Consider the following 72,089-nt stretch of genomic DNA (forward strand, 5'->3'; position numbering starts at 1 on the left):
TATATAAACACAAAACTATGCTGCCTATGTACATGTCTTTGGTTATAATTATTTGTACACATTTGTTTAAAACCTTACACAGTTTTCTAGGTGAAAAAAACCCATTGACGAAATGATATATATTGCAATACATTTAACATCATTAGCTCTCATAAACGATGCTCCAAAACATATACCGCGCCATATCTTACGTCACGTGATATTTGTGTGAATTTTGTTAGACACGTTTTGATCAAGAGTCACCCGGAAAGATTTTATGAGAAATTTCCATATCAGACAAGCGTTTCAGTGTCGTTAAATTTTATGTTCCTTTGGGAATAAAGATTATATTCCATATCTTTGCAATAGAATTCTGCTTAAGTCGGTGCTGGGTGGAGGGATGGGGATGTGAGAGTGTTTGTTACAGAAGCAGATTTTAACAAATGTTTGATCTTAACTCGCTTCATTAAAAATCAAGGACAAGGAACAAGTAAGAATGTCCATATTCAAAGAACGCTTAGTAACAAAATTAAAGTATATGGGGATCCTTCATTATTGAAAACAAAACTAAGACTAGGAGATTGGTCACGATGAAGAATTTATTACAGGTCAAGCATTTAAAAACGTAAACTTCCATATTTGACAGAAATATGTAAAGAAAGTCCACACCTGGAATTAATGTGGAACAACTTATTTCCAGCCGATCCCACGGCAGGTGTTATATCAACCTCCAAGGCAACCAGTCTAGGCTGATACTTGACACAATTATACTTCATATGGCAACTTTCCAGCTTTGATGGTGGTGGAAGACCCCAGATGCCCTTCCGTGCATTACTTCATCACGAGCGGCCACCTGGGTAGATCCACCGACCAGCTGGATGGCTTCCTCACATGAAGAATTCAACGCCCCAAGTGAGGTTCGAACCATGAGCAAATGATTTGAAGTCAGCGACCATAACCACTCAAATTTCATGTCTTATATTGTAAATAGTGACATAATTTAAGATTGCATGGAGAGAACTTAGTTCCATATGCGGCGTCTTCTTATTACCAAATCAGAAAAATAAAGTTGTGTGCCTGGCTGTACTATAAGTTGTTTTTATTAACCATTTACGGTCTGTTGTGTTGGGTGACCCGTGTTTTTTCACTTTTTCTTCCTAGACTGTGTTTATACGCGAAATCCATTTGTTCGTTTCTTCCTCTGTTTATATGATTTAATTTGTCTATGCATTAATCATGTACACATATCAGATTGATTCACATATCAGATTGATTTGAATATTCTTGGTCAAGTGTCAAACAAGGAACATTTAAATCTTTTAAATAGTATGACCATGTCATCTGGCTGCATATGTTTGACTCACTGGAGATTTTAGAATATTTTCAACACTTTTGTGACAGAGTCAACAAAAAATATTTTAGTCGGTGCTGGTTGGGCATGATGTTGTTGTGCTTTTCATTCATTAACAAATTAAAAAGCAGAGTCTGCTATTACTTTGTTTAGTTCCATTATAATTTTATTATCCTGCCAAATACCATTCTTAACGATTCTTTTAACCATTGCATCAGTAGACTTCTCCCTTGGTTGCCGTGTTTTTGACTTATCAGTATAATTTAATTTTTTCAGAGTGTTGCAAGGAAACATTCTTATCATTTATAAAATCAGGCCAGCGCTTCCTGACGTTACAGATTGACGACTCCAGGATAAACTGTTCTAAAAGTCAACTGCATCTAATCTGCTTTGGTATTTTAATTCTAGTCTTGTTTTTACACTTAATGGTGTTTATTTTGTTTCTATGTTCTTTAAAAGGGTAAAAGATATCACCTGTCGGGCAAAACTTTGAAACAAGTTGGGGACGAAGAGTGAGGTATTGAGCGTGTTGAGTTTCCATTGGTGCTTTTGCCCTTGGCCTTTCAGTTGAGGTCGTTCACTTTGTTGTTATATATGGTTTTGTGTTTGTTGTCTATTCATTTGTCAGACTTTTTGAAATTATTTTGAAATACTACAAATGGTTCTGACAAGAAGTATGTTTAGAACTTTATCATTTAGTTGCCATTAAAACAAGATTTCTGCATGGCATGTATGCATTTTTTTATTTATTCTTTTTTTTTTTCGAAATTGGACCACTAACGAAACATTCATGTAATTTTTTATTGTAGTTAGCCCAATTGTTTTGTATGGAAAGTCGTTTGAGACGGTTGTTGATGGGCACCGGGTTAAGCATACTATACAGATATTAAATTGATTTCATGATTTCGAAAAAGAGATACAGACAATTTAACAAACTGATCAAAATACAAGGTGACTTTGTTCGGCCGCCAGATTTTAATGTCTGCTGTTGTGATAGTTATTAAAATATATCTATAAAAGGAACATTTGGAAGGATAATATTGAGCTAAATAAAGAAATAGCAGACTCGGCTTTCTATTCTGTTGGTGTGACAATCCTCACGCCCACTACCACCGGCTTCAGCAGATATTAAATAGACCCCTTTGACTCAAAGGAACAAATATGAAATAGCACTAAACCGCAAGTCTGATATGAAAATTATTTTTCATAAAAATTTTATTTGTTATAAACTGCTGATTTTGAAACAAATCCACACAGATATTTCATGACATCAGAAATGGCGCGGTATATGTTTCTGCGCATCATTTGTGAGTGTTAATGCTGTCAAATGCACTGTAGAGTAAATTTAGATTTAAATGTTACAGTTATAAAAGTTACGTTACATGTTTCCTTTCAAAATAACTAAGAAATGGTATCTAAATTTCACTGTATTTAGGATTAATTAAGGATGCGTCATTTGATATACCCCTGTATTAAAGTTCCATGATTTCAACCAGAAATGAACAAGTTTGTTTTCAACTAATTTCTAAAATGTTTACATGGAACATGAGCACAGGATTCAATCAGTTGTCTGATATGGATGTTTTCAAAATCTTGATTGATTAAACAACCGTTTATCAGTTTAGACCTTACGTGCGTCAAATTCCATACCGCGGCATAAAAAATGTTCAAATAATTGTAACTCTTCTCCTTTTCGTCAAATTATTCAGATTTTCGACAAAAATGTATACAAATAGAGTTTAAAACAGTTCATTTTCAAGCTACGTACAAAAATGCATAGAATAAGTAAATCATATAAACAGAGGAATGAAGACAGGGGAGTAAGACATATAAACGGTCTATGCTGAAACAAAATCTTGACCTTGAAATAAAAAAGTTGAAATCAACAGGTCAGTCCAACACGACAAACCGGTTAATGGTGCATCAATCCCCATTCAAAATGAAAGTCATAAAAAGCCGTTTAACCAAACAATTGAATACCTTGCAGTACCATAAACGGGGTTTTTACCGCTAAATTACCGTACCTTGTATAACCAATTTATTTTGTTTCATTATTTCCATCATATGGATTTTACAAATACATGTACCACAACAATTCTTGATCAGTTTCTAGGTCCAATAGATCCTACCTCTTGAAATGAGGATTTTGTGATTCTGTTGCACAGTGCCGTGAAATTATTAACATATGATCACAATATCTATATACGAGAAAACCTTATAATCTAGAAAACACTATTTTCTTTGTGTTTTTTTCTGATAAAAGGAATATCTCGGACAACATTTATGCTACAAAATCTGACTTTTCTTTTATTTTACCAATTACATGTACCTGTTCGAAGTTCTCGTCATATGTTTTAATTAATACAAGTTATGTATTTATGAAATACACTATGACGCTGAGTTAAATGTATGCAAACTTTACCCCGAAGTCCGATTCCTTTGTTTTGCATTACAATCTTAAAAAGAAGGAAAAAGTCCAAGAGCCAAAATCACACGAAAAGAATGAAACCGTCCACACATATAAGACTTTGGCAATTTGAAGTTTCTGTTCATATTGATATCACAATATATTTGAGAAAGTACACAACCTTGTTTAAAGATGTATCATTTTAATCCATCTCTTGGTGCGGATATATAAAGACTCCAGTGCCTAATCAAATTATTCGTAATGGCCTTTTAGTTGGATTTAGAGTCATACCGATACAGTGTAGATCTAACTACGACTTTCCAACTTTTGATGGTTAAGGAAGACCCAAGTTGCACTTCCGGGCATTTTCCTGCATAGGCGAGCACCTTGGTAAAACCACTGACATTCCGTAAGCCAGTTTTGTCTTCTCACATAAAAATATATATCTCAAGTGCGATTTCGGGAACAGAACTTTCTCAAAATGTACACCCAAAAATCCACAATTTCATAGCTTTTTTTTGTGTTTTACATACCATGCCTTTTTGTTTCCAATACGTGTGTTAGAGATTCACGGTGGGGATTGCTTTTATTTACTCTGTCCCGTGTGTTTGGAACATGATGGGGGTAAGACTGATATTTGGTGCGCACCATAAATCGGTTTTCGCTCCCAAGTTCCAAGGCGGTGCTCCACTATGTTCCATTATTTGTTCGTTTTGTCCTTGTTTTGTGTGAGAGTGTGTCTTTGTGGTTTTGCTTTGTGTCTTTTGGTCATGTGCGCGTCCGCGTGCTTGGTAAACATTTGGGGAGGCTGTGTTTTTCGAACATGGCATTTTCCAGTTTGATATTTATCCTTGTTTATTTTACAGTGTCCAATGAATTTTGCAGATCCTAAAGAACCATCCCAACAATATTACCTTTGTCCATGTTTAAACGAATAAAATCAGACAGATAGACAAGACACTATATCTGTAGATAAACCTCGTCTGAAACCAGCTTGGAAACTGCAAAGAAGTCCCTTATAGTCAAGACAGCCTTCAGTTTTATCTCAAAGTAATCTTTGAAATATCTTGGATACAATACTAAGAACAGACACCAGCCGGTAGTTACCTACTTCTCTCATATCATTCATCTTTTACAGATTTTATTTCTTATATCATAGAAAGGTTAACAATGTGGGTGAGAGTATAGGCACTGTCCCTTACAAATTTAGATGGAATCCCATCCAAGACTGTTACCTTGTTAGCACTTGAATTATTTATATATTTCCAAATTCTATTGTAAAATATATTGGTGCATGGCCCTGAATGAAAATAATACCATCCCTCGCTCTTAATGCACAGTAAATGTATTTTAAAATCTATTACACATAAGACATGCAAACATCGTAACTATTGAAAGAAATCAATCTTATGGATCAGTAATTTTTTATACTCTATTAAGGTGTAACGATGGTCGAGATTAATTTTCAAGAAGTTAAAAAATCAAGGGTTCGGCACACGGATGATTAAATCATGTATCATAAATTGCTATTAATGACAGATTTTGTATCCAAGAGCCAAAAGTTTTAAATAACATGTACTACTATGACTAGTCGACCCATTTTTAACAATTGCGTAACAAAAGAGAAACGGTGGAAACTCCACAGGTCGCTCAACGCGACAAAAACGAAAATTTTGCAGGCTCGGTTTGATTGAGCCTAGTCATGAACAATGGTGGAACTGGATGGTACAGTCCACGCCCTCTAGCCCAAGGTTGAGCAGTCCTCAAAATTTACACATTCTACGAGTAAAAAAGAAACCATTTAAAGACATCCGCAGATAGCTAATTATGGCATAGACAGTTGAGTCACTACCCTTTCCACTCAGGAATAAAATCTGAAAATTTAGTAGAAAACTGAAATTTTCATTTATATGAATGGTTGTATGCATGAAAATAAAACAAGTACATTTTGCTTAAACTGAAGATGTTTATGTGCATATATAGCTCTGTCAATGTACATAGGGCTTCTTGCTAGAACTTGAACCTAGAATTCTTACAAAAGTAAGTGTGTTTATTAAACTACAAGCAGTAACCCCTTAGAAACAGAGACATGTATTTAAATACAAAATATTACATATATATATGTTATCCTTCAGAAACAGACACATTTACTATAAATAAATACTAAAACAAAGATTATATGATTGTAAATATATTGATACAGCAAAGTTGTATGTAAATTGCATACGAAAAGGAATAAAAAATAAGATAATTTCAAAAACTCTCAGCAGTTGTCATTATTTATAAACAATAACTAATACATGTATACTTTGACCGATTACATGCTAAAAATAGGATAGGTAGGTCTGTTTATTGGAAATCTAGACTGATGAACTAAAATGATAAACTTAATGTTGTCTTTAATATTTTAAACATGGGTCCATAGTGGTAATAAATTGTTGAATTCGCTGTACTGCTTGAATAATGGTGACTACCCGAAATTGCATCGGAACCGAGTGAGAGCTAATTATAGATAATATATTTGCATAAAAAATGTTATAACGGCATCTTTATATGACAATTTTAACTAATCATAATTTTACCAGCAATTACTAAAGGTGTAACGATATATCCTATATTTTAACCTGTGAATAAAGACCACCTTCCAATAACGACCACATTTTGGGTGGTCTTTATAGGTAGGTTTGACTGTACAATTCTTAATAGTACATTTGTATTGATTAACGGGCCTTTAGACTTCGGGTCTAGAAGTCCAGTTACCGGACCTCTAGCTCCTTCCATACATTGCATATGTATATTACGTATAGGGTATTACATATATAGGACTGTAAATTATATAAAAATATGTAGTTAATAGCACATACGACAATACCGTTTGTTTAGCTAGGAAGCAAGTTACTATTAGACTATAATCGGACCAGCTATGTAGTAACAGGCTTACAATTACGATTTGTAATGCATATCTGAATTTCCTATTGTCGACGGATTATCCGAATAAATGCTCGGTTTGATCTATAGGCATTTTTGCTAAACCTGTTAAATCATTACAAAACCGTATCATTATATTTCTACTTTCTGTCTACATAAATCCAATTCTTTTCCTTTTTTCCTTATTATTGATATATTTCAAGAATTCCATTACCACAAACAATACACTCTGATCTGCCATTGTTGGTGTGTGCCAGGCGTACTATATAATACGTACACGCTGGGAACCAAGCTAGTATTAAAGCTAGTATTAAAGTTCCATGATTTCAAGAAATACACAAGTTTGCATTCAACTAATTTCTCATTTTTTTACATGGAACATGCGCACGGCATTCAACCAGTTGTCTGATATCAACTTTTTCAAAATCTTGATGAATTAAACATCGGTTTATCAGTTTAGCCGTTACGTGCGCCAAATTCCATATCACGGTATAAAATGTTCAAATTATTGTAACTCCTATTCTATTCGTCAAATTATTCAGATTTTTCGACAAAAATGTATACAAATAGAGCATAAACATTCTTTTGTCAAACTCCGTTAAAATATCATTTAAATAGTTCTTTTATGACCCTTTCACGAAAGTGTTGAAAGTATTCTAAGAACACAGGTGAGTCAAAAATATGCAGCCAGAGGACATGGTCTTTCAATCTTATACGCTAATAGTAGAAAAAGTAAATATCTACTTATCAAAAACAAAATCGTGACTTTGAAATAGAAAAAGTGGAAACCAAAACCAACAGGTATTACAACACGACTAACCGGTAAATGATGCATCAATCCTTATTCTATAGCCAGAGGACAATGAAAATAACCTTAATACCAACCAGTTGAGTCCCTTGCAGTACACTCAAACGGGTTTTAACCGCTAAATTACTTTACCTTTTATAACCAATTTATAATAACATTTATGCTACAAAATCTGACTATTCTTTTATTTTATCAATAATTATTAAATGTACCTGTTCGAAGTTCTTGTCATATGTTTTGATTAATACAAGTTTTGTTTTCTTCAAAGAAGACAAAATGACAATACAAACATATCTTATTATTAAACACATCATTACGGAATCCTGTTTCATTTATATCTTAGTATCGCTAATCGCTCGATAATCAAAGCGCAACATTTAGGAAGGCAAGGAAAGTATGATATAGTTGCAGGATTCCGATGTGATAGTAGGGTTGTAGACAGTGATACATGTTTTATGCTAGCGACGAGAGGAAAATATGATGATATCTTCGCCATTCTGTTATCGTGCTAATTATATTATTGCTTATTAATCTGTCATGGTCCATCAAAAAGAGTTTTTGGCAGCATTTTGATCAACACTATTGTAAAATTTCCACAGAAAGGATCATTTCACAGTGATGACTTTGACATTGCCGTCACTTTTCCACTAATAACAAATGATTAATACATGTAGAAAACGTCGCTGCGAAAATGTTACCTGATGTGTCCTTTTCTCATTTAATACCTGGCGTTGTTCCTTTTTAACCAGCCCGTTAAAACAGACTTTTTATTTCGTTGATGATAATGTCTGAAACTCTTCTTCAAATATTTCGCGTGATACTTAATTCTTACGAAATAACTTAAGCCAACATGTTGTCAGGTGTAAAGACTGTCATTTTTTATCGCTGGCTGTTAATGTAGGACTTTTCGTTATGTTGCGTTGGCTTGCGGGCGGTTCATATAACCCGTTTCTCTGTGCATCCTGGCACACACGCCACCGCGCAATAACGATATGTCTTGCTTTGGTGCGGACACAAACGCGACAAAACGAAACTGGCAACGCAACATTATAGGCTGGTAATATAACTAATTTAAAGTATTGCCAGAACCTTTAACTAATTGCGACATAAAGTTTTATCGATAATTTATAATCTTAAACTACAAAATGCAATACAGGAAAAAAGTACTACAAAGACGTCCAAGCCAAACTATGAACATTAAGTGATATTTTAATGCAGCTTCCGTTAGATTTTAATCGTAAACAAATTATTCATCTAAAATAAAATCAATTAAACGAAATATTAGTATTATTGATTTATTCGCATGCATGCATTACACAATAAAACAGTTCAAAAGCTTTTTACACATAATTAACGTATCTGTTATCAAGTGCCCCACCCATCTGCACTGACATTGTGTATACATTTTCTGTTTTACGAATCCCCCATATATGTTTCTTTTTTCGTGTTTATGACTTTGAGACGCACATGTTTGGTGTCCAGTCCCTTTTAACTGCAAAGCCGACAAATTTGTTAAAAAAGTCTTTACGTATAAATTTAGTTAGAAAGTTTATGTTCTGAATTTTGACACCTGTGTTCTGAACTTTGACATCCCGAAGCTTTTTGACAGAGATGGTAAAATACTAAACGTAGCCTACAAGTACTTGCTAGAAATCTTACAATATTTTTTTCTGGTATTCAAAGCCAAACATTATGCTCAAGTATACAATTGTAGAAATTAAAGCATATGGTCCATAATAACGGCCACAAGCATAAGATGCTACTTCAAAGTTCTCAATGCAATTTCTAAAATATGTGCCATGATATTTTTGAGGACTTTTTCTGTTTTTCATTTCCTACTACCTATTCCACACCCAAAGTTTTATGTTAGAAGTTCAACCCAAAAGTTAAAATGGCCAGCATATGAAGAAACATAGAACGCGATAATAGGAAACATCTAATTTCGTTTTTAACAGAGAGCTTGAAGAGAACACCTGAAGGGCCTGCTCAAACATTTCTAAAGATAAATTCTAGAGAAAGAATTTGGAAAAGCGTGTCATTAATAATCTTAAGCAAACGGTGCGAGTGGCAAATGACGTCACGGTGTAATCAGCTTCCAGGATGTATATCCGGCATATTACTGCTTATAAAAATGTTAATGGTTTCAAAATCACTTGGTTAAAATAAATCATTGTACATAAGTCATTTGTGACCAGCTTTGGAAAATATCAGTTTGATTAAATGGTTATTGTCTTAGTTTCTTTTTATTTCTATCACTTGTTTTCAAGGGACAACTATAAGTATTTGAAAAGCCATCAATTTCTATTAGAGATTTGCGAATTAAGTCTAAGTGGACTGTGAACACCTAAGACGATCGATTTTTCAAGGGGACCGTCTTAACATGATTATTTTGATTTATGTGTGGTAGGAAAACATTCCTATAATGATGGTAAGATCTGGCTTATTATTAACCGCACAGGATAAGATTGGGATTTGTCTGTCCGTCCGTCTGTTCGCCAGAGAAATGTTTTGTTATACATATCGCAAAAGGTATTTGATCTAGCGTCATAACACTTTCCTGAAATGTTCTTCAATATTATAAGTTGCGCATCTGCGACTCTTGTTTACAGGGTGTGTTATAAAGATATGATATCGTGTGATTTTGTCTACCGAGCGTGCTTTTATGTTAAAATGCTATGCTTTCTTAAAAAAGTGTTGTGTTAACTTGTCAGAACGGTATCTTATTATGTTAAAATGCTATGTTATCGTGTAAAAGTGCGATGTAAACATGACATGACAAAATGTGGTGTTAACTTGTCTAAACAGTGTCTTACTATGTTAAGTGCCATGTTTAGTACCATATGATCTTGTTTACACAGCGTGTTAGTATGTTAAAATGTTATGTGATCGTGTCAAAGTACCGTGTGAGTTTGTCTACCGAGCGTGCTATTATAAAAGCTGTGTTATGTTGTCAAAGTATAGTGTTATGTTGTCAAAACAGTGATTTATTGTGTTAATACGTTATATTATCATGTCAAAGTTGATGTTAACTTGTCAATAGTGTCTTATTATTTTAACTAGGCATGTTATTTTGTCAAAGTGTTGTGCTAACCTGTCAAAACAGTATCTTCCTATATTAAATTATATGTTATTATGTCAAAATATCATGTGATCTTGTCTACCGAGTGTGCAAAAAAGCTATGTTATCTTGTCAAAATGTTGTGTTAACTTGTCAAATCTGTGTCTTATTACAATAATATGCTATGCTAATACTATTTTCAACATAATAACACGCTCAATGGGCAATATCACACTGTACTTTCACATATTAAGATAGCTTTTTGACATTATAAGACACTATTGGAGAAGTTAACATCTCATTTAGCTTCTTAACATAACAGAATACTAGTTTGACAGGTTAACACCACACTTTGAAAAGATAACATGACTAGTTAACATAATAAGACACTGGTTTGACAAGTAAACACCATACTTTGACATGATAACATACTTTTTAAACATAATAAGACATGGTTTTGACAAATTAACACAACACTTTGACCAGCTGACATGAAATGTTTAGACATAAGACATTTGCGGCGTTCCATAAAGCACGATTTAGTTGTAACTTTTTCGAGTATTAAAATTAACGTACCAGATACATGACCTTTGGAGACAATATTTATATGTTACTAATAAGACATGTTTTTAAACTTCGAATCAGTAAAAATTAATACCCATGCTGATCAATGCATAGAGCTACACTGTATATCAACCTAATGCAATTAAAAAATAAAGCTATATTAACCTTTACATACAAGTTATAACTTATGCCTGGGTTTGCGAACCGGAAATCTAAAATTGTCAATAGCACCTTAAACATAAAATAATTTTTTGATTTGGTGGTAAAATTGATTAAAAACTGATGTATTGTAATTTAACATAAAAAAGGAAAATAATTTCATGTACTATTTGCTGGAAAATGTAGAGAAATTATATTACAGAAGTAAGGAAAGTCAGTTCAAATATGTATCTAGAAAAGGGCCGCCATTGTGATTAAATATTGAATGCTCATAACTGTCTCATTTGTAAGTGGATTTTAAAAATTCTCACACTTCTTCAAATTATCTAAGAAATCCTAGCAGACGTAATTAACATAAGACGAACATTGCCTTTCCCTTTAATTGATTTTATAAGATGAAAATCAAATATAATATAATTCAAAAATTGATACAGGATTCGCAAGTTTATGAAAATGATTAACAATTCTTTTATGATATTGTCATTTTGCAGTAATCAAAAGAAGAATAATTCCAAATTTAACTAGTTTTATATGAAAAAAATCAGATTAATGAAATTTGATGATATTTACTACTTTATAGAACAAAATCTAGCATATGTGTATGTGTAAAATTATTGAACCCAACTGTAGTATGCAAGTATACAAGCACTAAGCAAATATTGCTAAATAAACCAAAATGTTCGGGCTACCAGACAGAAATGTTGGTAGCCCATTCGGCTACCAACCAATGTGCAGATTTCTGAAACTCTGTGACATATGAACAGCTGCTCATGTTATGTAAGGTGTCGTCTATTTTCTAGCGTTTTCGTAGTTTTTAACAAACCAGTCACATGTTTCTCTGATAGCTGAAAAACAAAACAAAAATTATAAGTAGGAAAGCACTCATGATTCAATCTACGTTAACAACATCTAACACATGCACAGTGATAGGAACTTTCAACAACATAGGTAACTATCGTATTACATATTCCAATATCTGACTGGTAGAAAAGTTTGTAAAAGAACTGACCTTCATCAAAAGGAGTGAATTTAAAATTTGGAAGATATCGTCTAAGCTTGGCATTTGACGCTGTTTTTCGAAACTGACCGTCAGACCTGCTTGTGTCATAATTGACTTTTCCATGAAACTGCATATGTTTAATGATAACACGGGCCGCCTCCATTATACTTGTTTCGTCCTCCTCTCCCGCTGTAAAATGCAGGAGAAAAAAAGCATGTACATTTTAATTTTTATGCATTGTCTTTAAAGCGACTAACCCACACATCGTGGTGTGAGAATTTATAAAATCAAACGTTTACCTATACTCACCTTTATGTTGCATATTTGATGTTCTAACGATGTATTTTTCATGGAATTCTGTCCAAAATCGTTGGTTTCCTAATAAATCAAAATAAAAACATTCGTCTACCATTTCTGATTAGGATTTTCCAGTTTATAATAAAACGGAATCCCCGGCCTTCAGCGAGCACCTTGCAAACATCAGGTGACAGAGAGAACATGATAATTAATAGAGCGTACAAGTATAGCTATTGCGTAGTGTAATGGCGTTTTGAAAATGTAACTAAATAAAACAATAATATAAAATGAAGTCAGCACACTATTTTCCTTAAGTATTGACATTGCACTTATGAATATTCCGTATTGCTGCGTAAATTATTGCTTAATAGCGATGTAGCAATATATCTATTGCATTAAATTGTAGAATAACAGGGTACTGTTTTTTATATCAATGTTATCAGGTCGAAGTTGCCGAGCCTGATAACATTGATAACAAAAGACAGTTGTCTGTTATTCTATTTATCATGAAACCCATACAACCTACCTACAACAACATATGTCCTCATCTCTTATTTCGTAAAAGTTGATATGTTTCTGAAGCAAAAATTATTACATTCATATTTTACGGATTTGAAAATTAATCCGCTCCTGAAACACTTGAACGAAACAATACGGCAGCCATATTGATTTCAACTTCGACAATGTTTATTGACTTTCTGATATTCTTATAAAAATAACAATGAAATAAACTCTTATCTGCGTAAAATTAAATAAAAGAATCGTTCTCTTGAATAAAACAAAACATGCTTTATTTCGACATTATAAAACATTTGACTCAGACAACTAACCCTAAGCGCTGAAAATTTCACTTCCAGTTCCAGATTCAGTCAGAGATACTTTAAAGTTCAATCACTAAATTTACACTGATCCAAGAAATATAATTAATACAAACATTTTTGTTACTACTTAATAAAAATGGATGCCTTAAATTAGGCATAAATCAAGAATAAGAACATTGTCGAGTGTATTGTAAACCTTTCCAAGAATTGATCTAATGGCATGTAAACATTGTGATGTCATGATGAACGTTACATAGTGACGTCATTAAGGTAGTTCTGCACGTTCGGGTCGAATTTTTTTCTACAATGTAGAATTTGATGAAACTGTGACTTTTCGAAACTTCGGAATATGCGTACCAAATTCAGCAAATAAAAAAGATAGGGTCGTGTGCTAGATTTTTTGCTAGACTGATTTGAAAAATTTGGACCTCACGCAATTTTCATAATGCGAGTCTATGGGGAAATCACAACTTTCATAATATTTTCGCGAACAGAAATTTTTCTACAATGTTGATTTTAATGAAACTTCTCACAGTCGTAAATATACATATGGCCTATAATATGGTGAAATAAAATGTATAGGTCCGTGTGCTTATTTTTGAGATATTTGACCATTATTAAAGTGAACCGCACAATTCAAGCTAATTCTATGACATTATTTTGAATAATTTAATGTGTTAGATGTTTTGATATCATATTTTAACTTTAAATTGATAGTAACAGTGCCACTGTAATAAATGTACTCACATGTTGCCATTAATTCATAAAATGATTTTCTTTTCCGTACGCCGAATCCAGGCTTTATTGTACGTTTTCCGGATAAATGACGTTACGCCATCACTTCCGGTTTATCAAACGTGCAAAACTACCTTAAGGAGGTAGGTTACCTTAATATTTGTATGTGCGCATGTCCAACCGGAAGCTAACGTGACGATTTACGACGACGTTTACGACAAACTAAATGTGTTTGTATATCCATTCTTCTGAAAACAAATCATGAACCTGTCTCCGATCTGATGCTTTATGGTTTAAAAATGCAGAAATAATGAATAAATTGCCGCAGAAACGCTTCAAAACAATGTTGCCTTAAAATGACGTCATTGACGTCATGACGTTACGTGTCAGTTACCGCGCAAAATTAATAGCTTTTATTTTGAAAGTACGTAATTCTGCGCATTTTCTTTATTTGAACTATTTTCAAACAGCCATAATTTGCTGAAATATTTTTATGAGTCTTTTGCTCTGAATAATAATCAATAGTTTGCTTCTTTTATGTAGTTATATTGAAATGTTATGCGGAATGTAAGAAAATGGATGATGGTAACCAATGTTATTCGGAATATTGTTGGGTGAAAGGTTACTTGTTACGGCGATTTTCAAATAAAAAATCTAGCAGTTTGATTTGTAATACATATTTTTCAGTTTCCGTTGATAATTTGTTACTTATATACTAAAACTAAGATCTAAAATTGTTCAAATTTCAGTAGAAAATTGTAGTTTCTTGACTTGAATTGATGTTACCATGGAAACGAAGCCCGTGACCTATATATCTAAATGTAAAATTCAAAAGCGTTGACACTGGTCTATTTAAGGAACACAGCTTAGGCTTTTTATTTTCATTTCAACAATATCCATGAGAATAATAGCAGCATGCTGAACGATTTTTCCATGAAAAATGCCAGACGAAGTGTAGTGCTGTAAGTATTTTAACCTGTGAAATTTGTTTGAATAAATGCAAATAACACGAAAATATAACTTACGTTAGAAATAATATGTTTTAAAGCTACATTAACAAGAAAGATAATTTTATTCAATATTTTTTATAAGAAATTTAGACAAAAAGCAAGATATAAGCTATTTTAAACATCTCTGTTGCCATGGTTACTTTAAACTTTAAGAAAAATAGGGTACCATGTAAAGTGCTTGGTATTGTGCTAATAATATTACCCAATTATTCCATGTTGATCATTAACAGAATGGCACTGAAGCTGTCGAAAACCCCGTTTTTATACATAATTGTTTAAAAATGAGAGAAAATGCGTTACCATGGAAACACGAGCCCCGCGACATATACATTTTAAGCTTATATTAGAAAGCTAACTAGTAAAATTATCAATTATGCAGACTTCTACGGATATCAATGAAACTAAAATACACTGAAAGTGTTAAAGTATTTTCCTTCTTCTTTCAATATAAAATACCTTTGGAGGGTCATATTCTTCAAACCTGGATAAAAATTAAACTTGAAGAGACAGAGAAAAACGAAATTGAGATTGTAGCAGTTCAAACATCATATTACACGAAATACAAAAAATTGCTGCTGTTCAACTAATTTGAAATTACCCTGGTAACAAGGTAACCTACCTCCTTAAGTGATATTGTCAGTGTAATAAATGTGGAGACAAGCATATTTTAAGGAAATTAGTTGAGATTACAGAATCTGTTTAGAAAAAAAGGTCGTGCAACATCAAAACTGGATTCTGTAGTAAAAATCGATGTGGACATGGTAGAAGGAAACTGATGTAAAAACTAGTCCATCAATATGGGAGAAACTTAATTTTGTTATCAGATCAAAATAAAATATCAGGCAAGTGATATCAGGCACTTTGCATAGTAGTTGCATGATAAATTTCTTTAAAATTTAACTAATATCGCATGTGCAAGTAGCTGCGCGGACAAATCGTTTACCTGCCAATCTCGGTGTTGATTGTTCGATTACTGCATCTGACCTATTTATTTTTTTCAAATTTTATCTGCAAACTTTACAAGTAGAAAAATTGCCACACTCTGATTAAACCATGGTCCATTTCTTGAAAGAAATACACGTGTACACGTGAAAGTCTAGTTAACCGTTGTGGAACAAAATGAATAAAAAAAAAATCTGTAAAAGTTTCTCAGATAAAAAAGAAAAAGTACTTGTCAACAACGTTTCAAGAAAATCAGTACTACAAGAAGTAACAGATAGAATTTGTAAAATATGTTATGTAAATATTGTAAGAATAAAAGCAATATGGGTAACGTAAAATTACAGGAAAGTGGTCTGAGATGTTTTTGAACTCGTGGTAACATGCATTGTCAGACACCTTACCACCACGCCATCATGTCATTGATTATTTATATATGTTATTTCAGTAATTAAGATATTTTCAGGATACAGATATTGCGTAAACTAACGAAGATCCCCAAAACTATTGGCGAAGATTAATGAGTGCCAGGTCAATACTTGCAGACAATACGTTTACGATGCAGTCAGTGATTTCTCGTTTGCCGAGCGGTTACGGTATTCGTAGTATAATGTTTCGTTGGGAGTTTTAATTCCCAGACCCGTTAAAAGTTTGTTTTTAAAACTGTATATTTTTCTTCAATATGATTAAACAAAAACAAAACGAGTTTGTTAATCTAGTTCTAACTTGTTCACTAACTTAAGACCATATTAAATTAAATTTAATGTGGTCTTATGTTTTTCAAGCTTTCCTGTGATATTTTTTAACCTGTACGGTTTAGTTTTAAAATTTTTACAACAAACTTACACTTCAATTTAATAAAAGCATTGCCCGGTCATAATTTCAGTATCGACTGGGTTAAAGATACTACTGATTTTATACGAAAATAGGAAACAAAGCAATGAATTCGAAACCAGGGAAAAACAATTTTACACAAAGTATGTAATGCAAAAAAGATGTCGGTCGAATGTAAGGTCAAAACTATCACTATAAAATGAATAGGTATCCATCCACTCAACCTACTACGCCGTCAAGTCATCTATTGATATCCAGCGTATACCTTTACTTTAAACGAGAGTGCTACTTATTGTTGTTGTTTTTTAAATAAAAAACGACACAATACTTCGCGATACTTATCCGCTCTATTATTAGTGACGGAAGCAAAATAAACGCATGCACAGTATATGGTTTGCTGCCCACGCGATGAAAGTGTCATAAAATACTGTCGCGTCTCGTTCTATATTTATATCAATGTTTACAAAATAAAGCGTTATAACGGTTTATAAAAGTGCGTGAGAAAAACTGCGAAAACTCGAATGTTCCGTAAATCTGGAAACTAGAAACTTATCAATCATTAAGTGTCATGTAGACATATGAAATAGTGGCATAATTTAGCCTTCCAGTGATAAATGATTTTAAAAATTACAATTCACAATGTGTGGGTTAGTCGCTTTAAAAGACTTATGTATTCGCAATAATTCGGTGTGTTGTTCGAAAGAGTTTATGACGTTATTACAATAATGCATGAATTTCCACACTGATTTGGTTAATCTGTTTGAATATGTTTATTTTAAGACCAGTTGTTTAACCTTATAAACAAACATGTAACATCAATGGGCTTAGCTAAATGTAGACCATACAATATGTGCAGGATAAACCATAGGATCATATTCTGTTTATAAGTCGTGCATGCATGATTCACGGCCACAAAAGTAGAAAAACGCAAGTGTGCTTCATTAGGAATGAAACGAAATGATACCTTTTGATTAGTTTTTATCATTTCATAAACATGAAAATTATGTGCAGGCCTGGGCATCCAGACGCCTACGCGAAGCTACGTCAGTTGTATCGTAAGTTTGAAACGAAACACCTTCAGTGTTAACTCAATAAGAAATTATTCTTACTAGCAATAGTATGAACGTAAAACGAAGTGTTTGTAGTGACTAGAAATACGATATTCGTTTGGCTTTCATCACAATTGCATCGCGCCGAGCTACTTATGAGCAATCAATTCTGTAAAGACTTCCTTTGGAAGCATAGACTGCAACCATGCAGAATAACAGCAGACTCGGTTCGACTGAGTCTGTTCACGAGATAATATATAATGAAATATGAAACATCTCCAACACCCCTAGCACCGGCTTAAGCGGAACTCTATTACACATCTATTGAATGGACTCCATAATTCCGAAGAACCAGAAAATGTTAAAACTTACACTGAATCCAAGTAAGGGAAGACTTTTAAAGCCGCCTCACAGTACCTAAAGATTGCTGTTGTGATAGTTTATAAATCCTGTAAAGAGATCCTTTGGAAGCATAAAATGCACCAGGCAGAATAATAGCAGACTAGTTTTGACTGTGTCTGTTCATGAAAGGTAATGAAATGTGCAAAATTTCTCACGCCCTCGAGCACCGGCTTAAGAGGAACTCTATTACAGATATATTGAATGGACTCCATTATCCAAAAGGACCAGAAAATATAACAACACTGAATTATATGATTTTGCAGCGATAAAAATCACGGATACGTTATTTAGATAAAATGCTGAACACAGAACGAGAGACATCAATATTTAACCTGCGTTCTCCAAGAGTTTCTAAAAAGTATTTTAGATATGTTAAACCGGCAGAACAAATACAATGTATTATTGTTATTATTATCTTACTATATCACATGCGCCATATAACCTATACGGTGCGCCGTAAAACCCAAATAAATAAATAAATAAATAATACTATATCACATTTAAATATTACTGTTTTCATTTGTATATACACGCTCAAAGTTGTTTTACAGAAAACATTTCAAAAATACCAACGATTAAAAATTCAAAACACAAATTGCTCTTTCGACGAATTGTTGTATAGCAAAATGGATTTAAGCAAACTTTTTGAAGCAACCAGTTTATCAGCTTCCCAAAACTTGTCGGGAAGGAAGTTCCATAGCCCGGAAGTAGTATATGCAAAGCTCCAATTGCCATCATGGTTTGAATCATTTGCACACCAATAGCACAGTGCTTTTGTCAACATAATTAGTTCATAACAGGTCTATACACTTCTATTATACCCTAACATAAGCTAGGGAAAGATCATGTGGATCAATATTGGTGTGGGACAGAAGTTATACTCTGCTCTGTATATTACGGATAAACGAAAACGCTATCAGCGTTGGTGTAAAATAATTGTGGCGGGATGTCCTACTGGTAATACATGCTACTGTGTTCTTGATACTCAACAAGGTGTTACAATAGTCTAATACTTTGATAACCAGGCAATTGACTCTAACCCTAACTTTGTGGCATCACTGGTATTATACTACCTGCGTAATTTTGCACATCTAGTCCGGCACAAGTTGACCTTTGGTTCAATATCAATATTGGTGCCTAACACTTTCCCAAGATTCCTAACATAGTTAAGGGTCATTAACCTTTACTGTGCTTCAGCAAAGTGCCAAAGCATAGCTTCGATGTGAACAACATTACTCAGCATTTATCAGCATTGGGCTTCAGCATGTAGCGAGACCCTCGATGTGGGTCGATGCCTTACTCCTTTCCACATCCTATACTGGCTTAAAGAACAAGAAAAGCTGAAAGTCGTGGCCGTAAAAAATAATGAAGTAGTCCGTTGCGTCTGCATATGGCATCCATGGGTTTGGTGTACATTATATATCTTTTGGAACCCAACGTACACGTTTTTTCATAATCACAGGCGTTAATAACTCGCCATCAAACGTACACTAATTGCGGTCACTTAAGATGTGACGATCTTGTCTGTGACCCCGAGATAGTATTTATGGCAGTGCCGCAGGTTTGGTGGTCGGTGGCACCGGTAAGTGCAGGCATATCAAGTAGCAAAAGTTTTTTGTAACTTGATCAAAGCCACCTCAATCAAACTAATTATGTTAGTGCATGGTTCTTTGCCTCCAAAGAATCTTCCTATGACCATTAATTTATTAACTGTCACAACATCAGTCTATAAGTGGCGACTGTAAAAAGTATTCCCGTACTTGGATTCAGTATTGTTATAAATTCTGATCGTTTTGAACCATTAAGTAACTGAATACATATTGCAATAATAATCCGTTTAAGCCGGTACTTGGGTTACCTAAGAAAGGTTTTGCACACTTCATAAACAGACCAATTAAACCAAGCAAGTTGTAACTTTGCTTGGTTTAATTCTGTGCCTTCATAGGATGTTCATAAAGATTTTTCAGTTTTGTGAAACGGCCTGTATGCAGACTGCAGTCCCAAAAAGTTTTATTTCATTTCGATGCTGCTATAGACGTGCATCTACTATAAATATTTATGAAAAGAATGAGAGATTTGACACGGACCTGTAAGACTAAATTGTTAAAGACCACGTTTCTTAAGAATTGGTCTTATCACCGCATTTTTATTTTTTGTTACATAACTAACCTAACCTACATGAATATCCTTATGAACTTTGTAATCGATTCATCATGACATTTCCCCAGAAAGCCATGTTGCTGGTAACGGATTAAGTTCACAGGTTCTGTGCAAAGATTTTGTATGATTGATTTACATCTTCTTTTGTTGCAGAAACCTTTTTTGAATTTCTTTACAACTTTTAAACCGATTCAATCTAAGTCATTCTAAATTTATATCATTCCAGGAAATGTCACTATAATTCAGTTCAATAACTCGAAGTGATCGGCAGCATCTCCACTGTCTCTAAGCATATGTTTGATTACTTATGGTCACACCATCGTAATCTTATCATATCAGAGGCTGCCAGAGAAGTTTATTTACTATTGCACATTCCTGGAGACGGACATTTTAATGGTCATGTTAACTGAGTTTTTAAAATTGCGACCATCAGAAAGTAGTTTTAATTTCGTGGTCAAAAAATGGAAGAGATAGCCGCTGACAGTATTTCTAAATTACTCAAGTTGACCCTTCATTGACATCTCAAAGTGACAGTCCTCTTTTATAAAACACAACCTTCCAATACGTATTTGTTTAATTCCAGTGAAAATAAATACCATTTGGTCGTGATATCCTTTGGACATGTTAGCACGCACGTGTGTTGTATTCTTTATTGGTATGAATCTCCGTATTAAAGAGAAATCGAACTAAACATTTAAATATTCCCAAAATAATTATGTTAATCATAAAAAACATAGAAAAAATAGAAATCTTTCACGAATATATTTGCATAATCTCTTTAATAAACAAATGAGTCAGTTTTAATATTGGAAAGTTATACAAGAAAGTGAATTGACCAAAATAATTATGTGTTCAGCCAGAAGGTGATTTCCTTATTTTTTAAAAACTAAATAACGTGGATTAATTACTCTTGTCAAATTAAGTAGTATTTCGTGAAGGAATGTTGTGACTGAGTAAAAACCGTAACGAAACGAAATGTTTAATTTGTAAATTATACCTGATAAAATAATAGGTTCCATTTCCTTGTACTCTCTAAGTGCCCATATAATAAGTGTCGCCAAATCACGTGAATAAATGAATTGTCGTAACGGTTTTCCAGTGCCGTAGATAATTAAATCTGTGTTTTGACCTTAAATAAGTTACGTCATGTTGCTATTACAAAAATAGATATGAGGGTAAATTAATATTTGTTTAAAGCCTCTTTCATTTTGTCAGATAACATATAATATTATACTGACCGTAACATACTTTTTTCTTCCGAAACGACTTGAAAAGATTACAGTTTAAGCATTAATAATCATATCGTTTAGTTTAATTCAAAAGGCAAAGCCTCGATTTGACTTTAAGTGTTCTCTCCAATTCGGTCAGGAGGGATTCAACTGTTATATATATCACTGCTTATCATTTCTATATATTTTAAACAGACTTACATTTCGCCATGTATGTTTTATGTATAAGTCCTGGCAAAACATGGCCATCTTTAACACTGAAGTTATCGTTTGGTCCAAATGCATTAGTGCTAATTACAGCAGTGAACAAATGGCCATAGGTCTGATGGAAAGCCCTATAAAACAAATGAATATTGTCATGTTTCAGTTAGTTCAGAACAATCTTTACCTTTTGTGTTTATACTCTGCGGCATTTTATTTCTCAAAAGATTAATCACATAATTAAGTTATAAAGTTATAAAGTTACTTCAGGCTTTAGTTATAACGATTCTTTCAATTACTTTTCCAAATTAACTAATGCACATTTTTGTCGAGCCCGCTTGCGGTGAGCTTGATATAGTCGTCACTTTTGGCGGGTCGGTGTATATGTGTGCGTGTGTTCGTGCGTGCGTGCGTGCGTCCTTGCGTCCGTCCGATTTTGTGAGGACCATAACTTTGACATGCATAGACCAATATTGTTTATATTTGGCATGTATATTTACCTCAATGAGAACGCGTGTTATGCGTAAACTCCATGTTCCTATCAAAACGTTCAAGGTCACAGTTGGAGGTCCAAGTTCATATTGAAGTTTGTCCGGGTCATAACTTTGACATGCATGAACCAGATTTGTTTATATTTGCCATGAATGTTTACCTCAAGGAGAAGGAGTGTCATGCGCAAACCCCATGTTCCTATCTCAAAGGTCAAGGTCACAGTTGGAGGTCAAATGTCAAACTGAAGTTTTTCCGGTGCATTTCTTCTTCATGCATGGTGGGATTTCGATGTAACTTGGCATAAATGCTCATCTTCATGAGACGGCGTGTCAGAATGCAAGAACCAGGTCCCTAGGTCTTAGGTCAATGTCACACGTAGCGGCCAAATGTCAGATACAAGAATGACGTTGTCTGGACCATGTCGTCTTCATGCATAAGGGGATTTTGATGTTACTTGGCACATATGTTCAACACCATGAGACAACCTTGTTTTTAGAATCACTTCTCTTTGTTTTACTACAAATAGCTTATATTGTAACTTTTTTATTACTGGCCGTATGGAAAAATTGAGATCACATTTTCTGTGGTACAATATTATGTTGCATCCAATTTTAGGTGTATTTTGACCTATCTCTACCTGGTAAGGAGTTTTGTGTGGACTTATTATATAGATTATTATTTTGTAATTGCTCAAAAATTTCCATATGCAAATACAGGTGCTAGTGTAAATCAGTTCTGACACCGCCAAAAAGTATAATAAATGTTACTTTTTTAGACAGCTGGCGGGCTCGGCATTCAGTCCGTGGGCATGCAGAATGTATTTCAAGTTTCTCATGGTTGTGGCTTAAGAAATATGAGATTGGTGGCTCTCTTGTACTACTGTATAAGGACAAACTGCGATCCTTGATGTAAGTTCGTAAACGTTACAGTTTATTAATAGTTGTATTCTACTTAATTATAAACTTGTACTTTCGGAAGTTATTTCATACCATACGTTTCCGAATCCACAACCGACTTCCGTGACAAACGCTGGTTATAACAAAAATAATAAAATTTTGTCGTACCTCGCCATTTATAATTTTCTGGGGAGTTGTTAATCGATCAATGTATTGATGACAAAACTAAAGGTTAAAAATGCAGCATTACTTTTAAAACGAAACCAAATAATGTTCCTTATTTCTTTGCGACATAAAAATTGTAAGAAAGGCTGTCTGAAATACTTACATATGTCTAAATTAAGTGTAGACAATACACAAACATAACCTCCATCTAGCAGTTACGAGTCTATGGACAATGAATTCGTAGCAGATCATTGTGCTCAAGCGGAATCCTGTCATTTGTAAATGATTCAATCGCAAATCTGCTGCCAGTTAACACATGTACACATGCAGTGTTGAGGTGTTAATCCCACAGTAAAGACAATCACTAGAGGCAAACCATTTGCGAAATTTTGAGGTGACGATCTCAAAATAATTCAATTTTATCATGTGCGAAAGGGCAAACAAGCCCATAATTTTAGCGTATTATGCCACCATTTTGCTGTGGGGATATATATTTGTTTTTTTCAATGCGTCCGTCGGTTTGGCCGTCAGAGAAAATCCGTGTTTCACAATTCACCAAAGAGTTTGGCCCACCGACATTACGTTTATTGAAATATTCTTCAACATCTGAGACAAAGTGGTCAAGTTGAACTTATTTGATCGCCTTGTGTCAGTCGTCCGCCATCGTATACAGTTTAGCTTTTAACACAACAAAGATAACAAAAGAATAACTGGCCACTCCAAAGGTCGCTCAACACGACCAAAATGAAAATGTTGCAGGCTCGGTTTAATTAAGCCTGTTCAAGAACGGTAGTAGAGATGCATGCAACCATCTATGCCCTTTAGCCCCGGGTCATCCTTTTGCGATCTTGTCGGACTGTTTTTCTAAACAAAATGTCGGACCATTCTTAATCTTGGTAAAAAGTAGTCTATTAGGTCTATGGATGTTTAACAAAGTTTTTTATTCTGATTTGACAGAGTGACCTAGTCACATAATATTTAAATTTATGTAGACTTCATGAAAACAAATATTCTGACTAAATTTTAATTTGATCCAAAAAAGAAAAGAAAACGTTACTGCCTCAGAAATGCGAAGAAGAATTTTCTTTAATTAAACCTAGTGACCTAGTTTTTGACCCAAGATAACCGAAGTTAAACTTGACTCAGGTGTTATAGAAAAGACAAACTTCCTGACAATTTTTATGTAGATCAGGTAGAAAACCTGCCTTAGTGTGTTTTCTATGATAAGTCCTAGTGACCTAGTTTAATATACAAGATAATCCCTTTTCAGATTTAAGGAATGTTTGACTAAGTTTAATTTAGTAAAAAAAAAAACATCCAGAGTGTTAAGTATATTATTATATGATATAATTACTGGCCCGTCTCTTGACGCCAGATGACCAAGTTTTAAATTTTGCTTAGACTTGGATACAATGCGAAAATCGTTTAGCACCGTGCATGTTTGGTGACTGACCCTTTTACAGCCAGCCGCTACCCTATCCTATTTGATGATTGAATGACTAATAAAGTGTAAGACTCCCTGATGCTTTTCTCTTAAAAAACAAAGACAAATATCAAACAGGGAATGCCACGTACCAAAAACGCAGCCTCCCCAAAACGAAACCCACAGCACGCAGACGTGCATACGACAAACACAAACACACACACACACACACACACACACACATACTCGCACACAAAGCCAACACAAGAGGACTAAACAAACAAACAAAGGAACACAATGGGGCACCGCCTTGGAACGGCCAGTGGCAAAAACACCACTGGGGAGCTTAAACCCGTTTATGGTGCGCACCCAACCTCACTCTTACCCCCACCATGTTCCAAAGACACGGGGCAGTGTAAATAAAAGTAATCCCCTCCAGGTGAAGTTCTAACACACGTAATGGAAACAAAAAGGCATGGCATGTAAAACACAAAATGCTCGTGTATGAATATATAAAAAGCAAACTTTAAGACCCAAAAACCAATGTACTCGATGCCTTGGCAGAAGACAGAGCAACAAGAGAAACACCCTTAAGGGCCCGACGAAACAGGCCAGAAGACAGATATCAAAACAGTTCAGTCCTGGTGGGATTTAAAAACTGCTTATCATAGAGTCCTCCCCCTCTTCCGTCAGACACAATCAAAGAGGGAAGCGTAGTGTCCAACTGTAAACGGGTTGAACACTAAACATGCGGTATGTCTCAAAACAGTTGGGTCGTAACCTCTTTTAATAAAACGTTTTATAATTTTATAAAATTACCATGACCCAAGATCTTACGAAGTTTGTAAACCACATCCCCATAAAAAACGGGTTTTGAAATACCTTCTCGCAGAAGTGTCTTTAAATTACTATTGAATTTTAAAACCAAATCAGAATTACGACAGTAAAATTTAGCAAAATATTTACGCAATTTGTAATAACGGTGGCCTTGCTGAAGAAGTTTACTTGTAATATATTGATTACGTTCATTGAAATCCTTGACATGACTACACGCTCTGGCAAACCGAATTAATTGAGAAATATATACCCCATAAGATGTAGCCTGATGTACATCCCCATCCAAATGGGGAAAATTTACAATACTAAAATTAAAATCATCCCTCTTGTCATAAATTTTGGTAAACTATGTATAATATTGGCATAAATAGAGATGTAAATCTAAAAAAGAAGCATCAGTATCCGAATTGTTAGTTTTAATTAACTGAAGCTCCCTAGGATAAATAGTACCCACCAATTGACCAAAAAACGGTTTATCCATATTAAGAATATCATCCAGATAGAGTGATGTATTATTAAATGCAGTTATAATATCTGCCTGCGTATCTGGAGAAAGGCTCAACATAAAGTCTCTTTCATAACAATATAAAAACAAATCTGCGACAAGGGGTGCACAATTTGTTCCCATGGGAATACCAATTACTCGTCTAAAAACTGCATTATACAAAACTGACTGAGAAAGTAGAAATTTGTCTTGCAGCTTGCCTAGTCATATCTTTGTGCTCTGACTTCAGGCAGTTGTTGAGTTTGTGTAATTGTATCTTAGATAAACCCTATTTTTGTTTTACTTTATATAATCTGGTATTTTATCATTTATGTTTGAGCCTTTATTTACACTGTCATGTGTACTTTTTTTTTTTTTTTGAAAATAGGCTTTGGCATGCTCTAAACGCGTGTAAACCCCACAGTTTCCTTTCAATCAGTTACTGACCGTACCAAGGCGGTGTCCCTATTTTCTAATTGATTTTGTCCATTTCGTATTTTATGTTACTTATGTGGTTTGTTGTTGGTATTTCTTTCCTTCCATAATCACCCCTTGCAGTTACGCCCCCTCACATTCTATTATGAGTGACGTTTAGTGCCAGCCATATTTTCGACCGTCCCTTGGCGTCGATCCACTCTGTTGTTTTTTCTTTTTACTCTGTTTGTGTTTGAACGTTGTCTTTAGCGGTGCCCTACTGTGTTGTTTTTCCTGCCTGGCTTTATTTTTTGCTCTGTGTCTATAAGTATGTATGTGTGTGTGCATGCTTGCGTGCGGGTGGGCGGTCGAGCGTGCACTTGTGCGTGCTTGCGTGATGTTCTCTGTACGTGCGTGTTTGCGTTGTTTTGGTTTGCGGTGTAGGAGGTGGGGGGGGGGGGGGGGGGGGGGGGGGCTGCGTTTTTGGAGCTTGGCTTTCCCTCCTTGCTTTTTTTTCCACTTTCCCCAAAGCCCCTCCATTTTTACCACCCCTTACCCATTTTTGTATTTTGCATATAATTAAATTGTACTTGATGTTGGATTTTTGAAACAACCCGTCTAATATATTTTTCCGTTACAGTTTCTTTTTGTTGCGGGCTTAATTTGCGATGCATGCCTTTTTGGTAGTGTTTAGGTACTCCGTGCTTCCGGGAGATCTATCCTTACTTGAATTTGTTTAAGACAAACATTATAACAATGTTTCATACAGATCAGGTAAATGATTTAGGTGAGAGCTTTTATATTAATTGGCTAAGTGACCTCGTTTTTGTAATATCTTAAGTGCTAACAGTGAAATTGTGACATAATATACCAAACCTTATCATTTTATTTTTTCCACAGCACATGATATAATCAAATTATATTTAGATGCTCCATTGCAAAACCGGTCGTCCTGGGTGTTCACACTCAACTTCGCCTTCAATCGCAAATGTCTAATATCAAGACAATAATGATGTATAGGCGTAAAGTATGACAACTTAAAATGGCCGGGGCCATCAGAAGTCTACTCACAACGTCTCTGATTATATACGAATGGATGAACAGTAATACAACGACCGAAAATCTGCATTTTGCATGATATTTGGATTTCTTCACCTTTAGATTTGTCCACCTGTTCAGTCAATTGTATGTGTTTGAGGAGTATTATAAAGAGACGATGATGAAACTATTACAAGCATAGATACATAAATATTTTGCGTTTAAGAAATGGAAATGCATTACTTACTTGTTTAATACATCGATCATTCTTTTTGCATAAGCATAACCAAAATTACTATCATGAGGTGGGCCATTGTGAATCTGGAATAAATATGACGTCAGTCTAGATACAAACTATACAGCTCGCAATTTGACAGCTACATCTGATTGTAGAAAATAAATAAATGGTAATATACGTTCTTCCAATTTTATAATATATGTGATTAATGTATATTCATTTTCTACAACAATGTATAATAAATTATAAGCTACTTCTTTACAGTACTTTTGGATGCTGACATTTCTATCCAGACGAGATAAATGGAGCAAATTGAATGTTCAGACAACAGGAAATAAATGTATATTAAATCAAGTATTTTTGGATAGTTTACGGTACCATTGTTTCGTCAAATGGATATTTGATCGTGTCCGGGAATACACAGGTTGATAAACACGACACCACTTTCTTCACATCAAACGTGTGACAACATCCGAGCACATTGTCATTTATAACAACGTTTTTTCTCTGTAAATTATTATTATTATTATTATTATACCAGATTTATATAACGCCCTTTTCATGATCAACACGTTCAAAGGCGCTTTACATATAGCAAATGCAGCCACACAGGGCGCAAAATTCATCCTATTCTAGTACAGACGCAGAGCGATCCGACCAGAGGGACAGAGTGAGATAAAGCCCCCAGAACAGATAGAGAGAAATCCATTTTAGTTACAGGCCTGTCCTGCTAACTTAGCCTAGCTCTTTGCGAATAGACAGTCTGGTTCTTTAACCTGTCCGGTGTATAGCACCGATACAGGCGAAGCCGTCTTTCCTGGGAAGAACCAGTACAAGCCTCTTAGTTAGGTGAGAGACACTCAAGAGCACCTCAGAAATTTCCAGCGCCTGGACCGGGATTCGAACCCCGGACCTCTGGATTGACAGTCAAGCGTGTTACCACTAGACCATCGGCCCACCATAAAGAAATGCAAACAATTGTTTGCACTTGCAGTTAATTTTCGAAACTTATACAAAATACTTCCTAGAGTTTTTTTATATGGATAGATTCACTTTTAATCTGACATTACTTTTAATTCAGGATATATCTGTTTGTTTCACCGACCATTAAGGTAAGTCACCTTGCCAGTTTTAAGTAATAGACAGGATAAGTGCATTACCAGTCTTACATTAGTATACATAATACGTAAACCAAGACCTGAAGCAAATTATGAACTGAATTCATGACATATTAGCATAGTTTTCTTTGATTTTCCACTTCGCTACATAGACTATAACGTTATTGACACTAAAAACTATAATTTGTAAAACGTCTAATAATATATATGATTTTTTTAACATTTCGAAGAAAAGTTCTCAGAAAAACTAAAAATATAACAGTAACTGCATATTTCTATCTTTTTTTCAGCGGACAATTTTGTTTCCTTCTTTTTACTCTATAACTTTCGTATACTCTATGTATCAGAAAGAAAACATTAAAACATGCATATTAATGCTTATTGCGCGATAGTTAGAAATTTCTCGAATTTTGTTTCAATTTCACCAGGGCAATAACTTTTCTATACATTCGAATTGTTTCCATCATTTGGGTGTTTGGTTAAAAAACAACATTCTTTAAAAAAGTGTCTAACTGAACGCTTGAACGTGCCAAGACATGGATAGGAATTTGACTGTACTTTTATTCATTCGTGATTTCACTGCACAATCAAAAGCCACATTTTCTTACTTGTAAACAGAAATCTCCTTTCATTGCATTTTCTTTTCCTTAACATTTGACTTTTATTTTCCATCAAGTGTTCAATACCGGTTGAATATAATTCAGCTTTCTCAGGGTTATCCCCAGGCCGTTTAGAAATTCTATCTAACGGAAAACGGATTCTTTGCGTAACGTACTGCTGCTGCGCAATAGGTAACAACTGCTGGAAATGCCCTTATCATGTTTGACAGAGAGTGGGAGTGTTTCACACAAAATATGTTTTAGAATATATTATAATTGCAAACATTTTAATTAAGTATTTATATCAGTACTAAATACTGTATACATACGCCTGTAATATCTGTGCACAGGCGATAATCTACTGATGTTAATTCAGTATACGAGATATATATAAATAGTGACATCCCCTTGTTACGTTGCGCCCTATGACTCATAGTATGAGTATGCTAATGCACGATTTCCATATTTCCGTTTTAAAGACATTTGAGAGTAAATATCTATTTCTATAAAGTGATCACTTTAGCATTACATTTTCCTTTGTCGACATTCCAGACATAGTTGAAAGAGTTGTTTCTCCAAGTCTTGAAACATACATCAAAGCAAATCGAAAGAATTGCATGGTATATCAGAATATATAGTGTGCTATTCAAATGTGTTTGGAACTACATCATTGTCCATATAACTATCATCGTAAACATAAGCTATGGCATGTGATGTGTTGCAAAATTATACCTTCTGTAACTTTTGTCTATATTTATAGACAACAATTATAGAAGATATAATATTGCAACACATTACACGCCATAATAATGTTCTTTTATTCGAATTGAAAGTATAGAATCATGGGGAAAATGTCTTCCTTTATTTATACAAAACATTGTTTTCTGTATCTTAATTAATTTTCTTTTTTCTTTTTGTTAAAAACAGAGAGATGGAAATATTGCTCAAAACATAGAAATACTTACGAAGATATCAGTACTATATCCAAGATTGTGGAATAGGCCACCTACAACAGCAGCCAAGTGAATCACATGGGTAGGTTGATACTTTTCGAACAATTCTTTTGCCTGTGATTTATCACTGTAAAATGTTAAATAAATGATATATTTAATCATTTGGTAATGCCTAAGACTTTTAAAAGAAACTTACAAGATCTTATTAAATGCAAGTTTTGCCTGCCATAAAATTCATGGTAAGCCATACAACTAACAATAGATCTAAGCCATTAGCCTTTTAAAATCTATTTGAGCTTGATATCTGTCATTGCAGGTCCTAGCATCCTCACATCATAATATTGCAGTTAAAGGTATAAAAAAAACAACCAGGTAATTTACATGGCAAGAATAATTCTGTTTCTGCACTAGAAATTTTGTGTTTTGGGCTTTTTATTTGATACTATAAGTAATCGTACAATCAAGAAACAATTAAAAATATGAAATTTCCATTTTAAAAAGCATTTGCAAAAGCCCAGCATTTGCTTTCTTATTCAACTAATTATCGTCTAGTAGTTCAATTATGTTATATTGAAACTTTTCACGTTCTTTCTTGACTAACGGTCATGTATTCTTATTACTGCAGAGAAAAAAGTACAAGAATATAAAGGTAAACGTAAACTGAATAATTAGAGAACTACATGATATATAACTATTTTGCATGGAGTCTCTTTAGATACAAGTTTTGTGATTTATTTATCAAATCAGACGACTAAATTTGTCATTAACAGTGTCAAATGTACAAACAAAAACTCGTCGACCATAGAATGTTCTGCAACGTCAGATGAGTAATTTGGATTTGAGAAACTTCTTTTCGGGAATCGATCCTATCGATTTTCGCGACAAAAATCGCGATCAATCTCTCTACGGTAACATGCGATTTACAGAATGAGATATACTATCATATTAAAAAATGTGTACTTCCGGCACGTGCACAGAGCGTCTGACTTCGGACTTTTTGGACGAATGCGCTTTTTCTTATGCCTTATAAGCGTTCACATAACTTGTCCGAACCGCAACGTCTTGCACAGCAGCACAAATATGCACAGTGCTGTTTATTTATTCCAAAATCTACTTTTAAGTTGATTGGCAAGCTGATGTACTGAAGTTACTGAAAAGAAAACGAACGACCTAAGTGGTAAACACGAGTTATTTCCCGTCAAGATTGAAAATAGCATAATCTTTGACAATACTCAATATTTGGGATGAGGAAGGCGCTACAATGTGTTGTGTTGTTGCCTTATGGGATGAGTTAAAGTCGGATTGATTCCCGATTTAGGCAGTGCCTTATTTCATATTACTAAGCGTTGGCAGTTCATACGTTTCGATACATTTTGATCTGTCTGAACAAAATCTCTTTTTTAATAATATTTTGCTTGTAATGACAGATATTAATTTTATATGAACAATCAGTATCACAACGCAAGTCAAAGTTCTCTACCAGTAACTAGACCTGGTAATAAAATGAATCGTATACAATTTTACAACAATGTTACATTTAACAAAACTTAAGTTCTGACATTTAAATTCAACTTTATGTCATTTATGTTCTGGGGAAGTTTGAACGCAATGGTACGTTTGACACTTCTGCCATTCCCTAGTTATAACGAATCTTAGTGTTTATTCAATATACCACACAAATTAGACATACAGTGAATGATATCACAGAACTGTTTTTGTTTTTTTCCTTTTCACTGATTGTCGTGTGGCGGCCGTAAAACGTGTCTCCGTACTTTAATCCGGTGTTGTTATATTTTCTGTTCCTTTAGGATTACGGAGTCCATTCAATACCTGTGTAATAGAATTTCGCTCATGCCAATGCTAGGGGGTGTGACTTTCGTTGCACATTCTATTACCTTTCATGAATAGACTCAATTAATTCGAGTTTGCTAGTATGTTGCTTGGTTACATTATATGCTTCCAAAGGATCTTCATTTGGATTTAAGCGGATTCGGAAAGCGTTTTAAAGAACGCACCTGCACATAAAGCACTCTACACGGACACGAGTATGATTGTGTAAATGTATACATTTGTATACGAATGTAGCGGCTGAACCTTACATATTAACGCAAACGCATGCAAAGTTTAATACACGTTTATTTTGTGTATCAACTCATGCAGAGGCCACTACCACAATTATTCAAAGGGCTTTTGCACAAATGTGTAATGTAGCTATTCTTGCACGAAAAAAAATGAGGATACGAAAAATAGACATACCGTTTTCATAGGTGATGACTTCATGATTCCGATTTTTATTACCATTATATTGTTCGTGGAGTGAAGCGATCAATCCATGATTTGGGCGCGCAAATCAACAACATAACCAAAATCACATATTTATACTCATTATTTTTAAACGATCATTGACATTTCTCAGTATTACAAACATGACATTAACCATCCTTTTAAGCTTTCAAAGGCGAGTTTCAAAGTTTTTCGTTTAGTAATATAGGGAAAACCAGCCCCGCCCCTGGCGGCCATGTTTTCATGATTGAAATATTTCGGTAGAGGGTAAGCTCTGAAAATTCTTTTAAGAAATGGTCAGCTATTTCAGGGAAGAAGATTCTTCAAGTCTTTCCGTCTGGTTGTCATGGCAACCAGTCTTTTTGCAGAGATGACCTATATTTGGAGGAATCTGAAAGGCAGCCATCTAAAAAACATTCATGCGAAGTAAGTCGAAATTAACAAGTTGTTTCACGAGGAGATTTGAAAAAAAGAAGAAATTGATGCACCGTAAAAGATCTAAACCCAGCATAAACACTTCGTGCTCATGAGAACTAAACTGATCTAACATTTTCAATACAGCATACCATAAGTCAGCGTCCTTAGAGGAAACAAATATCCATTTTTCATTCGTATAACTATCTCCATTTTCTACGACATATTTTATAGCACTTCCAACTAGACCCGTACTTCCTGTCACTAGGATTGTCTTGTTGTTATTATCCATTGAGACTAATCTGAAAAAAATATATTAAGACAGCATCAGTCTGAAATATTTGATAAAATAATGTGTTAGCTTTCTTATATTGTGATCAAAATTAGGCATAATGGATAATAGATTAATGTACGTGGAATTAAATATGTATTCAAACTGCATATGAGATATATAATAAACAGAGTGTTGACAGATTTAGATGAGCGAATTTACATGAACACCGAAGACTCTAGCACCCGTGGAATTTTTGTAGTCTCCGACCGTTCTTCTTATAATTTCTGTGCTTGGATCTCTCAAACCCAGCATTTTCTCATCCGCTTCATTCATTCATTCCCTCACCTTTAAAACAAGTTACTGAAACTCACACCTGTGGAAAGTGTTGCCAACAATAATGGATTTCGAGCAGAATTCGGTTCTTATAGTGTTCACAGACAAGCGTAACACTCGCAATCCTATTACCCTATCAGAGTAAAACCAATAAAACTTTGTCACTCGACAAGATCGTACATTTAAAGTGCTCGTTGTTGATTGACGTATTCACAATGCCACTTAAATGGATGATTTATTTTACGATTATTACTCTTCCATTGTATGTAATGCTACTGTATACACTATTTGCAAGATCAACAATTAGGTAAGGACAGAATTTGGTCTTTGATTTCTAAATTATAGTAAGCATGCTAGTCTTAATAGCTTTGAAGATCATATATCAAAAAAGAAGATTATATATCAAAATCTTCGGATTTTTATTAGATGGAAAAAAGATATAATGTACAAATTAAATATAATATATATTTTTGTTTCAGCCTAACTATTTTTGTTGTTCTAGTTTTGTACGAAAAGCCGGGTAAAACAGCTTTCTGTAAGAAATAAACCCGCATGATTTTATATCATTCCATTGGTAACACATCGATAAGAAAACACACAAAGTAACACAATACGTATAAAACGAAGGATTTGGATTTCATGATTAAAAAAAATAGGTCACATATCGTCGCAGAGAACTTAAAATGAATGAATGAATGAATGAATTTTACGGCAAATTGACGTAGAACCCACAGAAGAAGTTAAACTGAAATAGCATTTATACAAAACATAAAGCAGTAAAATATAAGCTGTAAACATAGCAATATCGTGGAAAATGTGAGTAAAAGTATAAGATGTTTGGATTTTGCTATAGATAATTGTCAACAGGAGCGGCCTCAAGCAACTTTTTCAAAGACTCCAAATGTATGGTCGAAATTGACGGGTTAGGGTTAGGGTTATAATACTAACTGGTGCTTGACATGGAATACATTCACTGATTTAGTGTAATCCTCTTTACTTGACATGGCATATATTCACTTATTAAGGTTGATACTTTTGACATGGTATACATTCACTGATTCGGATTGATCCTGTTTTCTTGACATGGTAAAAGTTCACTGATTCAAGTTAACACTTTTTACTTGACATACTGTACGTTTACTGATTCAGGTTGATCCTGTTTACTTGATAAGGTGTTCATTCAATGATACAGGTTGATCCTTTTTCCTTGACAGTAATTGGTAAATGGTATAATCAACACAGTAATGAATTTTCTAAAGAGAAGTGAATTTAATTGATATGTATGTGTAAAGTTTTATGTTATATAGGACAGGTATTTATCTTATTAAGTCTATGGCTTTGTTTGGAGCGCTCTATGCTTCCTAAAAATCTACCCTTACCATTTTTTTTTTACGTTTTGAACATTCTGTAGTTTATTAGTTTATGTGTTTCAGAAAATTGACGCCAGGCAGCTTGATATCTGCTAGGAAAAATATTTCACTGGAGAATTGTTGGACAACTCTAATGGACAAAGACACCGAGAGACGGAAATGTTCATCACAAAAACAAGATTATGTAATAATTCCGTATAAAGATGCAAACGATCAGTACACTTCCCACAAACATGCTTCACACGGAATGCTTTATGCGAAAACAAATAGTGGTTTATGGAATATTTACTTAGACAAGGCTTTTGTTTTGGTTTGTTTTATTGAAATATCAGATTTCAATGAATTTTTTAGTGAAATTAGATCTTATTATTTGTATACAATATAGAAATTTATAATTCATTTTAAGGTTTGTTGCCTATTTCAGTATCGTGCTTTTGACAAGTTAATGTTTAATCAGTAGTCGAAATTCTTCAACGGCATAAATGTTGTAATCTTTACTTTCTTATTAAATCAAACGCAATCGCGAGCGACAATCATCAATCTCTCAACCGCTTTTCCCCCTTTTCTCATATTTTGTTCTTATACTATTACATTTGTTATTGTTGTTACTTCGAATGGTAACAATTACTTGTTACTTAAATAATAAAAGTAACAGAAAAAAAACTAGCAACTATTAATAATAACAAAGACTTCATATAATTTAACAATTTAAATACCTTAAAAATGTTAACTAGCCGTAAAGTCCAACTTATAAGCAGGAATAGTCCAAACCGTGTCCTGGTCAAATTTAAATCCAACCACTATTAATTTTTAAATCTACAATATTAATGTAAATATTTCAAATGTTAAGTGGTAATATTTTGTTATCAAGAAATAGAGGAAAGTTTTTCAAAGAGTTCTTTCGGTAGGTTCTACCTCACCTCAAACAGTTTCCAATTTAAAGTTTCGTGGAAGGTTTCAGAAGAGAGAAAGATTTTGGAAAGTCAGTGTATCCATTTAAGTCAAAAAAAGATTGAATTAACAAGTCGCTGAAACGTTACAGGTGAATTTTGCATTCCAAATAGCATGACTTTGTACTGTTAAAATCCTTAAGGTGTAGCCATTGCTGAAACCTGTATAGCTTTTGTCTGTGCGAGGAACATGCCAAAATCCTTTTCACAAATCAAATTTCGTTACAAATTGTGCACATCCAACTTTAGCAATACAGTTGTCAACTCTAGGCATTGGACAAGAATAAGTTTTTGTGACGCTGTAAATGTTCCTGTAATCTGTACACAACCGGTAAGATTTATCAGGTTTTGGAACAAGAATACATGGAGAACTCCAGTTACTGTTGCTCTGTTCAATGAAATGATTGTCCAACAAATAATGTATGTGTTCTTTTAAATATTTCTCTGAATTGATTAATTCTATTACGTTGTAGATGAGAGTAGAATCTGGAAGTTCAATGTCATAAAAGATTTTATTAGTTCTAGTAAGCACATCTGGAAACAAATGTTTATATTCATGGCTAACTCGTTTCTGATCATTTTTTTATTGAGATTCCAAATGGTAAATATTTTCATCCAGGCGTTGTAGACTGTCTTAATTATAAAACTTTACTTGACCGTGGACAGTGTTGTTACCATGTTCAATGTCACATTCACTTGAATTTTAATTTTCCTCAGTAAAAAATTAAATAATACTAACAGGTTGTGGGACAGAGCTATTTCTATCAAAATCATCTTTTCACATATTTATTTGACATAACTGTTTTTGCTTGCGCCTCCCACAAATGTTCATAATGTTATTTATATCACTTGGCATCTTTTCAATAGTGTAAAAACCATAATATTTAGCTTGTAATTGTTTACCAGGGATAAGTAATTTTTTCAAAACTCTATCACCTGGTTTAAAACTTATTGCTTTCGGCACATTTATCATATCTTGATTTCATTTTGTTTTGAGCAGATTGAAAATTCGAACGAGCAAATTTACAGGCTTTTGTCAACTTAGATCTAAACTCAGAAACATATTGTACCAAATTTAAAGAAGTGTCAACTTAGGAAATAAAATACTTGAAGAAAGTTTAGGGATCCACGGACAGTGTGACCAAGCACTAATTCAAATGGACTGAAGCCAAATAACTCTTGTACAGAATTGCAAATACTTTCATCCCCAATTTTCTCTGTATTTAATAGTATGTCCTTAAATTGCAGGCTTTGCCAATGAGAATACTTTGTAAAAGAAGACACCAATTTTGTCTTAGCCATTTAAGATTTTCCTCCACTTTTTCAAAATGCATGACCTATTTATCAACTTATTTTTTTTAAAAAGTTGGAACACTCCTGAAACTTTTAACGACATCAAAGTTAGAAGAACGTAGAGAAGGCTCTGTATTTTTTACATTTAATAATAAATTTTGTGTTTTAAACTTTCATTTAGTTACCCTCTGGGACGAAATCACACCGAATCCTTCAGGAACTATATTTCTCCATTCCGGCTTTTTAAATCTTCATTACAACATTTCCGTATATTAATTAAGTGTTGATCTGTTCATTATCTATGTAATTAAATTCCGCTTAAGTCGGTGCTAGGGGGACGTGAGAAGTGTTGCACTTTCCATAACCTTTCCTGAACAGACTCAATTAAATCGAGCCTCTTATTATTTTGCTTGGTTGCATTTCAGGCATTCAAGGATCTTTAATAGTTATTTTAACGGATTTTATTGCGAGTTCTAACTTTTTCATTCCTTATTTAAATTGCACCCATGCTCTCTCTCTCTCTCTCTCTCTCTCTCTCTCTCTCCTTCTCTCCCTCTCTCTCTCTCTCTCTCTCGCTCGCTCTCCTTTTTTTCTCTCTCTCGCTCTCTCTCTCTCACTTAGTTTTTCTTCTCTCTGTAACTCTTTGTCCTACGCAGTCTTTCTTCTCTCTCTTAATATTCCAACTTTAATAACATTTTTTTTTTAAAATTCAAATCAGACTTGGTTTCAACAAAAATGACTTAGAGATGAATCTTCGTCCATGAATAACATTCCTTATTTCTTGTTTGAACATGGATGACTTTACTTCAGAAAAGTTGTAATGCGAGTAGAAATAATGAAGATATCCAAGCTACAGGGAACATATACTGGGATGGCTCAGCCACACACTTATCAATGTCAAACAAAAAATGGAAAGCTGCTGTTATGAGCAGCGTACTAAAATCGAAATTAAGAATATTTTGTTACAAAAAAGTATGTAACATTTATCTGAAAGGTCTCAAAATATAAATCAAATCTTATAACTACCACTGTTCAATTCTAGACGAGCCTTCATTTTCTGTTACGTCTAAGGACAACAGTTGCTTGTTACTTGAAGTACTAAAGGTAACAGAAAACCAGACAAGTACCTATAGCAATTACAAATGTACAAAGTTTATCATTAAAAGTAATAATTCGAATGCCAAAACAATGTTTACTAGCCGTTACGTCCAACGTAATATGCAAGACTAGTCTAAAACTTGTCCTTGTCAAATTTCAATCCAGAAAAAATGCTGACTATATTTTCTCTAGTTGCTGCTCTCATTTGGTGGCATGGTAATAGTTGAAAAGGACCATATTTAGAAAGGGAATACACTTTTAGTTCTATTTGATACTATCTATTTTGATAATAATGAGAATTTTATCTGCCTGCCTGTGACTGAAAAAAGCCTTGAATTAAACAAAAACGGCCCACGCTGTCCCAGAAGTTGGGAAAACACCTGCCTTACCCGGGCAGACTTGTTACATCATTTTTCTTGCCGCCCCCACCACACATCCCCGTTAATATGATTGAAAAAGTTACAAGGATATTGTAAAGTAGAAATCTTTAGCTTTCAGTTGACCTCGTCGATGGATATTCTGTTCCCGCCATATAGACAAGAATGTTAATAAGTAGTTATTTTGTTGTTATAGATGCAAATGCGTTATGACGGTCATCTCGGTTTCCCAGGCGGAGTGATTCGTAGAGGGGAAGAACCTGTGGCAGGTCTTAACCGAGAAATGAAGGAAGAAATAGCCCTTGATCTCAAACATCATTCGTTTGAAAACAAACATCATGTAGTTACGTTATTGGACGAAGAAAAGCAATTAGTATTACACTTCTTTATAAAAGAAATAACATTAGATGATTTCAAATATATCGAAGAAAATCACGTAAATGCAGAGGAATTTGGCATAGAGGTAATATGCTTTCAAGGCTCTAAGATATGAAATTGATTCAAACTGATTTTGATTTTTACTATTTACCATAGTTACATAAGTCAGAGACCACCAGTTCAAAAAGTACAAGGAACTTACTGGGAATATGGTAAGCGTTTACCTGGGAATAAGGTTAAGTTTGTCCGTTCTGACTGGTCAGTCATGTAAAACAAAGCGAGGATGTCATTATTGTTTTTTGTTTTTTTTTAAATTGATTTTTTTACTACATTTCAAGTATTTTACCGCCTTGCCAACGAAAACTGCACAAATAAAGTTTCACTTTTCATATGTTTTTTCCCTTAGATTTAGTTTTGAGAAAGATGTGATTAGATACAAATTTCGATTTATTGAAGGCCGTACATGTTATAATGTTGCAATGGACGTCTGTGAGCAGTTAATTGGTGTTTTCTATTCTATATTAGAACTAAAACATGACTTTTGCTAGAAGCCATAACAGGTGATGTTAATGGTCGTAAGTCTGCTGCAAATGATGTAAATAAGACGTTTTCATGCAAAAGTAAGCGGAAATTTGGAATATCTTTTCAAAAGTTTGGCATTTTTTGACAGATGTGCCTATCTCTATCTGACTTGTTGGACCAAAAAGACTCATTTTTATCTCTATAGTTCCAAAAAATGATCAAAATTTATAGACTTTATAACTATTTGTTATGGAATGAATTATATTTCAGCATAAAAGTTAAATTCAATACAGATAATCCAAACTTCCAAGAAAAATTGCAAGAAATGACGATAGGGTCTAAATCTATGCATTTAAATCGACAGTGGATGACCTAAATAACCAGTCTAGATCTTTTTCAAAACTGATCATTTCTCGATAAAACCTTTGTAAAACATTTGGTTTTATTTCGTGTTTGACAATAACACTGTAAAATGGGAAAAATGATACCAAACATCCATCAATATAAGAAGGGAATCCTGTTTAATACGCATAAACACGTTGCAAAAACATGTTACATAAAAATGAATATATTGTTTCCAGTTATCAGCTCCTCTTTACATTTTAGTGCTCTTGAGTAAGGTTTGCTAGTTTATCTCCTTTTCAGAACTTAGGAAGTTTTCGCCCGCCTTTATATACAATGGGTGACAATTTTGGAGGATTTCCCACATTCCTTTGCAATCGATTTATTGGAAATTCGAAAATGGAACTTCTTTGTGGACTAATATACACGAACATATTCACCAAAGAAGAAATTAGTAATGTGTTGCAATTAGCTGAACATTGTAAATGATTAATTTTAGTTTATAGAAAGCTTGTAAGTATATACAAGAGTAGACAGCTTAATACGTAGAATATAAGTAGATTGTGATTTCATATGATGTGACAAAGCTACAACTAAGGTTTTTATTCGATTTTTTGCAATTTTAATGATGGAGGGGACCAAAACTGCCACTCAAGATATTGTTTAAAAAAGAGATGGCGCCAGGATAGAACCACCAGCTTCCGCAAAATCAGGTTGTTTACATGACAAAAAGTGTTATAAACCAGAGCAACAACGGGCGGATGATTCGGAAACAGCAACAGAAAATGCATAAGGAGAGCAAATATGATGCACATGACAACAATAAAATAATTAATGGTCTGCCAAGTCTGTCCGCCAACTGCCGAAAATTTTATGTTGACTATGACTATGCCTATATTGACTACCATCTTGCTTTCGCTCTATGATTATTGTGCTATTGAACTGTCGTGTCATCATCACCGTGTTATTGCTATCATGTCATTTTCATCCTGTCTGACATGTCAAAGGCCCAAAGGTTATTTTAGAGTTTTTTTTCTGGCCATTACTTTGACATGTATTGAGAGATATCTTTTTGTTTGGCATAACTGTTTTCCTCATCTGACGGAGTATCGAAGACAGTCCCCACGCCGCTATCACAAATTCAAGGTCAGACTTAGGTGTCAGAGGTCAATTTAGAGCTTGTTCTGGTATAAATTTGACATGCATTAAGACATCATAAATATTTGCCTCAATGGGAAAGAGTGTCACACACATTAACTCGAGACCAGTATTTCCAAGGTCGAAATCACACTCAATGGTCAAACAATCTTACTTTTATTTTGAATAAATGATTCCCTCAATAAGACAAGCCACAGGCCCCTACTGCAAAGGTTAATGTAAATTAGGGGTCAAATGTTAATTTACAACTTGTCCGGGCCATGCATTATTTTATTTGGCATAAATGTTTATCATAATGAGACAGGGTGTCAGCAAATAACAGACTCGACAATGTTACCCTTGGGCAGTTTTATTTTGGTAGAGGACTTTAATTGCTTGTAGATTTTGAATAACAGTCAAGTTTTAAAATCGTTCTACTGGTTTATGTATCATTGTTCTGAATAGTACATTAAAGCGTTTTATATTTGATACAAATAATTGTAATTCTTTAAAGTTTGTATGACTGTTTACTACATTCCTAAGAACTTCATGCTGTTAAACAAGGAGCTATTATCATGTGCCTAAGGCTAGACCACAAATCAAGAGTTTGTAGATTTAACATTAGCTAAATACCATCAAGGCACATGCATGAGTCACCCATTTAGTGTAATCCTTGCAACTTGCTCCTTGTAGCAAAATCCGCTTAATCTGTTTATACCCCCAGCCCCTCCGAACTTTGACAAAATGTGGGTATATTGCTTTTCTCATTTCGCTCGGTCTACATACCATTTGTTTCCAATTTATAACTTAATAACCACTGAGTCTATACTATCCAAACTCATTAGAATGATTGACCATACCCAGTAGATGAGCACTATTACTCTCGGGATCGGTAAGTGAACTGAAAGACTCTCTTGCGTACAGCCACCACAATTTTATAGAATTCTTACATTTGTCAGAAGACCCCTACTATGATTGAGGTCAGTGGGTTAAAGGTCAAGATAACATTAATTGACAGACTGAAAACGGTTTCAGTTTAAAAACTGGAGAACACTTGGACCTGTAGCAACCGAACGTTAAAGGATGATAGTATATAACCAGTAGATAACCCCTGTTGTTTAAGAGGCCGCTGGTTAAGCATACTTGAAACTGAAAATAATTCCTTGCGTTTAGTTTATTTTGACTATAGATGCTTTTCAATACATTTCTGCAATTTTACATTTTCTCTTCAGAGCAAATTTTGCAAAAAAAAAAAAAAAAAAAAAAAGGTGTATTGCTCTATCGGGGGATGGAGCGCTGTGAAATTTCAAAATTGAACATAGAGCAAAATAATATATTTTTTATGTTGAAATCAGGGCAAGGAATTTTGAAAGACCTCTTAAACAGTAATTACAGTCACTGTACTCATTTTGAATTTCCAGGAGCATTGGTTTTGACTTGGTTAGGTTATCGGCAAACTGACAGAATTATAGGCCTCATGTCAGCTAGACGGCTTCCTCACATGAAATATATCGATAATAAGCTTGGTTTCGAACAGTGGTTTTGGGCAAATGTTTATAAGTCAGAGGATTTGTATTGATTTGTCAACTATTTACCATGTTTTCCAAATTGTTCAGGGTTAACTGAACTGCGTCTACGCTACCGACATATTTGGCCACCGTCTTAAAGGCATACTGGTCCCATTTAATTTGATAATGGGTATTCGTACAGACCATATTGTAGACAACAGTGCAGTATTGTGTAAAACAACAACAAAAAGAATTTGAACTTTAATTACTCAATAACAGCAGTAATTAGTGTCACCAATGAACAACAAAACTTAAAATCGTTTTAGTCATAACTATTCAATTTCTCAAACACAACTAGCTTTTCATTACACTAAGTTTCTTCATATTTTTCATCTATTGCCATAAGTTTGATATAATACTAAGCATTATAATAATACCTAATAACATTAACTTTGCAACTAAATATTTTCAGTAATAACTATTCTCCCCCACAAAAACAACCGTTTTTATAATACTATAAATTCCTGCATGTAACTGTACACTGCATCAAACTTTCTCAATTTCTCCCATTCTCTTTTACAAACTACAACAAATAGTATACTTATATCATTTTTAGCTCAACTGAACTTTGTGAGCTATTAGTATAGGTGGATGGTCCGGCGTCAATCGTCCGTTGTCAACATTTTACGTAAACACCTTCCTCTCTGAAACTAATGGTCACCTCTATCAAGTGTTACATTCTTCACATTGTTCCCTTTTAGGGGCCGCCAGAGCTAAAAAATAGAAAATACAACTTTAAATAACTTCGTTTTATGAACTGTTTGATGGATCTTCATCAAATATGGTCTGTAGCATCATTATAAGGTCCCTCTTCCAAACAATTCAAATGGGGGCACCTGGCCTTTTTCAGGGGCAAGTAAAGTTAAAATAGATAAAAAAAAACCTTTAAAAGACTTCTTATCAGCAACCGCTCAATGGATCTTCATCAAACTTGGTCTGTAGCATCGTTTTGATAATGTCAACTTACAATTTTATGCATATGGGGCACACAGCCTCTTTTAGGGGCCGCGAGAGCTAAAGTTAGAAATACCCTTAAACGACTTCTTCTCATGAACTGCCGGATGGATATTCATCAAACATGGTTTGTATCATGATTTAAGGTCCACTCCTAATTTTGTTTAAATAGAGACGATTGCTTCCTTTTAGGGGTACCAAAGCTAAAATTAGAAATGTCTTTAAATGATTCCTTCTCATGAACCACTTGATGGATCTTCATCAAACTTGATTTGTAGCATACTTATAAGGTCCTTCAGAACATTGTTCAGTAGGAGGCACATGGCCCCTTTCAGGAGCTGCTAGAGTTAAGAACATAAATACATTTAAACGACTTCTTCTCATGAACCACTTGACGTATCTCCATCAAACTTAGTCTAAAAATAAGTATCAGGTCTTTTCTCACATTTGTACGATTGGGGGCTCTTGGCTCCTCTTATAGGCTACTAGAGCTAAAAATAAAATTCTAACACGACCAGCAAATAACCTACATACATGTAGAGCAAAATCTATCTCAGGTTATTCTGCAATAAACCACTCACGTGCAATGACGTCATCCAATCCAGGTGCGTAGCACGGTCGTGAAAAGTAGTTACCATTTTCTCTAACACTGTAGATACTAGTATGTCGTATTAGAATCGAAATAATAAGTTCCCAAGTGTGATTTACCGTAGAATAACCCGAGTTTTTCGTTCTTATGCGGAACAATATATCACTCAGGCCTACGGCCTTCGTTTTCTGTTTTCTGTAAGAGAGTAATTGCTATATTTGTTTTCTTTCTTTTCAGACAGGGTTTTTTTATCACTACTGGACTGTGTATTCATCGCTGATACAGACAATTGATCTTCAAGAGCTACTGACTTCGACCAGTCGTGTATGCCATATACCTCATAGTCTTTTAGAGAGCAGTGCAAGACTGTACAGTAAAGCATAATGTGAAATGACATGTACATAACAATAAGCTTTCGCAAAGCTATGCAGATTTTGCTGAATGCAGCATTCGTAGGACAACAAGAACCAGCAATATCCCTACTTTCAGACGCGAAAACCCTAACGTGAGACTATCAATAAAATCTGTAAAAAGACTCTAACCCTTGTCACAAGGGAAAATTAAAGACTTAAAGTCAATGCTGAAATTCATGCCACTAGATGAAATTGCGTACATGAAGATATTAGAAATGGTCGATGTTTATCAAAAATTATGCCACAAAACTATTAAAGTATCACACGATGCAACTGTATCGAATGTGAAACATGTGTGCCATTACAGCGAATGTGGCTCCTAAAAGGGATCAAGTGTTACCAACTGAACAAAAATTGTATAGGACCTAACAATGATGCTCTAGAAAAGGTTTTATGAAGACCTACTCAGGAGTTAATGAGAGGAAGTTAGTTAAAGGTATTTCAATATTTAAATCCTTCAATCCCTAAAAGGGTCCAAGTATCTCCAACTGGATCAGTTTGTTAAAGGACTTTATTATGATATTACAAATCAAGTTTGATGAAGATCTGTCAAGCGGTTCATGAGAAGAAGACATTAAAAGGCATTTCTTGTTTTATGTTTAGTAGCCCCTAAGAGGGCCAAGCTACCAAAGAAATAAAACAAACGTAAATGACCTTATAATGATGCTACACACCAAGTTTGATGAAAATCCATTAAGCGGTGCATAAGAAGTAGTTGTTAAAAGGTATTTTTATTTTTAGCCCTAGCGCACCCTAGAAGGGGCAAGACTGCCTCCTTGAGAAGTTTCTAATGATGAAAATCCATTAAGCGGTGCATTAGAAGTAGTCGTTAAAAGGTATTTTTATTTTTAGCCCGAGAGTGCCCTAGCAGGTGTAAAACTGCCTCCTTTAACTAAATTCGTTTGGTGAAGATCCATCAAGCTGTTCATAAGAAGAAGGTATGCGTGCAACTAATTAGTAAGCTGTATCTCAGTAATAACAAAATATAATGGATTGTAACTTCACACAATGCTTTACTGTCATCTAACTTTCTGAAATATCCAAGTAAGATAATATTTTATTTAGATTATAGCCCTTTTTCAACTTAGAAAATTCAGTTACAGTTTAGCTCACAATTACTATTAAACTGTATTTCAGTAACAACTTTATGAATTGAATTGAAACTTCATACAATGCTTGTTTTTGTCATCAAATCTACTGAAGGGACAAGTTAGATAACTCTTGTTTGAATTTATTACAAATTATGGCCCTTTTCGACATACAAAAATCAGTAAAAGTTTTGCATGCGACTAAATATCAAGCTGTATCTCTTTAACTTCTTCATGTATTGCATTGAAAATTCACACAGTACTTTCCAGTCTCAGACCTACTGAATAACCAAGTTGAATATCTCTTGGTTGAATTTAGTACAAATTAAGGGCCTTTAGCAACTTACACATCTCGGTTAAAACTTTGTTAGCACCTATCTATCAAGCTAAGCTGAATCTCAGTAACGATTGAAACTTCAAACAAGACATTTTTTCTCATCAAACGCACTTACATACTAAAGTTAGATAAGTCTTGGGTCAATACTTGTTGTTGTGGGTCTGAGAAAAAGGGACGGGAATTATATGATACATTATCATTAACAACCAGAAGAAAGAAAATCAACAAAAGCCAGCCATCTAAGACGCTTACCAACGACACGTTCAGCCAAAGTCAATTCCAGTATTCAGTCGGTACTGATTTATAAAATTAGAGACAAGGTGATAATACAACTGAACAATTCATCACTAAATAAAATACGTTCAGCCAAAGTCAGTTCCAGTATTCAGTCGGTACTGATTTATAAAATTAGAGACAAGGTGATAATACAACTGAACAATTCATCACTAAATAAAAATACGAGTGCTTATGACTGTGCATTTGGAGCAGAATACAAATGAGAAACGATAAGAGACCAGATTTTATTTATAAAAAATTCGGACAAAATTAAAGAAAACCTAATATTAGTGAAAGCAGTACAAATATGCCAGTCATAAAAGTTTGCACAGGAGCAACTAAAATCAATGAACACTCAAATGGAGGTAAATTCATTAAAGAAAGCAAGCAGACCAACAACCGACGAACCAAAGTCCTCGTGGTATAGCGAATCAGTTTCAGAACAAACGTCATCATCAAAATACTGTTAAACAATAAAGCAAGGAGCAGCAGGACATACTGTGACATCTAAAGAAACAATATCCGGCTGAAAGTGCCAAATGCCACTCATTCGTCAAGTTGAATAATTTCACATCCGTTTGTTGTAACAAAAAAGTGAACGGTGTTGAAGAGAATTGTCAAAGTAGTCAGACAGAGGATTTATTTGTGGATAGCGTTGGTTCTAATGTCAAGTTTTTGCAGATATTTTTGTTGGACCTCACATAATTCCAATAAAATTTAAGTTGGATACTTGGTCACAAGTAAACATTTTATCTTTTTCTGAATTTCAAAATCTTGGCATCAGTACAGCACACTAGCAGTCAAAAATGCAATTATGTAAATATAATAGTAAACGTTTGAAATCTATGGGTACAATTGCTTTATCTTGCATCCGTTCAAATGGACATTCAAGTCACGTAGAATTCCATGATGTAGATACTAAATCGAAGCCTTTGTTCAGCCTCCAGACCTCCAGGTTTCGGTCAATTTTTTTGGTAATTTGCTAACCGTTGATAGTTTTTATCATGCAACTACTATGCAATGTGTCTGATATCACTTGCCTGATATTTTATTTTGATATCAGGTCCTCCCATATTGACGGATTAGTTTTACATCAGTTTCCTTCCAGATTGAATTTTATTACAGAGTCCAGTTTCGATGTTGCACAACTTTTTTCTAAATAGAGTCTGTAATCTCAACATATTTTCTTGAATATGGTTGTCTCTACAATTATCACACAGACAATAGCACTGAATGACGTCATCGTGTAACGTTCATCATGACATTACAATATTTACATGGATTGATTCTTGGAAAGGTTTACAATATTTACACTTGACAATGTATACTTATTCTTGATTTATGCCTAATTTAAGGCATGCGCATTTTATTAAGTATTAGCAAAAGTATTTGTGTTGATTATTATTCTTGGATCAGTTACTTATAATCCTTGGATCAGTGTAAATTTAGTGATTAAACTTTAAAGTATCTCTGAACTGGAAGTGAAATTTTCAGCGCTTTGGGCATGTAGTTGTCTGAGTCAGATGTTTAATAATATGGAAATAAATCATGTTCTGGTTTATTCAAGGGGATGATTTTTTTTTATTTTTACGCAGGTGTTTATTTCATTGTTATTGTTTTTACAAGAATATCAGAAAGTCAAATAACATTGTCGAAGTTGAATACAATATGGCTGCCGTATTGTTTCGTTCAGATGTTTCAGGGGTGAATGAAAATTTCAAATCCGTAAAATATAAATTTATCAATTGTTTGCCCCAGAAGTCATTTTTACGAAATAAGAATGAGGACATATGCTGTTCTAGGCAGTTTGTATGAGTTTCGGTTCCCTTACCCCTCCCAGTCCATATCAGCCTCGACCTGTGACATTGATATCAAAAGACAGTAGCCTGTTATTCTCTATAAAACCCTACCTGACTAAAGTTGCTGCGATCAAGAACATGCCACATCCGAGAAACAGGACAGACTTGCAGACTGTCCTTTGATAGGTAAACTCTGTCAAGGTTTGCGCCTAATCCTTGTCTTATGAGACTGCTGCTAGAAAATTACACAGAATTTTCATGGCAAAAACAAAAGAGTGATGCATTTCAAGAAAAAAAGAAAATCATCACATCCCCAGATCAAGTATTAGATTACTATGATCCGAAGAACTACATTGTTCTTCAGACAGGCAGTAGTCATGGCGGTCTTGGTGCTACATTACTACAAGAAGGAAGACCCGTGGCATACGCTTCTAAATCCCTGACAGCAAGTTTAAAGAATTACAGCATGATAGAATTAGAATGCCTTGATATTCTATTTGGACTGAAATGCTTTCACGATTGGGTATATGTCTGGAAGGTTACTGTAGAAACTTACCACCTTCCATTGATAACGATCGTTATGAAAAATCTCTGCCGTTCACCTGCACGTGTATTACACTAACGTTTACAGATGCAATGATATGAGATTAATGTGACGTATCGTCCTGGTAAAGATAATCTTATACCAGAGACACTATCTAGGCAATTGTTGCCTGAGACGTGTCCTATGCTGACAGCAGAGTCCGACCTACAAGTACATATTGTAAGGGCCAGTATATCTGTAAGTGACAGAAAAATGTAAGAAATCAGACATTTGACAGATAAAGATAACCAGTTGTCCGTTTTAGAGCAGGTTATTTTAGACGGTTGGCCAAACGATAGAAAAGAGTGTCCTACAGAAATTAACAGATATTTGGAACTATAGGGACGAACTGATAATGACAAATAGTATCATTGTGAAAGATCAAAAGCTGGCCATTCCTAGACAAATCAGACCAGATATGCTGACATGATGTACTGGACGCTCATTTCTGCTGATGTAAAATAGTTTATTTGAAACTATGATATCTGTTTGACAACAGAAAGAGACACTCCCGTCTCATGGCATTCCTGACTATCCCCGACAAATGGTTGCCTTTGAGGGGAGCGGTGGTCTAGTGGTTAAGGTGTCGGCCGTTCAATCCAGGGGTCATGGGTTCAAGCCCCACTTGGGTCACGACCATGACTTCGCATATGACACCAGTACTGGTTTTTCCAGGAAGCGGACTCGAGAGTGGTTCCAGTAAGCTTGAAGCTTTCATCACAATCGAGCTAAAACAAATTAGTATAAACTAAACTAATGGTTGCCTTAGACCCATTTACATGAGACAACAGACAGTTTATTGTATTTGTAGACTATTACTCCCATTATTTTGAGGTCAAAGAATTAAACAATATGAAAGGGCCACAGTGGTCAAAGCCATGAAAGGAATATTCGATCGAATGGTATTTCCAGAAAAGGTCATAACTAACAATGGCCCTTGTTATACATCCGTGGAATTCGAAAGGTTCTCTAAAGAATGTAATTTCATACATAAAACATCAAGTCCGCACCCTTAGGAAATAGATTTGCAGAAAATTATGCAAAATCTATAAACAAAGTTTAACAAAAGCCAAACAAAGTAGAAACGATTCTTTTTTGGCAATCATAGAGTAAAGAAACACTCATGTAAGTGCAGGATACAGTCTTGCAGAACTGTTACTGTCAAGGCAATTACGATAAGTCTTACCAAGAGCACAAAAACATCTTTTGACACACCCTATCTCCTCAAGTACGATTAAAGAAAAATTGCAATCTATCAAAAACAGTGACAAATACTTCTTTGACATAAATGCAGAAGAATTACCATCACTGAATAAAAGTTGGCTATTTCAAAATTCAAATATTCATAAAGTACATGTTTTCTGAAAATTAGTCCAAAATAATCTCATTGTCAGCACAATAGTTTCTGTCTAAAATGGTTAAAATATTCAATTTTTTCATTTTATTACATCTTCATATTAAATACATACACAATTTTTTATGAGAAATAACTTTATTCTGATGCGGTTTGATTGCCTGGATGCGTATAACTGAGCAAAATCAGTCTTAGAAAATGACAATAATATTTATTTAAAATTATTTTTAAGAATTGTTCTTATTTGTTATTTAAATCTGTGCATGATAAAATTTAGCATTTTATAAATGTTGTTTAGCCAAAACAAAATCTGATGAGAGAATATGGTCATTTGTTTCGTGCCTTTAATTCAACAGTCTGTTGAAATGACTGTACTACACAGCTGCATGAAATTAACTTTGTTGCGTAGCTACTTCAATTTACTTACAAAGAGTGCAAATTCCATACCTATTAACACATATTTGATGTCATATGTCACTAATTAACAACAATGTCCCAAGCAAAAAACTACAAAATAAATGTTATCTCTCAAAACATCTCTAGGTATTCAGGGGTAGATTGGCTTATCAGCCTCCTAGGTGGCTGAAAGATAAACATCAGCAGAGTAGAAGTGGAGATAAAGCTTTAGGGCTTTAGGGCAGATTGAGTTAAAGGACAGATCGTTTGTGGTTACTACACATGATGGAGCCTCTTATAGACATCTTCTAAAAAAATGAATGCATACCACCAATACCAGACTTTGATCTTCAGACACAGGGTGAAAATGAAAAAACAAAACAAAAAAACAAAAACATAACCCCTTTAAAGCCTGACCAAAAATTAGAAAATACAAACATCCACACCTCCAAAAGTATCTGACAGGTTGATAATGAGAAACAGTGTTATATTACAAGTTATGGCAGAGTTGTAAAACCAAAAGTAATTACATCTATGTATACATAACAATGAACAATGACAGCTATAATTAGTATGATTTAACTTGGACCCTTTTAGGGGCCACCAAATCTAAAATTAGGAAGCACTTTAAACAATTTCTTCTGATGAACTACTTTAGATACTTGATGGACCTTCACCAAACTTAGTGCATAGCATCCTTGTATGGTCTTCTCTCAAGTTCTTTATATGATTTAGGTTGGCCCATTTTAGGGGCCGCCAGAGCTAAAGAATGAAAAACCTTAAAAAAATTTAAAATTGCTTATTCTCATGAACCACTTGAAGGATCATCATTTTGAATTCAGCAAGACTGAACTGCTAGCCAGGAGCTTAAAACAAGAAAGAGTTGTATTGATTATTCATTTTTGAATAGACCTCAAGAAAAAAATTTATAGTGCTATATATTCATGGCCATGATGTAAGCTTTAGACTTGACCTGATGACTCACAACTCTCTAGCACAGCAGCATGTTATTCTTACAACTAAGAGTTTTACAATTTAAAGTAAAGCAAACGTTCTTTCTAGGGCACATCTATATAAATATATAAAGATCATCTTGTAAAATGTTGTTTGCAATGTCTGTTTTAAATATTGGCCATCAATGTGTGGAACCCCAGGAACTGACGCAAGGACAAGACCAAATTTAATATCGAGTGGTTGGGGCACAAAAAGTAAAGTTCAGGCTATGCAGGACACAAAGTATGAAGACATTTTAATGACTGCAATAGATATGTCTGTAAGTCAAAATAAGTTTTACTCTGATTTCAAGGTACTGTAGATGACAAGAGGGACATGTGAGTAATGGCTTATACGGCACTTGTACTCCTTTGCTTATCAGCTAGACTTTATGGCGACGTAGAAGAGTGTCCGCTTAGAGAGCTCAAAGTCCAGGGTTCAAATCAAGATCTTGCCAAGGAGATTTTTGGCTTTTGTGTCTTATAATGCAGAAAGAGTACACGTGGTCCAAATTCAATTGCTGTAGCTTCAAATACAGAAAGTAGGTCAGTAGGTCATGGTAAATGTCAGTGAATGTCACTCACTTGAAGAATCTTCCTATTAAGTTTGAGAGTCTGTCAGAATACTTTTGGTCATTTATTGACGATTTGGGTTAATTACAGTGTTAGCTGGATCCCAGCATCACTTATTTAATTGTATACAATATTTAAAGGGAACCAGATATTTGTTAGAGCAAGTACTCGTAAAATACTATGTATGAATTTGAACCAATCAGAAACAAGTTCTGTAAATAGCACCAATCAAAGCTAACTTCTGCTAAGGTATAAATAGGTAGATGGATGACAGAGAATTGATTCTGTATCCAAAGATAGAAGAAGACACAATCGAGGATTCAACTAATAATTCATTCTAATACCTTGATAAGGTAGTTATTACAACTACACTGTCAGGACGGATAAATTATTAAAAGGAAGACGTTTGAAGTTCATAGACTAAAAATGAGTTGCAGAATTTCAACAAGGTTTCTAGCTATAGGGCCAGCGCATAGGAGTTTTGCCTTAAGGGTAGCTGAATGCTATAGACGATATCAAATATAGGCTGAGCATCGGAAAGCTGAGATTGAGACCCAGGGTTTGGTAATCTACTGAGTGTTTGTGTATTCGTTGAAAGGACAACATCAGACACAAGAAGCATGAATATGCAATTTCTTTTCTTAAAAAATAAATGAAATTGCGATTATGATACAAATTGTTTTTCCCTGTATCTTTTATCACAATGAAGTTGGAAAACATATGTCCAGAAATACAAGTTTACTATTAAATATCAATCACACGGTATTTGATCGGCAACGTAACAAAAACATTAAAATTTATCAAAACGTGCTAACGTTTTATGTGTTTAAGGATGTTGGATACATTTCAGGCCAATTTGTTCTACAATTAAGAAATTTTTCATACTTTGCATGTTTGAAGATCTTTAGTATTTATTTCATATAAAAGCAAAAAAACGGTAGGTCACCGAACTCCTTTTCATTATATCGGTCATTTTCTACACACACTGTCAAGACAAAAGTGAAATTTGAAAAACCTGGAAAAATTGGGGGTACATTTCAAAACACAAACTATCTTTATCGGTTGTAAAATAATTGTATTTATAACAATTCAGTTTGAATATGCTATGAAGTCAGTATGAAATTCTAATGATTTTCACATAATACTGTTACTCATTTTCACAAGGCAATATAATTACCCCACCCACTTTTTTCCAATGGGACCAGTACTTGTATCAGTCTAAAGATAGCATAACATTATTTCTACAATTAAGATTTTTGAAATACTTTTTGTATATATTGTGTCTCAAAACTGCTTCAAAATAAGGGTAAAAAAATTGGGGGTCACCGGACATATAAGAGAGATATTCTGTATTTTATCATGAAAGTACCAAAATTTTAGAATACTGGGGTTTGCTGGCAAATAAGCTATAACAACAAATATTTTCATGAAAAAAAAAACCCTAAACAATATGAACATGTGTGCAAAACATAATTTTAAATAACAAAATAGTTCCAAACCATTTACATCGACATTTCATCATAAAAAAACAGACGTAATATTACCCCACCCACTTTTTTAAAGTTAAGTATGAATTATATAGCATTGTTAACACTCCAGCATGAATATTACTATAACAATCTTCACCAAAGTAAAAAAAACAATATGCATGGCTACATAATCTGGAATGTGTTGCATTATGGGGATGATCCGACCAGTATATCAAGAGTAATGTGCCCCTGATATAGTAAAAAAATAGCAATATTTACCCATTTTTTACAACTGTATCATTTTTATTTAAAGAAATCTTGAATAAACTTAGAAAATTGTCTAAAATAGACAATGTGTACGGCCATAGGGTCTTGCAAGACCTAGATTTCAGGCATTTTCAGACTAGCAAGTCCAGTTATCTGTCCCTGTTATATAAAATGTTGCAATATTTGACAATTTTAACGCTCTAGTTTGAACATTTTCATAACAATTTTGATCAGATTTAATGGCAATGTATACGAGCACAAGCTCTTGGAATAACTCGATTTTGGGTATGATCAGACCAGCTTGTCCGGAATTATGTGCTCCTGATATATCACAAAAGCTGTCTGTTAACAGCACACTTGAAGGGGTTTAGGAGATACAGAGCAGACACAAAATTGAAGGCTTTGAGTTGTGACCTTGACCTCAAACCGACATGGAAGACTCATGGGTTCTGCACATTGTCTTGATGAGGTGATTATTTGAACCAAGTTTCATGAAAATCCTTCAACATGTTCAAGGGGTTTAGGAGATACAGAGTGGACACAAAATGTTACGGAAGGACGGAAGATGGAAGGACGGAAGTAGGGAAGGATGGACAGAGACCATTCCTATAACCCCCACCACTTGTGGCGGGGGAGTTATAAACACCACGACAATAACCATGGAGGAAATGACCTTCAATTCAGCACCTATAAAATTTCATGTTGTGATAATTGCCTGCAAAAACAAGTCCCAGTACTGTACCGTATTATCATTTTCTAACAGATGGTTAACCACCTTAAATATTTCTAACAGGTAGTGAACCACCCCAAGTAATCTAAAATATTTCTAATTGTCACTCAAAAATGTTCTGGTATGTAGGACTCAATGAAAATTATCTTATATCATATATGATAATAAATCACCTTAATGTCCAGAAGTTGTGTTGAGCTACCTTAAATAATTCCTCCTACAGTAAGTTACTGAATTAAACCAACAGGCTACTTCTAATCAGGCCATAGAAATATATAAAGTGTGTAGTAGACCAACAAGAGCTGTCAGTGGACAGCGCGCTCAACTTTTCTCAGTGCTTGATAAGCAATGAGTAAAACTTTAACATTACTATAAGCATATTCTAAGTCGAAAAGGGGCCATAATTCAGTCAAAATGCTTGATAGAGTTGCCTCCTCCTTTTTACAGACTGGGGTCATGATGGTAAACAAGTATGCAAAATATGAAAGCAATATCTCAATGGACTTTGAAAATATTTGGGGTGGTACGCAAACTTTAACATTTATTCTAAGTCGAAAAGGGGCCATAATTCAGTCAAAATGCTTGACAGAGTTGCCTCCTCCTTTTTACAGACTGGGGTCATGATGGTAAACAAGTATGCAAAATATGAAAGCAATACCTCAATGGACTTTGAAAATATTTGGGGTGGTACGCAAACTTTAACATTTATTCTAAGTCGAAAAGGGGCCATAATTCAGTCAAAATGCTTGACAGAGTTGTCTCCTCTTTTTTACAGACTGGGGTCATGATGGTAAACAAGTATGCAAAATATGAAAGCAATATCTTAATGCACTTTGAAAATATTTGGGGTGGTACGCAAACTTTAACATTTGTGTGACGCTCACGCTCACGCCGGGGCGAGTAGGATAGCTCCCCTATTCTTCGAATAGTCGAACTAAAAACCTATCAAAGTATCTTTCAAGTTCAGAACTGACTAGTACTGAAATAAATAAATTTCTTTTTAATTCACTGCACAAGATATTATATTTGAAAATTTCTATTTATTGACTATTTGAGAAAAGTACCTTGGACCTTTCATCAACGAAATTTACCAAAATTCTCTAATATAAAGCAAAGAAAACCTGTAATTTGTTCAGGATAATATTAAACAGTAATGTTCAAATCAAATTAAAGTACATGAATTTGTATACTGGGTATAAATATACTCAAACAGATTTTCTGAAAATCTATTAATAGAACAGTTTTACTTTATGCTAAAATTAGTTAACCACTGGACCAATGAAAAATCAATACTGCCTTGTAATGAGGATGTGGAAAATTGCTGGAATCCCAAAATGTGTACAGTAACTAATAAATGGGGATCCAGAAACTGAATAAAAAAAATAGGACAAGTCTAAAAATAAATTCCACTGACTAAGATTAGTAACAAAGTACTTGCTTGTTGAATATACCTTTTAACTGTTAAATATATTTTTTTAAAAGAAATTTTTATTAGATTTAAGAGATAAAATTTAGTCTGAAAAGAGATAGATAAAGATACATCCAAAGAACTACAAAATACATTACAGCTATTTGATACAACATGCAGAATCCTTCACCAATTATAGTTTAATTCTGTTAAAATCCCTTTTACCAAGTTAATGTGACTTGTGAATTTTCTTTCTATCTTTTACAATAGCACATCATCTTGGCTGATAGTGATTCTTTTTTTTTCATTTGTACTTTATTGAAATCACTCAAAAATCCTAACTGATTACTGAAATACTAAACAGTTGTAAAGTTTCAACATCCAATTTTGAAAAATTTTGATTGATTTAAATACACATTAATTTTACATTCACTCTAAACCTGTATGATATAATGAACACAATTCTCTCAGATCACTAGCTGTTTACTGGAGGAATCACCGTGTAAAAGTCAAATCAAAATAAGTGTAGACCAGTCTGTAAATACTGTCTCTTCTGTCAATGGTAAACCTGCTTCCAAACTTTTCCATACACTAAAAGTTTTCATTTTACTAGTATAATCTTTCTATGTATGTTGTTTCGTAAGAATCACCGCATTTTTTCTGTATCCTAAACTCAGTGTTGTCGACCTCTGTAATTGACTTTGTACTCCTGTTCTGTCACCCACTAACATTATTCATAAAATTTCTTCACTTGACAAATTAATCACCACATATGTATAAACATCAACATATGTGTAAAGTCCGGAGTACATCTGACATTGTACTTATAATATAAAATTCTGGTTCACGTATTTTTTAAGAGTTTCCTGCACAAAGCTCAGCAAAAATTTCTCTCAGAATTGATAATTTATAAATTAATGTTACTTCAAATACTTGTCAATCTGACTGCACATCATTTAACGACCACACATTTACAGCTGACACCTCATCACGAACTCTCACTGGGGCTGCATTATTGTACTCGCCCTTACTTGGAACTTTACCAGTTATAAGAAGGAGAAATGTGGTCTGTTCTGCTCTTTATTATTTCCTTAGTATCTGTTCTACCAAGACATTTCTCAAACTGTACTCTACTCATATCTGGTTCTGAAAATTGACAATCAATACAATTCGCATTGTTACAGAATACTAACTTGATTACTTATAATTAAATATTTTAAAATTATTTATACTAGGTCTTTATTAATTCATTCATAAATCATCATGATAAAACATATTTAAGCACAATGGTCCATTACTCCAGAAAAGATAAAAGAACCTTAAGGCCTCAACAGATATTAAGTTCTAGTTGTACAACACTAATTTAATTATCTCAAAGATGTACTATTTTAAAATAGGTACTGAAAAGAATATCTGAATGTAACCATTCTTAATAAGAAATAATATCCAATGAATTTGATTATGCATGACACAAATGAGCCACGCCATGAGAAAACCAACATAGTGGCTTTGCGACCAGCATGGATCAAGACCTGCCTGTGCATCCACGCAGTCTGATCAGGATCAATATGTTTGCTTTCAAAGTCTATTGCAATTAGAGAAACCGTTTCATAGCGAACAGCATGGACAAGACTGCGCAAATGCTGGTCGGAAAGGCAATATGTTGGTTTTCTCATGGCGCGGCTCAAATCTTACAAAATAGAACATGTCCTAATCTGTAGGTCAAGAAAGATTTACGAAATCAAGGAATAGCATCGTACACACGATAACATTTGGCTGTACATCTTAAATTTAATTGGTGTTGTACAACAAAAACCTACCGTCTGTTTAGGGCTTTAGAATGAACTAAAATAATTAACAAAACAATTACAGTACAGTATGATCTCCTATCAAATGACAATACAATATATTTTACATGACTCACCAGACTTTTGGAATCTGTAAACCATAAATGAACAGGAACAATGCCACACCACTCATGACAACTTCCGCATTCATTCTGGTGCTGTGCTATTTTTTGTTGATGTCGTATGTATTTCCATGTTGTTTTTTTTTCAGTATTTATTTTGGAAATTTTATGGAAAATGTAGACAAGCTTTAATTTACTGTCGCCGAGTGGCTGCTTTTAAATTTCTGACTTTTGTAAGCTGCCTTGTCAAGTGGTCCAATTCAATAAGTCCTTCCTTCCTGCCATTCTGGAAACTGGATAAAGTCCTCATGGATCACTAGTGTAGGAATTCCGAATGCCAGACAAAATGTCCTTTTTTACGAACCATATTTAGATCTATAGAAATACATCACAGTCTGTTCCGGTACTCTCGACAGCTAACAGTTACTGCCTAAAACTGATGGCAAACGTAAAGTAACAAGAATTTCCCATTATTCTCTTTCGTCTGCATTCATAGTAAACGGGCATATTTAAACAATGGCGCCATCTATAATAAGTAAGGCCAATTTTATTTTTATTTTTTATTTTTAAGTCCATATATTTTCAGTTATTTTACGGAGTTTGTTTTCTATATAAATGCCACCTTACAGCCAATTAGGAAGAAAGTACAGACATTATTCACTGTCATCACTGACCTATGTATACAAATGCGTTTGGGAGGGAGGGGTATCAGTTCTAAGAGTATCAAAAATGCACGTTCTGCTAAAAAATACTTTAGAAGACGAGAGTGTAGGTAAGTTGTACTAGAAAATTTTGTAATGGCCCCACACCCTTGTTTAGCCTAATCAAAGATTTCTGTGATTAAAAAACTATATTTTTGGGAATTTTCATTAAAGTATAAAAACATAGAGTTTAAGTATAAATTATGATCAAGTTCACTTCCGAACCATTTTATTGTCGGGAACTATGGTATAATAGTGATACAGGAATTTAATCTACTGAATCTTTTCAGTTAAATGTTTGAAACTATTGTCATGTGTTATGCTTTACATAAATTGTATTATGACTATAAATTGTATGTATGAAATTTTATGTTGAACAAAATATATGTTGTATGTTATATATTAGTTTGGCTACTGACTAGATAATCTTTTTATTTATCTATTTTTTCATAATGATTCTCTTATATATTCTGGCCGATTTTTTTTCTGGCCCTGATTATCTAGTCTGGTAAAATCTGGTCAGGGCTTGTGACCGATATTTCATGATAAACCGTTAGACAAGTATGGCACACTGCAATAAATTTTCTCCTGTGGAATGAGATCTTAATAAGCATTTTAGTAAACAGGTGGTCAGCACATGCCTTAGCTGAGATTCAAATTCATCTGGCTAGTAACAAGATAAAGCATAAAGGTCTGATTTGCCCTTGATCTTCAGTTACATTCATATAATAACTATTATACTTAAATTAAAGGATATCAAATAGTCTTCTTGTCAGTGTAATAAATATATATAAATTATGTAGAAGTACATACATGTTGCCTTGAATATTAGTAAGTTATATTTTAAAGGGTATTGCAGCAAGTATATAACATCATATATATGGGCCATTTCATGAGAAAACATGTAAGTGACAGAAAAACGAACTTGAGATAACAAAATATTCATAAGGAACATTATCTTACCTATCAAATCTGAAAATTTGAAGAAATTAGCTAACAAGAACTACAATGTCACCGGAGGCATTTTAGATGTGACGTTAAGAACATCATGAAAGCAGTATGATGTTGTCGTACATAGCGTGTATCATTTTAGTTATTAACGCATCACTTACTAAACATCATATATCATGCATTTGAATACTTAAGACTAAATTGATTCTAACTAATAAAACTTAACCGTAAATGTTTGGTTAATCACGTACATTTTATCTATACAGATCTATATATTTCATGATACACGTATTCTTTGAAATTTCCACTGCTTAGACAACACAAATAACATTAATTTGTAAAATATGGTAGAATATGATTTGTCTCTCGCCTGATGTGGATTTCCTCGACAGCGTATATCCCGTATCCTATTACCAGGAAGCTGTGTAACTAATACTACTTGCATGAACATAGGAAAAGCAATGATTTTCCAGTGTTTTAAACAACATATTATACATTATGTCACTAATACAAGTTTTTCCATAGAACGGCCCAATTATATGTTGTTAAACAGATATTGAGATAAAGTAGGACATAGGCAGGGATAAATATTTTAACTATGCACTCAGCTCTAGAAAAGGGATAAATAGGTGTGTGAGTGGGGGTGGGGGGGGGGGTCAATAAGGTCTACCATGCACCTCCTCCCCGTCCCCACTAGACTTTTTTTCATAGGTACCAAATTGTTCAACAGGACCAACTCTTTCAAAATAAAAAATGTTCCCACGAAAAAACTCTTTTGAACTATACTCAAACGCAAAAGAAAGTGTGCACTCAGGTTTTCGTCAACTGAAGTATATTATGTTGTCTGAAGTAGATTGTTTTGTCTAAAAGTATGTCATGTTTGGTATCAAAATTTAGTGCAGTTTATGGCCTATTTGATGTGTTTCGATTATTTTCAAAATTTTAACATTTATGGGGATTCTTGGGTATTCAAAGCCAACAGGGGTCAAAAACGGAAGTTGTAAATCTCTTTCTTGTCAGATGATAAAATTCTGCCTGTACCTCAAACATTATTTTGTTTAAATATCGTGTATGACCACCTCTACTATTTATTCAAGCATTGATATTGCAACGCACAGGCCTAACGTAACAGTTAAATGACGTCACGAGGAATTTTATTCCATTCTTGAGTAGCGGTTGTCACCCGGGGTCTGCTGGATCTATGGCGTACAGCTACTCGACCAGTTTGCTGAAATTGCTGGTGCAAAAGAATTATGATATTACTTTGGCACCCAAACGTTCTGCTGACGTAAATAACGTTGCCACCCCGTTGAAGCATTGTTGTTAATGCTTCAATTCGCTGAGTTTAACTAAGTCGTGGCATTTTATTACAGCACAAATTTGAAATCTAATATGTTTTTCCTTTCACCAAAGGTATAAGAAAACTGAAAAAAAAAAAACGTTTTAGTAGACATATACATTTCCTATGGGCAGCACGTGCAAATCGTGCAAAAGTTATTGCTAGTTATCTTGACCCCATCCAGTTTTTATCGTATAATTGAAGGAAGATCAATATTATATGCTTCGAGCAAAGTATATTGCAAATTGTACACGGATACCTCTTTTAGAACTGAGAATATTCAAATTTAAAAAGTGTACATTGTATACTTTCTTTTGCGTTTGAGTATATATATGATTTCACTGTTTCCATGGCAACCGTTCATTTTTGGAAAGGACAACCATATGGATGATAATCAGTCACATCTTTGTCAGTTCTGGTGATAAAACCATAAAAATGGTTTCAAAATGGAGCTAAGACATTGGCCTTAAAATAGCCGCATTTTTATGTTAATTAACTAATTTGCATATTTATGAATATTAATGATTTTACAAAATGACAAAAGTTTATTAGAAAATAATATTTTCTAAGTTTTAAACCAATTTAAATGTATCTAACCTGAATGTCTTTCAGTGTTTTCTTAAATAGTATTTTGTAACACTGACTGTATTTTTTTTTACTCCAAAATAGGTATGTTTAACTAATTTGCATATTAAAATTAAACACTACCACAACCAACGTCTCAGGAACCAAGATACCACTAAAATTTAGTAAAATGATACAGATAATTGTTATCAATAAGATAACAATTATGTGAGCTATATTGTTTGGAAATGTGACTTAAACACCATTTTAAAGGAGGAATCAGTATGTAACATACTTTACACATGTTACGTTACCATTTCAATATTAGCTGTATGTGTATCTGAGAATGCTTCCATTTACTTTTGTTTGTTAGTTTTGGTTTAGCACCGATCTGCAACAGAAATTCAGTCATGTAATGTTGAGCAGTGTCCCTGGATTCTGTACCGGAACTTTTCTGAGTTCTGAAATAACACCATTTGTTTATAGACTCTTTCAAAAAAGGCGGGGTTTTTTTGCAGCTGTTATTGTACTATCGCCTTTAGTTGCTCTTATACTATATAATGTAGAGAGTTCGCTTAAAAGGGGCATTAAAGCTGTTAATTTACGATAAACATAGACATAATGTCAGAGATGATGTCAGAATTGGAAAAGTTGACATCATAATACTTGCTAGACCAGAGTGGCTTATTGGACAAAGTAGGACTTCCGTATGAAAATTGTCGAAAACCGACAAACTTAAGAGGATATTCACTGATGAACCTCACTAAAAGGATCTTGTTTAAAAGTTAATTGTAACCATGATATTCTATAGACAAAAATCAATAATTAGTTTTGTTATTTTAATCACAAGTAGGAGATACACAGTTATTTTTTAAGAACAAGGTGCATGAGTTTTTTTCTATTTCACTAAGTGAATATAAATAGTTATTAAACAAGCTCATGTTATTTATCATATCTGATACCTTGCAATAAAATGACTATTCTAAGTCAAGAAATATGTAAATAATGTCAAAAAAAAAAAAAAGAATAAGAGTAACATCAATTTGACAAATAAACTAAACAAGTATATTAAGGCAGTCAGCTGAGCAATATTATAAATAAACATCCACAATAGAAAAGTCACATGCTGATAACAATTTATGACAAATACTGTCAGACAGTCTTAGCATTTCCTAACTAATGCACTATTCTCTAGAATCTTACATCTGTATAACACTTTTTACCTACATGTATTACATATTCTTAAAATCAAATTAAAAAAAATATGATATAGAAAATATATTTGAATAGTTTGCCAACAACATCATTCATCCATTACATATGTACAGAGTAAAGTGTTCCCTAGTTTATAATAGCAGTGGCTATTTATCACATGTGTGAATGGCAATAAATATTCTTGAATCACCAGTTCACATAGCAAGATCATTATTTGCTGTAATAGTTTGACCTGATGAAAGGTCGGTCTCCAGGATTCAGGAGATGCTGAAACCAATTTTTCACAGACACAATGTTTTGAGAAGGAAAGGGACATAATTTACAAAATTTTAATAGCCTCAGAAGTTATCTCCTGTGAACAAAACACAGAATCTGAACAGTGACCACAAACTAATCATATATATATAAATACAGCACATAAAGATGCCGAACAACAAATTTCAAACAATAAAATGGTGATTGTAACGGTCTTAATGATGATTATCTTCATTGTATTAATTAATCATAAATAAAATCAGTATCACCGTTAATTAAAATGCACTTCCAAAAACCGGACCTTCTAAAAACCGGAAACCTCTGAAAACACGGTGGCAAACCCACGTGACTTATTAGCTAAGGTTGCGAGTAAAATCGAACAAAAATTGGCTCGATTCAGGTAACATTTTTGTCGTTTATTTTCTAAATACTCGATGGATTTTCACAAACTAAAGATGAACGCCTGTTCCGTACAAAGATACACCCTCGGCAGCCGGAAATATCAAGGGATTTATTTAAAAAATTAAAAATGTGATTTTCTTAGTGGAACATGCCGTGGTATGGTTGGGAGTATTTGCAGGAAAAATGCATAAATATGCCACCTCTTGCCACTAGCAACTTGAATTGCACATAATTATATCTCAGTTATGCCTCTAAAAGAAAAACATGGAAATAAATGCTACACTCGTTTCTGGATAAACACAACTTTGCTATGGTTCAGAGTATTTTCAGAGTGCTATGGCCGAGAGCAACCAGAACTTGTGTCGTGGAACCTGACTTGTGTGTGATTGAAACTGCCATTTCAGCAGCGTTTGTCACTAATTTAACTCACGTCAGCATATTTCATGACTGGACTGAATCTCGGTGCAAAGTCAAGGTTGGTCTGATTAAGGTTTAACCTACATTCGTAATGGTATAAATATGTTTACTTCTATTAAAACTGATCCAAAGTATATGTGTAGTTTAAATAATAAGTTTCGTTTCTAATTTCAGTCTACCATATAGTCAGTCCTACATTATCGTGAAGCTAGCTGCTAGCAGAGAAACCCCTATTCAAGGTAAAACTTAATTACTATTAAAATTAAATATTTTAAACTTAAAGTTGCATCTGCTACTGGGTCCCATTCATATTTAAATGTTATATTTTCACTTCTGAGAGAGAAAAGAAATAAACACACTGGAGGAAATCTTAAGGGGGGCCTTTAACAGCCTCAAAAATGCTGTATACAGTGAATTCAATTCAGAACTTAGATGTGAATTATAATGAATTTCAAGAGGTATCTCCTGTTACAGATTGCTCACAGGCAACTTTGTATTGTAATACTTCTATTACATATTAAAACAACACGTTATCATTTCTAATTTCAGTCTATCATAGTCCTGTTGTATCACCGAGCATCGTGCTAGCAGAGAAAACCAAATTCAAGGTAAAACTTTATTAGCCGCGGGTACGCAAGTCTTATGTGTTTTGTTTTCGAATGGAAGCTTGAACAGTTACTTAATGGGTCATATAAATAGTCGGTAGTGTTTACACTGTTACAGAACTATTGTACTGGAATTAACTGTATTTATAAACTACATTTGAATAATGAGTTTAGATATAGGCCTATATGGAATAATACTTAGTCAAGTCGTATGTTAAAGGTCCATTACTAAGGGAACGTGAGTTGGCAATTGTTTTCATAGCCAGTGCATAGACTTCTGCAAGACACTAAATAATGAAGATTGGCAGGTCAAAATTAACAGAAGGTCGTTGGAACTCAATGAAATGTATGTGTATTATGTTGAAATTTCAATGAATCGACAGAATGACCCCCCAGGTCTTTTTAACTTTCTTCATACTTCATAGAAAAATAATTGTACATATACTGCGATTTATTTCGAATTTCTACATACCAACTTTCATTTTCCAATAAAATGAAATAGTTTCTGTGCTTTTTAAAAGAAATTAAAATGTTCACTTCCTTAGTATTGGACCTTTAATACTGGATTAATAGAGAGTTTGAGATTTCAACCTTCGCCTTCCCCTTCAACGTCTCTTGCGAAGTTAACGTATGAAGTTGAAGTTCGATTAAAATTCCTTGAGATTTCAAACATTAGAATGAACCTTACTTCTTTTAACCCGCCCATTCAATTTATCTGTAATTATGATCGTGTTTTTCGTGCATTTTGATACCAATTGTTCGAAATGGCAGAAATTTTACAAGTGGTTTTAAAAATGAAAAAGTTAAAAACATTTCAATTAATAAAATCATCGTATGGATATTAAATTAGAGCGATTACCAAAAAAAAAAAACAAAAACAAACAGACAAACAAACAAACAAAAATAAATAAATAAATAAATAAATAAAACGATAAAACAATGTGAACAGTGTAAAAACTCGTTAGTGTTGCTCCAAACATTTAGGTTTTATATAAAATAATGTCGGTATAGTCAGTATACAATGCACGATTGTAAATCATACATGAGAGGAAATAAAAATGATTATTACATACCTAAAATTATTTTCCAATGGGTTTCAGTGGGCCGCGATCGTGCAATATTTTTCCATATCATGACGTTGAACGCTTTCATATCGGACTAGTCCCAGTCCGTGACTCTATTTACCTCCCCTGACGGTCCGTCCATTGCGGATCTCGTTTCTTTAGATTTTTGTTGCTATCGTGTGTTTGTTTAATTTGTAATTTATGCAACATTTTGTTTACTTTTACACTTTGATTAATCTGACCTGTTAGATACTGGCACGTAGTAATTTATCAGACTGAAATGAGTTGGACTTATATAGGACGTGGAGTGTTTTCTTTACGTTGTAATGGAAAGAATCGCGTGACGTCCGTGGCGTCCGAGCGCTCATTGCGACAACAAGTTGACGTCATTTTCGCGGAAAATATTAATGCGCTTCAGTTTGATTTGTTTATTGCGTTTTTGGAGAATTTTTTTTCCGTATTTTTTCCTGTCTTTCGTGTTAGAACGATAATTTAGATATAAATTAATCATTTGATAGTGGATATGTAATAAAAAGGTTATCATCGTTCTTTCGCAGACAATATTGCGCTCCTAAAGTCGCGCGATATTACCGCTGCAGAACTCGTGCATATATCCACATACAAAGTTAATAACCTATAATGATCATATCGACGTGATAATGACACTATGTATGACTCTGTATAATGCCAAACTCTCAGACAGCACAATATGATTTTAATATACTAGTTTATAAGTAAAGCATCTGCGGATCCAGGAATTTTGGTTAGAGGGACACCAACATTAAAGAGGGGTCACCCATTTTGTGGAGGGGTGGGTGGGGGAGGGTTGAGGGCTGTAGGGGTAGGGTAGGGTCACACCGAGTTTCAAGACCGACTTTCTTTATAAAATGTAAGAATCAAAGGGGGAATTAACCCACAATTTTCTTCTGCCAGGCTCTGGTTCCGTGCATTTCAAGAATGGAGTTATCCCATACGGCTAACAGGAAACGTCTCTCATCATGATATCATAGATCTGAAATTGTCTGATGCTTCAGGAGAATTTTCCGTCTTACTAGTACCATTTTATAATTAAAACGCAATTGTCGTATTAAGTGTCCGACAGAAACAGATTGATTTTATTTGGATGTGAAAATAAAATATTCCACCAAATAATAATCGCGCGTAATTATTTATTTTTCAAGTAAAATGACTGTCATGCCATGTGCCTCCATCAAGCTTTCAGTCTTTAAACCGAGTATGTGGACAGAGTAGATGTAAAAGGAATGAAGTTTCGACTTTCGTGATATCGCATATTCGGACGTTCAAAACTTTACTTCATACGACAAAAAGGCCCATCCGGTATAATCGATACCGCCTGGGGACACAAATATGCCGTAGAAGTTAAAGTTTGAACAAAATCTCAAAGTTTCTCAAGATCAATTGATAACTTCATACTTCCAGGTTCAATTCAATGTATTTAGTTAAAATCATTAGCCATACAAAACTTCATTATTCTTATACCTATTGATAGTGTTTCGCATCAAATTTAGTCTAATTAAATAAATGGATAATCAAATAACTTAATAAGCAGAAATCCTGAAACTAAGCTTTTTATTTCGCATAGTAATAAAGAGAAGTCTTAGGCTTACGTGATATTACATGGTAAACTTTAGTAGCAACGTGTGATATAAATAAACTACACGCATATCGGTGACGTTTTACCCAAAATATATATGAGAGACGTTGAAGGGGAAGGCGAAGTTATAAATCTCAAAATCTCTAATATTTGATTTCAGTGATAACTTATTCGACATCAAAACATATGCGAGGGTCCAAGAAAAAACGAAGGAGGAAACTATCTCTAGAAGTAGAACTGCAAGACTCAGAAGATCTCTAGAAAGCACGTAGAAACGACAGTACACTTCGATCTTCCAACAGTTCGAATGGGCATATCGGAGAACTAAATATCATCTATTGTAACCTTGTTCATAACTTACAGAAGTATTGCTCCAAGGTATATGAGAACTCGAGTGTTAATCTGTTTTGGTCCATCAAGAACTTCGGAGATGTTACCAAAAAGCTAACAAACAAACACTGCAAATGTTCGTGTATAAGTACTTATGACTTTTCTACTCTTTATACTAATTTACCACATAATCTTATTAAAAAAGAACTGGTAGCTTTAATTGAGAAAACATTTGCAAGAGAAAACGTTAATTATCTGGCTTGCAATGGAACTAGAGCATTCCTTTCTAACAGTGCATTTAAGAGATGGAGTTGTGATCAAGATTTCTAAAGAAAAAATTTTCAAATTTGGGCACTAAAAAAACAGACAAAAAATTGGGTACCCCACGCGCCCCACTCTTTGCTGTTGATTCTTTTCTTTTATAAACAAGATTTCATGCTTTTTTACCACTGAGCCAAAATTTGAAATTTTTGAAGTTTTAAAAGGCCCCTCAAGGTACTTGAGAATTTAGATAGGGACAACCAAATTTTTTTTTCAAAAATGATAAACATTTTTACCCAGACCCGCCCACTTACTCAAGGTGGGCTCGTCTATGATGGGGGTCGCGAGTTCAAAATCCTCGGGGGGGGCGCATGTTCTCCGTGCTGTTTGATAAACGACTTGGCTGAAATCTTAGTCCTCCCCCTTGATTCATGTGGGATTTGGGCAGTTACTTGCAGAACAGGTTTGAATGAAGTTTTCCGGGAACCCGGGTTAGGTAAAGCCCGCCGTTACATGACTGAAATACTGTGAAAAACGGCGTTAACCCAAACCAAACCCAACCAAAAAGATTTACGCTTAACAAGGCAATCTTCAATTTGAAGCGTCATTTTTTGTTTAAATTTAACTATTTGAATAAAAATTGAAACAAAAATTATGATAAAAGGGACGATTTTAATTTTAAAATTTTCAATTTCCCCCACCTTTTGGGAGATTCCCTCGACAAACTACGGTGTCTATATTTCCAACTTATTCGTTTGCAAGAGTTGCTCGTAGAAAAAGGTTTAATGACGAAATCTTCATATCCCAAGAAATATTACAACGGGTTACGTTACATAACTCGGAAAGCTTTCAGAAAATTTTTTAACTCGATCTCGAAACGGGTGGGAAAATACAATAAAACCAAAAACCTTAAAACTTGGCTTACACCCCCGGGAATACTATGGATTTTGTAGTTTAAAAAAATTCGAAAATCAAACATGTCCTTTTTTTAAATCAAATTTTGTAAAATGGGTTAAAATTTTTATCAAAAGAAAAAAAGCGAGAATGGGAAAACACATGCATCTTTGAGGACCCCTCTACTTTAATCGTTTCGCTTTCCATTTGATAATGCGATACTAATAAAGTGAAAGACTCCACGATGCTTTTTCTAAATCCTACATACAACGGAGGGAGGGATTAAATTTTGTCATGCACTTTTTAGTCTCCCCCTTAAAAGTTAGATCTTGGTGCTCTGACTTCAGACATTTTGTTGAGTTATTGGTGAAATTAACCTTAGTTTTACCTTAATTTTATTATTTATTAATTAATCGGTTTTTTTTTGCGCTAATATTAGAGCCCTTCCGGCGGGATTTTATTTACATTGTTGTCTAACTTTTGAAAATGGGGTAAGTGCGAGGTTGGCATGCCATTAACGCTTTTTTAAATCCCCAGTTTCCTTTTTTTTTTGCTAGCACGCAAAAAAGGGTCAAAAGGGGAGTGTACGGCCCCCGTATATTTCGAAAATACGGGGTATCGGGATGTATAAAAAAATCGGACCTAATAACGATCCCGTATTCAAAACATCTGTAACGGGAAGTCCTAATTGTCATGATAACGGACCCCGTTTACGCCAAATTTTCATAAATGTATTTTCCCGTAAAAAAGCAAAATACAATTTTCCCTAAAAAATCCCTAGAAAGGGGTTTTTTCGTGCCTTTTAACAAAGTTTCTTTTCATGTTTTCAAAGGGGTCTTGAGACTTTTTTCCCGTATACTTTCCGTATTTTGAATATACGGCCCCGTAACGACCTGTATATTCCGAATACTATATACGGACCCGTTTTTTGGCATATAGGGACTGGATTGCACTAATATACGGGGCCCATATCGGACTTGTTTTTTCAATATGGGGGTTCGGTTTTTTTCCGTATACGCATGTATACTGTATGGGACCCCCGTTTTTTTTGTCATTAGGGGACTGTATTGCTTTTAAAAAGGGGGCAATACGGCTTGTATTTTCTAATAAGGGGCTTCGGATTTTTTTCCGTATACGCATGAAAAACTAATATAGGCCCCGTACTTTGTCATAAGGGGGGCATATACGAAACGTACTTTTTGATATACGTGACGGACTACCCCGATAGCATGGTATCCCAATTACGGATCCGATTGTGTCATATAGGGGGGAAAATACAAACTGTATTTTTATTTTAGGGTTTCGGACTAGTCCCGTATATCAGGTATCCCCAATATAGGGCCCCGATTTGTGTCATATACGGAATTTTTTTTGCATTGATATAGGGGGAAATAACAACCCTGTAGTTTTTGATATACGAGCCCGGTTTTTCCCCCCCGTTTAGCAAGATACAGAGTTTACAGACCCAAATTTTTTGTGTCACATTTAGATAAATTTTGGTTTCGTATTCGGGGTTTAACGGCCCCAGTATTAAAAAAGAAATTTTTACCAGATTTTTTCCCTATAGCATGTATATTATACAAATCCCGTATTTTTCTTTTATGAAAACGATTTTGAAATTTTGGGCCCACACACAAAAGTGACAAAATGAAATGTCGGTGATACCTCAGCAGAATAGGGTTTGGAGAAAAAAGCAAGAAAAAGACGGATGAAAAAAAAAATTTTGATTATTGGAAACATTCTTTAAACAAACCCTTTTTTTTCAATTTAAAATATTTTTTAATCATTTTTAAAACGGTTATAAATCATTTTCATTTCTTGTCCAAATGAAATAAAAATTAAAATGTGAGTAATCAATAACATCAAGCATTTCTTTTATTTTAATTTCATTTCTGATTGAAAATACAATTCGCACTTTAATTCTGCGGGGTTGACTCAACAAATCATTGAGTATCACTTTTTTTACTATTTCTGTACATTTTTCGTTTTTTCCATAATGCGATTACCGTTAAAAACTTTTTTTTTTTGCCGTTTCTAAAAAAGCATACACCCTCCTAATTCCGAAATGTATTTAAAAAGACGCATGTTGGTTCTGTACTGGAACACGATATGTAAGCATTTAAAAATGAAAACCCACATGGAAAAAACAGTTTCCTGATCTCAAAAAGTATAAACTTTTTTGTTGTTACAAATTCACTGAGAACGAATGGCTCATGGGGTGTCTGTCTGCATCTGTTGTCAAACTATAGAAATTTCACACATAGTATATTCTCTATCGAAAAAATAAATAGTCGTCCGTTTCTGATTCCAGTAAACAACTCTTGGTAAACCGGAATAAAAAGCACGCATAAAAGTTAAAAAAATCGATTTGCAATTCATGGATACTGAAATTTTTAAATCTTTTTAAAAAGATGTAAAATTTGACGAATAAATGACGTGGTCGCCCCGGGAAAACGAACCCTGCCCGCGGGGCAATAAGAAGTTTTTTCACTGCCGTTACCAATTATAACCAAGGGGGGGTTTTAGTGTTTAATGCGCGTTAAAATAAATTTTTTATCGTAAAAATTATTTTTAAAACATCTAATTCTATGTGTTTCCGCAACTTTTAAAGTCTGTCGTATACTAGCAAAATTTATACACCTAATACCATATATCTAAAAAAAATATAATCCGTCCCATGAAAAACCAACAATATGGGTTTGCGACCAGCATGGATCGAGACCACCGCGCTAAATCAGTCTGGTCAGGGCCTGCTTTTCCCTTTTCAAACCTTTTGGAATTTTAAAAAAACTGTTAGCGAACACTGGATCCTGGCGCTGCGGGGTGCGAGGTTGGTCTCGATCCATGCGGTCGAAAACAAGACTAATGGTTTTCTCAGGGCCGGGTAATTTATATTTTTTTTTCGTCTTGTCAGACGTTTGGAGGCCAGTGCCTTTTTTTGGGTATTCGTTTAACATTGCGTTATTTTTTAAAATTATTTTAAACCCCCAAAAGTTTGCATACAGTTACCTAATGGCGTGGTCCACACCTGTTAATCGGAAAGGAAGATCGTATGATCGTTTGTGTATAAGCGAGTTACACTAGATAATCGTAGTCAAACGAGTAATGATGTAGTTCGAACTTGTTTTTGTCCGTAGTAAGCAAATAAATTTTTCGACTGTTCAAAAACGACTACGATTAACTACGATTTTTGACCCTACGTGACCGAGTTTGAACTAGTTGTCTTTTTAAACGTACTTTATCGTACTTTTAAAGTAGTGTGTACGTTTTTGATCGATCAAGAAAAACCATGACAGTACGGGTTTTAACTAAGACCCAAAAGGGTCCACTGGCAAACAAAAAAAGGGGCCCCCTACGGCTAAAAAGCTTTTTTCCCTACTCAACGTATTGAGTAATTTGGGCGTATTTTCGT

At 34.2% G+C, this 72,089-nt stretch overlaps 1 protein-coding gene across 1 annotated transcript; it reads right to left on the minus strand.

The window, feature by feature from the left end:
• Window positions 1–12,043: 12,043 nt before the first annotated feature.
• Window positions 12,044–33,577, minus strand: LOC123556119 (GDP-L-fucose synthase-like). The gene is made up of 8 exons (XM_053548966.1): window positions 33,438–33,577; window positions 30,601–30,715; window positions 28,297–28,425; window positions 27,928–28,001; window positions 21,932–22,065; window positions 21,499–21,630; window positions 12,264–12,443; window positions 12,044–12,099 (listed from the first exon to the last, which is right to left on the minus strand). Exons 1-8 carry the CDS (start codon window positions 33,575–33,577, stop codon window positions 12,044–12,046), a joined length of 960 nt encoding a protein of 319 aa, XP_053404941.1.
• Between the last annotated feature and the right edge of the window lie 38,512 nt (window positions 33,578–72,089).

The sequence above is a fragment of the Mercenaria mercenaria genome, chromosome 7 (assembly GCF_021730395.1).
Source record: "Mercenaria mercenaria strain notata chromosome 7, MADL_Memer_1, whole genome shotgun sequence".
Taxonomy (NCBI): Eukaryota; Metazoa; Mollusca; class Bivalvia; order Venerida; family Veneridae; genus Mercenaria; species Mercenaria mercenaria.

Coding starts and splice junctions, on each gene's coding strand:
- LOC123556119 (XM_053548966.1), bottom strand. CDS start 33,577: ATGGATAATAACAACAAGACAATCCTAGTGACAGGAAGTACGGGTCTA. Junction 28,426..30,600: donor GATATAGTACTGATATCTTC/GTAAGTATTTCT, acceptor AATAATTTACAG/AGAAAAAACGTTGTTATAAA. Junction 22,066..27,927: donor ATGATCGATGTATTAAACAA/GTAAGTAATGCA, acceptor TTTGTTTTATAG/GGCTTTCCATCAGACCTATG.